General features: G+C 31.9%; 2 protein-coding genes across 3 annotated transcripts; one reads left to right on the top strand and one right to left on the bottom strand.

Annotated features, from left to right (window-relative positions):
• Nucleotides 1-4,320: 4,320 nt before the first annotated feature.
• LOC139845506 (uncharacterized) lies at nt 4,321-5,486 on the bottom strand. Its single transcript, XM_071835786.1, has 2 exons — nt 5,196-5,486; nt 4,321-5,043 (listed from the first exon to the last, which is right to left on the bottom strand). Exons 1-2 carry the CDS (start codon nt 5,484-5,486, stop codon nt 4,321-4,323), a joined length of 1,014 nt encoding a protein of 337 aa, XP_071691887.1.
• Nucleotides 5,487-46,921: 41,435 nt separating this feature from the next.
• On the top strand, nt 46,922-54,784 carry LOC139857351 (uncharacterized). 2 transcript variants are annotated; one of them, XR_011762494.1, is made up of 12 exons: nt 46,922-47,158; nt 47,947-48,259; nt 48,751-48,825; nt 48,917-48,975; nt 49,203-49,338; nt 50,187-50,283; nt 50,362-50,428; nt 51,130-51,228; nt 51,857-51,946; nt 52,163-52,277; nt 53,584-53,685; nt 54,399-54,432. XR_011762494.1 is itself a non-coding variant. In XM_071846098.1 (12 exons), exons 2-12 carry the CDS (start codon nt 48,007-48,009, stop codon nt 54,532-54,534), a joined length of 1,269 nt encoding a protein of 422 aa, XP_071702199.1. In that variant the 5' UTR covers nt 46,922-47,158; nt 47,947-48,006; the 3' UTR covers nt 54,535-54,784. The 2 variants fall into 2 exon arrangements, 1 of the variants encoding a protein (XP_071702199.1); XM_071846098.1 differs by having other exon boundaries at nt 52,123-52,277; nt 54,399-54,784.
• The last annotated feature ends 17,305 nt before the right edge of the window (nt 54,785-72,089 follow it).

Raw genomic sequence — 72,089 nt, 5'->3', positions numbered from 1 at the left:
TCATTTAGTCACGACATCCAATCAATCTTCTTCCTTTTCAAACGAACCGAAATCCATTCATAAGAATTGACTTGGACGTTATCAAAGGCAACCTTCACATTCACACTTGTACCTCGAAAAACTTTGTTATTTCTATTCTTCCAAATTTGATACGCACATACCCACTCGACCGCTTGCAATATCTTTTTCCCCAACGAGGTCATGTGAGTCGGACCATTACCTCGTAGGATTTCATTGAAGCTAAGATTGGAGGTGTTGTTGAAGCCCCACCACGAATAAATTTTTGACCATAATTCGGAAGCATACTTGCAGGAAACGAAAGTGTGCTCCACCGATTCAATCGCATCATCACATATGGGCATCTCACGCTATTTAAATCAACCCCTCTCTTGTCAAGTTCCACCCGAGTAGGTTGTCGAGTTGGAAGATGCGAACGTTGTCATTTGGAGGTAGAGTAGTCCTTATAAAGTCGATTCTTAGTAGTCTAAGTTCCACCCGAGTAGATTAAAAGTAGGTTGTCGAGTTGGAAGATGCGAACGTTGTCATTTGGAGGTAGAGTAGTCCTTATAAAGTCGATTCTTAGTAGTCTCCCATTGTATTACTTCTCTCTATTTCGTGCTCCGCCGTGTGTGTTAAATATTCTTGAGAAAGTGAGGCGTGATTTCTTTTGGGGCGGGTTGGATGAAAACAAAAAAATCTCTTGGGTTAAATGGGCGGATGCTATCGCTTCATACGATAACGGGGGATTAAACTTTGGCTCGTTGAAAAATAAAAATATGGCCTTATTAGGGAAATGGCGATGGAGGTTTATACCGAAATCGATTCCTTATGGGCTTGCATTATTCGCAGTATCTATGGCACGCGTGGGGGTCTGGATTTGGGGCCTGATGTAATTCGGGCCTTAAGGCCAACCTCTTGGCGTGCAATTTTGTTAACAGGTTATAATATTCAAGAAGCAGGTGTTCCATTCTTAAATTCTTTCGTGGTAAAGGCAGGTGCAAACTCAGAAACATCGTTTTGGGAGGAAAATTGGACGGGGCAGGGGTGTTTGAAAGATCGATTTGGGAGACTATTCCGCTTAGAGAACAATCGGTTTGCAGCCATCAAGGATCGAATTAGTTTCGTTGACCAGCGAATCGTTTGGAACTGGGATTGGAGCAGGCCCCCTACTGGACGAACTGCAGCTGAACTAACCGAACTTTGTGATCTTGTTTCAGGTTATAATTTCAATCCCCAATCCGTAGACGAGTGGCGTTGGTCACTATCAAATGACGGGTTATTCACAGTGAAAAAATTAAACTCGTTATTGGAGGAGGCTTCATTCGGTGGTAACACGATCTCAGGTGGCGAAACCATGAGAAACTCCTTGGTCCCGAAAAAAATGGAGGTATTTGTTTGGCGTATGGTTAGAATACGTCGTTTAATTATGCTTAATCGTTATGTTCCACGTCATAATCAAGCTTCTTACGTCTCATTCGTATATATGAAATTGTATTGTTATTTGAAATTGAAAAGGGTACTTTGGATAATAAACATTCATTTGATAGAAGATGTACACAACATGAACATATCAAATCACGATCAATAAAGACTTCGTTTAACAAAGCTCTTTTGAGTCTCATTTGTATAAAGCCGTAATTCGACCAAATTAATTAATTAGAACTATCTCAAACTAAGAACATAACGTTAACAAGACCTTTTAGTTGAAAGTTGAATAAGTGTTTCTTTATATAATTCAATGGAAAAAGGATGACGATAGTTTTAAAGTGTTATCTTATAAATTAATGTTGCAATAATTTGTTTCCCTGTTTCATAAACATTTGAATTGGGATCTTTTTCCAGCAGATTAAAATCGTCCCTAATTGATACCGAGTAATGAGAAGTTTTTCATTTTTCGAGTTATGTGGAGATAATGAGTATTTTTGCTCACATTTACGTGATTTAACAAATATTATTTCTTAAACGTTTATGGTTCTTTCATTTACCACTTTAAAATATACGATTAGTAAAGTTTGAATTTGAAACTTTTTATGAACATATTATGACCCTAACAACTAGATTATGATTTAACTTTTTAGACCACTTGTAGTGGTTGGGGCGTTGGTTGAGGGCGTGAGTTGCTTTTTGATGACTAGGATGTGTGGGTTATGTTTGTGGAGTAGTGGTGGTGTTGGTTTATGGTGTGGGTTAAGAGTATTGTGATGATGTGTTAAAATATAATTGGCTTAAATATTAAAAGGGGATAAATATAACATTTTTAAAATAAAAAAAATTTGGCAACGGACGTTGCTTGGTACGTTGCAGGGCCACGGCCAGATAGCTTTTTCGCTCGATCAACGCACCGATACATGGGGAAGGAGGCGTTGCCCCTAGCCACGTAGGCGGGCACGCCGTTGCCTAGCTACCGATACAACAAGTCTTAGTACATAATAGTTAATAGTTGCATGTAATATATTACTCCGTAAATCAATTAGAAATGTTTCCTCAGAAATGACAACGCGTGATGATTAGATTGACAGACAACTCATATGTTAAAATTCGAATTGGTAAACTCAATCCAGTATCATACCATTTGGCGTTATCTTAGCGTAGCAATGTAGCATGGTTTAACATTTTTAAATACTCCGTAGTCCGTAAAACGGTTATTTTATGACTATTTGAATATTTCTCCGTTTGATACATTATATAATATGGAGTATTTGTTAGATGTTAGATATCCATGTTTGAATAATTGAATGTACATTTTTATTAGCAGATTCAAGACCGTAAAGGACCCATAGCAGAAACATTGTTCATATTCCTTTTTTTTAGACGTACGGTTAATTAATTGGTTTAATAAGAAGTGACTAATAATGGTAGTTCAACACACATGAAATTTTTTTTTTTTTTATTATTATTATCGAGGAAACCCTTCTATGAAGGAGTACATTGACTTCATCATAGAGAGTAAACCTCAGGTAATCAAACTCCCTAAGCGCAAGACCTGATATCAGGTGAGTTGCGCACAAGACGCACCCTCTGATCACACTCCACTCCTCTTTTTGACGAAGACATCAAGTTTTATCTAATAAAATAATGATAGTTGAACAGATATCGAATTATCTCAATAAAATAGTAGTCTCCTTTGGATACATTAATTAAATACTCCTTATTTACATAAAAAGAAACTTTTTTTTTCATTTGTTGCACCGAATTGACTGATTTCCCTGATATCGTTGCGTCTTGCTTGACTGCGTTTTCTTTTCCGTAACGTTTTTTTTCTACGTCGTGGCGTTTGCTTTGCCTAAGGATTGAACAGGACTTGGGCAAGGAACTTTGTTGACGATCCCAATCTTCATCAACGCTGCAAATAAGATTTCTGACTATATTCTCTCTTTTTTTCGGGGTTTGGAACCTAGTCATGCTAGACGGCTCATCCCCACGCCGATTATTGAAATAGTAAAAATAAAACTGTAAAGGATAAATAAACACTTATGTAAATAAATACCATCAAAAATGGATAGCTAGGTGTCGGTATAGAATTGAGATGAATGGTTTTGCAATTTGGTAACACCTATGCTATTGACTGACGGGTGTGATTTGGTAGTGAAAAAAGAAAAAGAAAAACATGTTGCGGCGATAAGAATATGAGGAAGCATTTTTTTTTTTAATGGAGAAAAAATTACTACATGAAGAAGATCTTGACATTTAGTGGGTGTAGATATCAACGATAAGAAAATATAAATAAAAACAGATAGCAGATCAAGAAACAATATAGTAGAATGATGGCAGTTTTTTTTTCTTTTAGTTATTAGGGCAAAATGAAGAGAAGAAAAAAGATAGGAAATAGTAGATTTACGAGAAGAAGAATAAGAAGAAAGGTTTGACGGGTAGGCTGGAGACAGCGGCTCAAGGCGGCCGACTATGTCTCGGGATCAGACCTGAGCTCTTGATACCATGTTATAAAATGAAACCCCGTGAATTATTATTCATTATCGAATCGTTATTTATAGAGTTCATAGAAACCCTAATGACTAATTAAACCCTAATGGACCCAAGTCCACAAACGGACTTGGCCAATCTATATAATTATCTAACAGTTTTTAATTTTTTAACTTCACATGCCAACTTTGCAATTACTGTTTAATACAGTCTATACATTACTTTGCAATTAACTTCACGTGTACTTCACATGCGGTCTACACATTACTTTTTTTCAAAAAAAGGCGAAAAGCATTGAATTAATTGGAACGTTCTTCATCAAAACGATGAAGAAAAGAAGTTACAAAGACGGAGAATACACTCGGTCTAACCAAAAGAAAACATACAAATGCCAGAAAATTAAAAACAAAGTAACGACGGGTTGTTTTCCCAAACGTAGAATTGTGACCCGTTGCAAAGCTTTAAATTTGTAGCCCAAAGAAAGGTCTTGAGTTTGATGTTGCGAACCAAAACCGAACGACACATAAATTTCCTATTGAAAATAAAATCGTTTCTTGCCAACCACATTGCCCAAAAAGTTGCGGGACCTATTAACTTCCAAAACTTGGACGCTTTGATACCCATCCCGTAGAACCAATCGAAAGAGAAATCTTCAATAGAGCCCGGAATGACCCAAACCAACTTCCACCATGAAAAGAGGTCCGACCAAACCTTGAAAGTCCACTTACAATGAAGCAAAAAATGATTGACCGTTTCGACTTCCTCCAAACACCAAACACACAAATTAGAATGTGACGAAGGCAAAATATGTCTCTTAATAAGAACATCATAAACGGGTATACTCTGTCGAATTGCAAGCCAATGGAATAACATAACCTTAGACGGAACATTATTGCCCCAAACGACTTTTGACCACGTAGGGGGATTAACCGAATTCGAGTGAACAAGCATTCGAACCGCATCTGAAACAGAATAAACTCCATCCGGAGCAGCCGACCACAACAGTATGTCTTCCCTCAACAAATTCAATTGAATAGTAGCTAATAGAAGGCCCAATTCACTTGCTTTTATCGAATTAAAAAGAGACAGATGGCGTGTGAAGCCCAATTCACCCTCACAGAACTGCAGCGTATAAGGAGAAAAGGCAGAAAAACATTGACAAACCTTGATTAGAGGAAAACGACATGATTCGACAATGAAGGAAAGGCGTCTTTTAACGAACCATCGATCAACCAAACATCATGCCAAAATAAGATTTTTTCACCATTCCCTACCTTCCATTTCCACACATTTGTACCAACAATTGGAAGAAGAGACGGATTGTGTTGCAAGCGATTCAAGTCTCTCCAAATAGGAGAAATTTGAGAAACATGTAAAGGAGAGTCACTTTGCATTAGATCTCTTCCAAAAGAAGACCCGAAAGAGGACGTGACTATAGATTTCCAAAGACAAGGCTTGTTAGAATTGACTTTTGCCCACCATTTAACAAGCATTGCTAAGTTTTTAAAACGAAGAGGAGTGACGCCTAGCCCCCCAAATCTTTGGGAATACACACCGTATCCCATTTAACAAAACACGTCTTCTTTTTAAGACAATCCCCACCCCAAAGAAAAATACAATATTTTATTTTATTTTTTCTTTTCAACATATAATCAATCAAAATAAATACGTGCACAAACATTCCAACATGGTTTTGTTTGGTTAATGAGTTGTCTGATTTTGGAAGACAACCTTAGGCGGAGGATTGAATTGATCCATTCATCCAGATACTTTTGATCCATCTATGTTACTGGACAACTATTTGGACAACTAGTAAAGAGGTCCGCGCTACGCCGCGGATCGCAAATTTTTTTGTTTGTAATTTCAAATTATTTATGCATTTTATAATAGTGTACACAATTTCAAATAATGAAAATACAATATCAATATGAAATTTTAAATAATAACAATGCAATTTTATATAATAACAATGCAATTTCGAATAGTAGCTATGAAACTTGAAGTATTGATAATGCAATTTTGATTTATATCGATATCATTAAATTTGCGTTGCTATTATTTGGAATTTCATAACCGTTATTCATATTCAAATTTACATAGCCGTTATTTGAAATTATAAAGTAATTATTAAAAAATGTATAACTATAATTTGAAATTGATTCATAAAAGTTATATGTTATATGTTCTTATTCAGAATGATGCGCATATTATATTCAGGATTAGGATTAGGATTAGGATTAGGATTAATTATTATAGTATTCTTTGGTAATAAAATTCAAAGAGGGTGGAGAGCATGACATTTTGATATTTTTATAACAATATAATTTTTTTACTATACGATGTAATCTTTCTTATAGTTATATTGATATAATAATAAGAATAATAATAATAATAATACTTAGTAATAATAATGATAAACCGGGGTAATAATAAATATAATAGTGAACTTGCGGGCATAGCCTAACAATTCTCCCATGTACTTTCTGTCATGAAATAGGGAGAGGTCATTCGTTCGATCCTTAGGGATGACATGATTTTCTTTAAAACAATTGAACACCAACGTATTTCATTTATTGTGGTATATGTTCCCGTGTACCGTCGATCGGGTTCGGGTTTCCGCCCAAACGTGTGTGATGAGGGTCGTTGAAATAAATGATATACTGACTCCAAAAAAATCGTCGTTCAAAAAATAATAATAATAATATAATAATATAATAATAACAATAATAATAATAATAATGACATTAACACCACCAACAACAACAATAATAGTAACACTTTTGGTTTAGAATTACAATACGCTTATCGATAAACAATAAAAAAAGATTAATTAAAACCAAGAAAACACTAAAATGACTAATGAAAGAAAAGATAAAAGAAATAAGATAAAATCACACGTAAAACAAAAAATTCGAAGTAGCAAAAATCAGACGGTGCCATTTCATAAAAAATAACAAAGGCTATTAAACGACCTTGAATCGCTCCCTCAATAGTATAATAATTAATGGTTAACGGTCGTTTGTTTGAACGTTGAAAAAAAGGTTTACGTTTGAAAAATAAATGAATGAAAAAAGAAGGAGAAAAAACGAAGTGAAAGAAAGTAAAAATAAAAATAAAAAACTTCGCTGTGGGGTGATTTTCGTTGTTAAAATTAATTGTCCTAATTTATTCCAATTATAATGTGTAGTATAATATAATTTTTTGAAATGTAGTCTAAAATCTTATCTACAAAAAGTATTTACTTAAAGAAGTTTAAAAAATGATAGTGAGGAAGTTTTTTTTAAATATTGATGTGGAGTATGTAAAATAAATCTTCTTGAAATTATAAGCGTATATGAATATAATCGTATATGCATTCTTTTGAACTTAAAGGACTAAATATGAAACTTAAATATATTTTGAGGGACCATTGATACACAACTTAATTCATCTTTTTATATGCACATGTTCTTCTAGGGTTTCAACAACCCCTTATTCCAAAATTCCTCTTTTTATTTCGATACTTTATTACTCCGTATTTTCGTTTGTGCCCAACAGCAATTAACACACACCCTAAACAGTTAGATTTATTTTTCTGTGGCCAACAGCAATCGATGCGCTCCACCACTTGCCAACCTTCACACTCCCTCTCTTCTTCTACCGCCGGATACTTCGACCCGCCGTTGATGTTGCCGTTGCCGGACATCCTCTTTCCCCTGTCGTCATTCCCTTGTTCATCATCAACATCAGAACGCCCTTCTACTTCTCCACTCGAACTGATGACCACCCTTCTCGTTCATCGTTTAAACCGCCACAGTTTTCTTTTATTTTCTTTTGAAAATCGTTACCTAATTTGTTGAGATTCGTGTTGTTCAAAAATTTACACACTGTTAGTGTTCAGATATTTGTATGAATTAATAGACGGTGACTGGCGATGGTGGTGAAGTGGCGGTGATGGGATGTAGATGATGGAAGAGTTGGTGAAGAAATTAGGTGGAGGAGATCTCTGGAAGGAAGGGGAAAAAACACACACACAAAAAAAAAAAAAAAAAAAAAAAGGAAAAACCCCTACAGTAGCCGCTACAGTATAAAAGTGAATATTAGTAATTTTAGCCAATAGGAATGCAACATACTTACGCCAATTAGTATTTCTTTCAGATCTTGGTGCTATTGTTAGATGAGAATCGTTGGTGGTTGATGCGGTGAATTAGATTGTTTGTTAATTCTTCATGATCTTGTTATTTTTTGTTTTTTATTTAAATGAAGATGTTATTTTTTAGTTATCCGATGAGATGATTTGTTATCAAGTTAGTGTTGATGTGTTTGTAATTTAGTTTCTGCTGTTAAAAAAAAAAATGCTACAGTATAACAGTGTTTTTTGGGTAGGTGGCGAGATGTGATTGGTAGGCGTTGTCCGTATTTAGCATGTAGTATAATAATATAATATAAATAAATATACAATACAATACGAAGTATAAATTAAATTTGAATAAATCCAACCATCCAGGCCTAGCCTGGGTGGTCACCAGCACTTTCAGTGAAGGGGAGGTCTCGGGTTCAATCCTAAGGGGTGCCCGCATTTAATGACCAAACTGGAGAATGCCTTACCTGGTAGCGGTGGAGGGCTGGCTTGCCGTTTACCCGGGGTGTACCTGCGGTGGGGGGCCAATGTGCTCTGGCCCATAGTGGGGTTCCTCGTAAAAAAAAAAAAAAAAAAAAAAAAAAAATGAATAAATCCAGCTAGAGACTTAATTGTGTCATAAATGATAAGAGACGTCTTCGGGTAGGGCAAGATATATATATATATATATATATATATATATATATATATATATATATATATATATATATATATATATATATATATATATATATATATATATATAGGGGAGTAACGAAATTAGAACATTCTCATTTTATAATTTGGTGAGAACACTTCTTAACCATTGGATCATACAAATACAAGATGATTATGTTTAAACTAAATTCAAACGATAAATATAGTAAAAGGGTATAGGAGTAAATTTTTCTCCCACAAGTCGACACTTATACGTACGTATTCATATTTTCAAACCAACCACCCCTATTAATTAGGCTTACTCATGAATTTTTTATTTCCCATAATTGATTTATTGTTATAAAATATCTAGATTGGATGTTAATTTTATTATTATTATATTTCTTGCATAGTAATATTTTATACTATAAATAGACATGTATGGTAGCCATTTAAGGTGTACCATTTCTCTTGAAATATCAATATCAATATTTCTTCTCTCCTTCTTCTCTCTTTTTCTCTCTTTGTTCTTATAACCATTAAAGGTAGTTATAAGCCTACTGAATTATAACACGTTATCAGCATGAAAAGCTTAGTGTAATTAAAAGATATCTCAAACGATCACGAATCACTAATCAAGGTATGAAATTATTAATAATTTTCAGACTCGAATATATCAAATTTTGGACTACTAACATTTATATTTATGTTATTTAAGTTATATATGGTCGGTTATACCACCTGAATTATATTTCTGTAATCTAACTTTTACTAACTTCACTAACATTTATATTTATGTTATTTAAGTTATATATGGTCGGTTATACCACCTGAATTATATTTTCTGTAATCTAACTCTTATTAACTTCACTAACATTTATATTTATGTTAATAAGACCTCATGATTGTACGCAACACGTCATTTGACAACACGGTACTTTATGTACGAAACACGTCATTTGACAACACGGTACCATGGGTCGAGATTAATTCCGATCAATACGAATACGACGGGGTCTTTATATGTTATCTAACATTTATGATTACTTATGAAATTAATCATTATTTATTTCATGCATACTAATGTTTATTCTTAAATTTATAATTTTAAAAGTTAAAATACAAAAAATAGTTTGTACTTTTATTAAAAGTAAATCTTAAAAGTTAAAATACAAAAAGTAGTTTGTTTTTTTATTAAAAGTAAATCTTAAAAGTTAAAATAAGAAAAAGTAGTTTGTATTTTTATTAAAAGTATATCTTAAAAGTTAAAGTAAGAAAAAAAAGGGGATGGTAAAATGGAATAGTTTTTTGTCAAAAATGAAGTATTGAAAATGAAGTGGTCTCCTTCTATAACTAAAAAAATATATATACTTTTATCAAATGAATTTTTTTGTGGTCGACAATTTCAAACACGAGTCCGTGTTTAGTTTATCAAGAATATCTCTTGCTTTGGTGAAAGGTCACGATCACGATATCAGGTGTTGTGAAAGAATTAAAAATTTGGTCAAGTGGCCTTTTAAAAACTAGAAAAAAAATTTAAACAAAAAGTTTTTTTTATATATTTATAATTTACGGGTAACGTAAAAAAAAGGAAGTTTTTTTTAAAAAAAAAAAAAACAAAGAAAGTGTTTAAATGAGTTTTACAGAAAGGGGGAAAGCAAAGTAAAAAAAAAAACTTTTTTCCAAACAAAGGTAAATGAAAGTAGGACTTAATACAAGAAAAAAGTAAACATCTCCTAGACGTGATAAAATCTATCAATGATAAGTATTAGACTTGATGAGCTAAATGTGACAAAAATGTTTCAACATGTCTTATGTTAATTTTCTAAAATAAGTTATTATTATTCCGAGTTTAACACATATACATATGTTAATTAAAAACAACCTTTTTGTTCTTATGTAGTATTGGGTTGCAATTTTGGTTGTATGCCATAATTCCATCCAGTAGAGTGACAATAGAAAACTTTTGATGATAATCAATAAAAAAACTTTTTTCCAAACTTGTCAAATGTTTTGTTAAAAACGTGACCGTTGAAAAAAAGGAGGTTGAATAATAAAACTTAAAAAACAAATTATTATTTTTAAGAGTGTGCATTAAAATGGCCCGTTTAATAATGGGGAGTAAAAATATAGTCAAATTGTTTCAACGAACAAGGGTTCAATTGGATGTCTCTTAAAAAAAATCTGCGGGTACGGGTGATGGATCCAATGGATCCGCATCCACGACCCGCGGGTGCTATCCCTAATTGTGACAAGTACAAATCAACTAAAAGTCTAAAAAATAAATGCTCTTATAGGGACCAAATGTTCACAATAATTGCCTAAGCTAGATATGAAACAAATAGTTCATAAAAAAAAAAAAAGGTCGTTGTGCATTTTCGGGATGATAGCCGAAATACACTTACAAAAGTAGGTCAGTCGTCAATTCTTTATGGCCATATCAACGTAGATCAATAAAATCATTTATGGTTTTGATAAAAGATTAATTAAAAATTATTTGTTTTTTGGTCTTGGATTCTCGGTAACAAAAGCAAAGGTTGTTTTTGGTTACCACAACAAACAAGACAGAGGTTGTTGACTTTTGTTGTTAAACATGGCACAAGTGAACAATAACAATAGATTATTGTTTTTGAAAAGAATAATGATGCGTTAATTTTATTGTATAAAATAAAATTAAAGAAAATGGTTTTCATTGATGACTATGAACAAACGCAAACAAAGTGTTTGTGGTATTTAGTGATTAAAAAAAAAAGTGCATCTAAAGCTTCTACTGAAAATAATATGCATCTAAAGCTTCTACTGAAAATTAATGTGCAAGGTACAACGTATAACTATATGGTCAAATTCATTTGAGCCTTCAGAGTCACAAGTATATGATGTATATATATATTACTCAATTAACAAAATAGTAAATCTAAATTAATTCATATGAATAGTAAAACGAAATTAATTAATTTACTATTCACATAAAAAAGCGCATATGATAAAAAGCGCATCGCATATGATAAGCGCATATGATAAAAAGCGAATATGATGAAAAGCACAACGCATATGATGAAAATCGCATATGATTAAAAGCGCATATGGTGAAAAACACAGCGCATATGATTAAAAGCGTATATGGTGAAAAGGATATATGATAAAAAAAAACACATATGGTGATTTATAAAATAAAAAAAAACACATATGGTGATTAATGGAAAGCACATATGGTGATTAATGAAAAGTATATTGTGAAAAAGAATCACAAATGTTTCTTGAAAGAATTCAAGGTAAGATATATGAACCAATTCATCCATTATGTGAACCATTTTGATATTTCATGGTTCTAATAGACGCATCTAGCGGATGGTCTCATATTTGTATGTTATCAAGCCGTAATATGGCATTTGCAAAGTTTCTTGCACAAATTATTAAATTGAGAACACATTATTCTGATTACACCATTAAAAGGATGAGACTTGATAATGCTGGTGAGTTAACATCTCAAGCATTTAATGATCATTATATATCTACAGGGATTGTTGTTGAACATCCAGTTGCTCATGTGCATACACAAAATTAGTTTAGCTGAATCAATAGATAAACGCTTGCAGCTAATAACTAGACAATTGATAATGAGTACAAAACTCTCGATATTTATATGTGGACATGTAAATTTACATGCTGCGACATTAATTCGCATTATACCATGTGGAAGTCATAAATATTTTCACTTACTACTTGATTTTGGCCAAGAGCCAAATATTTTCACCTTAGAACATTGGTTGTGCAGTGTATGTTCCAATTGTATCACCACAACACAATAAAATGGTTTTTCAAAGAAAGATGGTAATATATTTTGGATATAAAACATCTTCAATCATAAGATATACTGAACCCATGATGGGTGATGTTTTTACAGCACGTTTTGCTGATTGTCATTTTAATAAAACATTGTTCCCTAGATTAGGGGGTGAAGTAAACAAAATAAATAAATAAAATGATGCTTCATGATGTGAACATCAATTAAGGTATATTGAACTCGCACAAAAGAATGTGAAACGAAAGTTCAAAAATAATGCATATGCAAGAACTTGCAAATTAATTACTTTATGCATTTACAGATATAAAAAAGTGACTAAATCATATATACCAGCGATAAATGCTCCAGCTCGAACTGAAATTCCAAAAGCTGGCAATAATGTCACTGTTGAGTCTTTGCCACGCATCAAACGTGGAAGATCAATTGGTTCCGAAGATAAAAATCCTCGAAAAAGAAAATCAGCTGATAATGAGGTAAGAGAAAGTGTTCAAGAAGAACCACAAATCAATATTCCTTCTGCAGAGGATATTGATAAATGTAAATACATAAATTGCGATAAATTATGCAATATTATGGAACCGAAATAAAATGAAAAATCTTGATGAGATATTTTCATATAATGTTACAATGACATCATGAATAAAGATGATGATCTGGAACGAAAATCTGTCATTGAATATACAAAATGGACATGATTGAGCTCAATGGAAAGGAGCAATAAGAGCTGAATTAGAATCGCTCGATAAAAGAAAAGTTTTCGGATCAATCGTTATCACTTTTAAAGATGTGAAACGTATGGGATACAAATGAATTTTTATCCGAAAAGAAATGTGCAAATGAAGTTACAAGGCAAAACTAGACTTGTAACTCAATATTTCCCACAAAGACCAGAAATGAATTAGGAGGAAAAATTATCCTCCTGTAATGGATACAATTACTTATTAGATACTTAATCAACCTGGTAGTTATTTAAATGCATCTCATACATGTTGTTACTACTTACTTATCTGTATGGATCACTTAATAGTAATATATATGAATATACCTAAAGGGTTAAGGTATCATAAGCATCTAATGTAAAACCCAAGGGAATATATTCCATTAAATCACAAAGATTTCTAAGTGGGTTTATACAAACGGGACGTTTGTGGTATAACCGATTAAATGACTACTTGAAAAAAAAAAAAAAAAAAAGGGTATAAATATAAACTTATTTTGCACGTATGTTTTATAAAAACAATGTTCGGATATGAGATCGTAGTTGTTTATGTCAATGTTCTTAACATCATATGAACAAATAAAGAGATCTATGAAATCATTCAACTTCTAAAGAATTATTTTGAAATGAAAGATCTTGAAAAAACCAAGTATTACCTTGGATTGTAAATTGAGCATATGCCTAATGGTTTACTTGTACATCAAACAACTTATACCGAAAAGATTTTAAAACATTTTTTTAAAGACAAACTCATTGTTGTTAGATCACTCAATATTGACACTGATCTATTTCATCCCTGCGAAGATCATGAAAATTTTAACAGATCGGAAGTTCTATATTTTAGTGCAATTGAGGTTCTTATGTATCTTATAGATTATACAAGATCTGACATTTCTTTTGCAGTTAATTTGTTGACAAGGTTCAGCTCAGCTCCTACCAAAAGACATTGGAATGGGATCAAACAAATAGTTTGATACCTTCGGGGAACTACTGATTTATAATTATTTTATTCTAACGAATCAAAACAAGATTTGGTTGGTTATGCAGATGCAGGTTATTTATCTGATCCACATAAAGCTAAATCTCAAAATGGATATGTATTCCTAAATGGAGGTACCGCAATATCATGGCGTTCTCAAAACAAACACTTGTTGCAACATCATCAAATCATGCCGAAGTGATTGCATTACATGAAGCTACTCGGGAATGATTTTAGTTAAGATCAATGATACAAATCATTATTGATTCTTGTGGACTAGAACGCTATAAAAGCGTAACAACTATCTATGAAGAAAATACAGCTTACATAATACAAATGAAAGAAGAGTATCAAAAATGACAGAACAAAACATAAATGCTGACGAGGCGCTAAAGCTATAAACGGTCTTAACGGTCATAAGTTTGATGGAAAAGAATGGTATGTTGGTAAGGCTCAGAAAAGACTACAAGGGAATATGAATTGAAACAAGGGTTTGAGCAAACCATGAAGGAGATTGTAGACAAATCACAGGGGCTAAACTTCTACATAAAAGATTTAGATGATACAGTTTCAGATGAAAACCTCAGATTCTTCTCATATACTCAAGATCTCGTAAAAGACAACCAGATTAAAATGAGATACGTTCAATCAACAACTCTGCTGATCTTTATACCAAAGCACTGCCAACTGCTATTTTCAGAACACACGTTCATAATATTGGCATGAGGCATGTTCAGAAGATGTAACAACTCAGGCGTTGCCTACTTGAGGGGGAGTCAACTCTATGCTGCACTCTTTTTCCCTTAGCTAAAGTTTTATCCCAATGGATTTTCTTTAGCAAGGTTTTTAACGAGGCAGTACTAGTTATTCTCTAATAAAATTGTCATCCAAGGGGGAGTGTTATAAAATATCTAGATTGGATGTTAATTTTATTATTATTATATTTCTTGCATAGTAATATTTTATACTATAAATAGACATGTATGGTAGCCATTTAAGGTGTACCATTTCTCTTGAAATATCAATATCAATATTTCTTCTCTCATTCTTCTCTCTTTGTTCTTATAACCATTAAAGGTAGTTATAAGCCTACTGAATTATAACATTTATTAATTATTCATTTATCTAATTATACCTTATATCTAAAAGCCATAGCACACGTGAATAGTAACCTCAAACGTTTCACAAACCGCCCTACTCTTTTACTTACTTACATTTTATCCCCAAAAGTATATACAAGCACCAGTGAATAGTAACCTCAAAAGTTTCACAAACCACCCCACTCTTTTACTTACTTACATTTTATCCCCACAAATATATACAATACTTAACTTTATGATTTTTTACAAACTCATCCCAAACTTTTAACATTTTATACTTTAACCATTAAACTTCTTATTAATTAAAAATCGACTACATACTTTATATACTAACTAATAGACAAAAACGATTAATAGTCACCAGGGGTGCTTTCGTTCTTTCACTTTTTTCCCCCTTTTCCACTTTTTTTTTTAAAAAAAAGCCCCCATAGTTTGTTCAAATATTAAAATCGACCCCCGAAACAGGGGGTAAAGTGTCAAATACTCATTTTCATAAAAAAATTTAAAAAAACTACACCCAAATATTCAACGGGCCATATCTTCTCGCTAGCACCGAGTTAAATTTTTCTGACACCATTGTTAAACTCGAAACAATTTTAGGAGCACACTGTCACTAACTATACGCAAATCAGACGCTTTTTAAATAACGCTAAATGTTTGAGATACTTTTCATACACGTCGATTTTGCGTTAAATTTTTAAAAGTCGACAATTCCATAGTGAAACGCGGAGATGTACATATATTGTTAAATTAAAATAACATTTAAATCTTTCACGGATTATACCTTTTAGTTCGACTCGAGTTGCGCTTCAACGATATCATCGTTAGCCACGAAATAATTTTACAAACTTAATGCAATATAATACATTGAAAACCGAACCCCGGCGCGAAGCGAGGGTTCGAACACTAGTTTGCTATTAAAAGGGAACTCCGAAACTGCCTAAAGTGATCGTCCCTCTTATTAACTTTTTCCAGCCATAGCAGTTAGACTTTTTTTCTAATTAGTTTAAAATATTGGTTCGCTTATATGCATCCACAAATATAGATATGGATACATATTCATTATGTATGCATACTCATAAATTGATGGATAGATGTTCATTATGTACCCATTGAATTCACAAATTATGGATGCCACTGAGGTGATATTAGTGGAACTCGTCTTACTATGATGAGCAATCTATTATCTATGTACAAAAATGAGTTAATACATCCATGTTGACGTTTGAGGAAAAGAGTTATTTTTCTTACGAACAATGTGTCGCATCCTGCATCCGTGCTTTTATCGCTTGTCCCGATTTTATATTTTTGGCCATTATTGAAATTTCAAGTTTTGTAGCTGGTGAAAACACATAAAAATTCATGTTGGTTTAATTTTAAAGTAAATAAAATTTGAATTACAATGTATAATGTTTGATGTTTGATAAGTCAAAGAAGAAAGTTGTTTACTATGTATGAAATCATTAATTTGGAGCAGACAGGGATGCAAGTATGAATCCGTGTTCATGTAGTTAGTTTCCTTATTTGCACCGGTTTGAAGGTGTTCTGTTTCCTCAATTTTATCCGGTAACCATCGAGAAAAGGATGAAAACTCTGTACAGTATTTGGATTGAAGTGATAAACAAAATAAATATTTAATTCATGCAGCATTTTTGTTGTAATAAACAAAAAAATATTAGAATAAAAGAAAATGAATCTCACGTTAATTATGGAATTAGAAACCTGGATAATTTTAAGCCTAAGAAAAAGGATCACAAAATTACTTATATACCCATGTTCTCATTTTATATATTTGTGTGAACATTCTCATGGGAATGCATATATATATATATATATATATATATATATATATATATATATATATATATATATATATATATATATATATATATATATATATATATATATATATATATATATGGGCAGGATCAATGGGGAAGTAACCAATCGGGGGAAAGCGGGGGGAAGCAAAAAAAAAAAATTTTTTTTTTTGAAATTTTTTTTTCCGGCATCAAGATAACACGAAAATATGAACATTTAGAAAAGACACTTCTTGATGAATGTTATTATTTAGGCGGAAAAACTATCGACAAAAATAACATTCAAGATAATATTGTTCGTGAAGAATGTGAACGTTTTTTTTCATGTTTTGTGAAGTAAAATTTAGCCAGATTTAGAGTTTTGGGTTTGGTGTTTTGGGTTTATTCCATAAACCCAAAACACCAAACCCTAAACCCTAAACTCTAAACCGTTCGTGTTAAAAACTCAATCTAAATCCTAAATCTAAACCCTAAACACTAAATTTTTAAACCCTATAAACCCTAATATCTAAACCCTAATATCTAAAACCTCAACATACGCTCGAAAAACACGATAATTGTTATATATTACTTCTTCGAGCGTTTTCTCACCAAAATAAAAACATTTATCACAAAGTGTCCTTATTAAATGTTCATATTTTCATCCAATCTATAATGTTCGTGAACAAAATTTTTTCAAAAAACGGAAAAAAAAAAAATAATTTGCTTCTCCCCGTTTCCCCCCGATTGGTTACTTCCCCCTTGATCCTACCACTATATATATATATATATATATATATATATATATATATATATATATATATATATATATATATATATTGTTTTAATCAAGAGAGAAACATTTTTTTAGGGGTAGGTAGTTTTTTTTGTTTAATTTTTTTTCAAGTATTAAAATCACATGAAAATATGAATATTTAAAAAAGACACTTTGTGATAAATATTATTATTTTGGCGAAAAAATACTCGAAGAAATAAATGATAACATTCAATGCAATGAATGTTTTGCTTCTGTGTTTTTCTTAAGGGGTTAGAAATTAGGGTTTAGTAATTAGGATTTAGAAATTAGGGGGTTAAAAATTAGGGTTTAGCTATTAGGGTTTAGAAATTAGTGTTTGGGGTTTAGAAATTAGGGTTTAAGCCGGGTTTAGATTGAATTTTTAACACGAACGGTTTAAAGTTTAGGGTTTTGGGTTTAGTCCCTAAACCAAAAACCCTAAACCCTAAACTCTATATCGGGCTAAATTTTGAAAAAACACTTCACACCAGATGAAAACAAAACGATGCAAATAAACTCTAATTAAAACATTACTCATGATGAATGTTATCAATTATTTCTTTGATCGTTTTCCCGCCTAAAAATAACATTCGTCACAAAGTGTTTTTTTTTTTAATGTTCATATTTTCACCTAAATTTGATGTCTGAATTTTTTTTTTAAAAAAACGAAAAAAATGTTACTTCCCCCCTAAAAAGTGCTTCCATTTTAATGATGTATATATATATATATATATATATATATATATATATATATATATATATATATATATATATATATATATATATATATATATATATATATTGTTTTAATCAAGAAGGAAGCACTTTCTTGGGAGAATTAATTTTTTTTTTCATTTTTTTTTTAATTTTATTTTCAAACATTAAGATCACATGAAAATATAAACATTTAATAAAGACATTTTGTAATAAATGTTAATATTTTAGTGGAAAAACATTTGAGAAATAAATGATAACATGCATCATATATAATGTTTTAATTAAAGTTTTTTTTAGGGGTTAAAAATTAGGGTTTAAAAATTAGGGTTTAGAAATTAGTGTTCAGAAATTAGAGTTTAGAAATTAGAGTTTAAAATAAATTTTAACACGACGGTTTAGAGTAGGGTTTTGGGTTTTGAGCTTAGGGACTAAACCCAAAACACTAAACCCGAAACCCTAAACTTTACATAAGATGAAAGAAAAATGATGAAAAAAACTCTAATTAAAATATTACTCATGATAATTGTTATCATTTATTTGTTCGAGCGTTTTCCGCCAAAATAATAACATTTATTGTGATGACCCGGAAATTTCCGACCAAATTTAAACTTTATTCTATTATGGTTTCGACACGATAAGCAAAGTCTATAAAACAGAGTCTCAAAATGTTGGAACAGTTTACATAAATGCATTTGCCCTTTTGATTATTTTCGACGATTCACGAACAATTGTTTGTAAATAATTATGTAAATATATATAGTTGTAAATATATGTAATAACTTGAAATGATAAAATAAAAATTTAAAATGTGAAATAAAATACAAAATAATTAAGTGTAATTTAAAATAAATCTATATATATATATATATATAGATATATGATTTCTATATAAAATTTCTATATGTATATTATAATATATATAACTTTATAAATAATAAAGAATCAATAAAAGAAAATATATATATATATATATATATATATATATATATATATATATATATATATATATGATTATTAAATATCACATAATTAATAATATATTTTTAACAAATTAAAATATAGTTGTTATAATAAGGTTATTATTACTTTCATTACTTTTATTAATACTAATACTAATATTAATAATTAATATCAGTAATGGTTATATACAAATATAATCAGTATTTTTTTATTATTATTAATATAATTATAATTATTAATTATTAATAATTATATAAAAATTCACACGTATGTTTTTGGAATCAGATTCAGTTTCATATCACAATCATACTGTTTTAATCTTTATTTCTTGTCTAAAAATCGAATCTCAGTCACTAAAAACGTCTAAAATCAGTTAGTTATCGATTTCCCTTTTATTTTTTTTATATATATTTTTGTACTGAAGCATATATACTTGTCGACCCAATCTTAACTATAAAACAAAGACAAACGAATCTTAACGTTGTAGTTATCAGTAATTATCACATTATATTTATACATTGCTGCAATTATGAACCAGAAAACACAAAAATCAAAACATTCAGCTCTTTCTGCTCTGTTATTACTTTTATTTTCCAATATCACGATCACGAATCAAAATTTAAAATGGATTAATGCAATTATGTTAGAAATCTTTAGTCTAAACTATCTGCAAAGTTTCAGAGTTCAATTTTATCTATCAAGTTCAAATTTCGGAGTCAAAGTTAATTTCTAAAAAGTCAACCGAAGTGTTCATCATGAAATTTGGATTCGTTTTGATGTTATAAGTCAAATTGATTGTTCATAAAGTTTATAATGAGGATTAAAACCTTTTTCATGAAGGAATCGTATACTATTACAGCCTCTAAATTTGAATTTGATTATTCTTATTTTAAATTTCATCAGGTCTGTTATGATTATTCTTATTTTAAATTTTTTCGTTAATTAATCATAACAAAACGTTTTTGTTTTATTTTCTAATATAATTCCGACTTTAAAACTCTTTGATATCTTGATTTGATCTCTGGTCGACTGAACATTGATGAGGAAGAAGATGAATTAGTTAAAAGTGAAAACGGGTTATTATAAATAAGGTGGTGTTTAAATCAGATAAAGCAGAAACAGACGAGTGGTTTGCAGTGTGTTCGGGTTAGCGAGTGGTCGTGGGTTCGAGACCGGTCTCGAGCAATTCTTTTTACAGAAGTTTTTAAAGGGTATAAACCATTTATTATTATTATTATTATTATTATTATTATTATTATTATTATTATTATTATTATTATTATTATTATTATTATTATTATCATTTTTATTATTATTATGATTACTATTGTTATGTTACTATTATTATTAATAATTGTTATTATTACAAGTATTATTATTATTATTATTGTTATTATTATGATTATTATTACTAGTATTATTAATGTTATTATGATTAATATTATATTATTAGTAATATATTTATTATTATTATTATTATTATTGTTATAGGTATTATAACTAATATTATTATTACTAATATAAGTATTACTAGTGTTAGTATCATTATTATTATTATGAAAATGATACAACTTATTATTATAAATATTAGTATTTGTATCATTCCATAAATAATAGAATTATTATTATTACCATGGTTATAAATATCATAACCATTTTTATTATTATCAATATAAGTATTATTATTAATACTATCATTAATATTATTAATATGGTTATTAGTATTGTTATTATTAAACTTATTATCATGATTATCATTCTTACTAAAATTATTATACTGTTATCACTAAAACTATTAACGTTATTACAAATAGATATTTTTATATAAAAATATATTACACTATATTTTATTATTAAAAGATAATAATTAAGCTATATGTAAAAGATATCAATTAATATATAAATATATATTAAACTTTAATATACAGTTTATCATTTATGGTAAATAATAGTTATATAAAACATATGAACTAAATATATTACATTCATCTAAATAACATATAGTATAACAAGTATATTATTGATAGTGCTCCAAATGAACATATATTTAGGCACAATATCCTTCCAATATGTAAAGCTTTTAGTTGCAATTGTTCTATTTTTATGTAATATTCGTTTAAATAAATAAGTGCGAAGACAAAAGAAGAAAACGACGATTTAAAAACACAAATGACCAAAAAGCTCAAATGTACAATATATAATTCAAATGGTTCAATTTATTGATGAGAAACGTCCAAAAATGGTAACAGTACAAGCCGCAAAATGCAAAGTACAATATATTAAATAGTACGCAAGGACGTTCGAAAATTCGAAACCGGGACATGAACCAACTTTCAACGCGCGACGCAATGGAGCTAAAATGACAAGTCAACTATGCACATGAATATAATATAATATATAAATAATTCTTAAAATTATATATATATATATTATATTATATAATAAAACGACGACAAAACTAGAAAATAAACTGATGGGAGCATGCCAGCCTGGCCATGCGATCGCATGGGAATAACACTGAAAAGCCATGCAATCGCATGGCCCTCAGGATCATCTCACATCTATAAAATCCAGCGAATTCTGCTCAAAGTGTACACCATATTTCATCTTTTTCTTTTCCTTCTCTGTAAGAAACATATATATATATATATATATATATATATATATATATATATATATATATATATATATATATATATATATATATATATATATATATTTATAATTTAAAGTTTAATTAAAGTTTAATAATAATTGGGTTATTGTAAGAAATGTTTTAAGGTTTTGTAAGTCGTAACTCTGTCCGTATAACGCTACGCGATTAATCACCACTGTAAGCTATGTTCTTCCTTTTTAAATTAATGTCTCGTAACTAAGTTATTATTATGCTTATTTAAGCCAAAGTAATCCTGATGTTAGACTAAATATTAAGACGGGGTTATTAGATTTTGTACCATAATTAAGGTTTGGACAAAAGACCGACACTTGTGGACATTGGACTATGACTATTAATAGGTAGGGGGTATTGTCTAATTGAGCGACAACTCATTGGAACCTGTCGAACCTATCTTCAAATTAGTTAATCTAATAATTATTAAAATGATTATGTATGTCCTATTTAGTGACATTTATACGACATCTTTTACGATCATTTAATTAATTATTCGGGTTGGGTAATTGATTATTCATTCTGATCAAGTGGGTAAATTAATATTTATATCTCATTAAAACAGGGGTGGATTACATCCGAGGATAATTGGTGTAATTGTTAACAAAGTATTAAAACCTTGGATTACACGCAGTCGATAACCTGGTGTAATTATTAAACAAAGTATTAAAACCTCGTTACAGTTCGAATCCCTAATTAGTTGGAATATTTGACTTCGGGAATAAGGTTAATTTGACGAGCATTTTATAATTATGACCGATGAACTATTATGGACAAAATACCAAATAGGTATCAAATAATCCAGGACAAAGGACAATTAACCCGGGTAACAATTAATTAAAATTAAAACATCAAACATCATGATTACGGAAGTTTAAATAAGCATAATACTTTTATTTCATATTTCATCGTACATTTATTTACTGTCATTTTAATTACTGCAATTTACTTTATCACAATTTAAATTCTGTCATTTATTTTATCGTCATTTATCTTTACGCTTTATATAAAATAGACAAACCGGTCATTAAACGGTAAAACCCCCCTTTTATAATATTACTACCTATATATAATTATATATATTTTGTAAAAATATAGTTCTATAAAAATATAGCGTTAAACTTAGCTAGCTCCCTGTGAAACGAACCGGACTTACTAAAAACTACACTACTCTACGATTAGGTACACTGCCTATAAGTGTTGTAGCAAGGTTTAGGTATATCCCATAAATAAATAATTAAAACTTGTGTAATTTGTATCGTATTTCGTAATAAAAATAATAGTATTTCGTACTAGACCTCGCACACATCAAGTTTTTGACGCCGCTACCTGGGACGCCTAAAGCGAACACTATATTTTTAAACTATTTTTGTAAAAACATAATTATATATAAGTTTTAAATATAAATAATAATAATAATAATAATAATAATAATAATAATAATAATAATAATAATAATAATAATAATAATATATATATATATTTTTTATAAAAAGTATAAAAGTATTTTTTTTAGTTCTTAAAAATATAATTATAAATATTACTTATATATTATTTTTATAATTTAAAACTCAGAAAAAAAAATTAGAAAAGTAATCGGACCACCAACTGTAGCAGCCCAACTACCTGGCATGGTTTCTGGATCCATGCGACCGCATGGCATAACAACCTACACTCCATGCTATCGCATGGAGTGAGGTGACAAGTCTGAATCCTAGTACGTACGGATTAGGGTTAGGATTATTAATAATTATTATTAATTAATTAGTAACTAGGGTTTTAATTAAATAATAATTAGTTTTAGTTTTATTTAATTTTGTATTTTAAGTTTTAATTAGTTTTGTTAATATATAAATTAATAATTTTATAAAATAATAAAATAAAAATAATATTTTTATAAAAATTAGTAATTTTATCATATATTTTTTTGTGTATCTTTTTATAAATTGTATATTTTAATCGTTTAATTCATAACTTTTATAATATTTATCATTTGTAACTAGTTTTAAGACTTAGTATTTTGCCATAGTTATTTTTATATTTCTAGTTTTTAGGCTTTGCCGTAAAATCCCTTAAGTGCTTTTTCTTTAAATTAAGATTTAGGCGCTTTAGAATTTTACGACGTCGCTTATCGCTTTAATATTTAATAGATTTTAGTGCCTATTTAAGTTATTGCCGTTTTGAATATAGATTTCCTTTTAAGCTTTAATACCTTTAGGCGCAAATTTTTAGATTTAGTTTTTAGACTTTTAAGTTTCGACGTTTTTCTTTCTTATTTTTATTTTTCGATTTTTATTTTTTTTATTTTTTTTCGACGTTTTTCGACGTACTCTTTTTTCTTTCTTATTTCTCGACGCTCTAGTTATTTAGGACATAGAATTTTCTATTTCTTCTCTAAAATTTCAAAATTTCGACGAAAAATTATTTTAAGCGGTTAAATTGATAGACATCCAAAATTTTCTGGTTCGTAGTAATAGTTAGATTTGTTAGTGGCGAGTTGTGGGCTTCCGATTTAGAGGGTCCTGGCTACATGCTGCATCTATTGGCTATTCGAAACGTGGGCAAAATCAGAAAAATCTATTAATTTGATAACTTATATAATTTTTATCTTTTATAACTAATAGGACATTCAGTGAATGCACCGAGCAAAACGTTCACCACCTTTCATACGTTCGCCACCTGTGACTCGATCAAGACATCTAGCCAACATTGTCGCCGTTGATTTTTCTTTAGAATCGTCATCTAGTCGACCAAGTACTCCAATTCAAATTTCCGATAATCCATTTTTTGAACCCGACCTCACAATTGAGAACCCGTAGGATATTCAGAGACAATTCCAAGATCCTGAACAACTAATCATTCCTCCGGAACCACAAATTACTCATCCAGAGATTGTCGAGGAAGAAACCATTAAATCAGAATCCTCTAGTGATTCAGATTCAACAAATTCAATTATGGAAGTAACGGAACCTCTAAGTATGGAAGACCGAATGAGAGCCACACGCACGGACCAAGGTCACGCCATTATTAAGCCAGACATTAATGCACCAGATTATGAAATCAAAGGACAAATCCTACACATGGTAACTAATCAATGCCAATATAGTGGTACGCCAAAAGAAGATCCAAATGAACATCTTCGAACCTTTAATAGGATCTGTACTCTATTTAAAATCAGAGAAGTTGAGGATGAACAGATCTATCTCATGTTATTTCCCTGGACTTTAAAGGGAGAAGCCAAAGATTAGTTAGAATCGTTACCTGAAGGGACGATTGACACATGGGATGTTTTAGTTGAAAAATTTCTTAAACAATTCTTTCCGGCATCTAAAGCCGTGAGACTTCAAGGAGAAATTGTTACGTTCACGCAAAAGCCAAATGAAACATATGAGGCATGGACAAGATTTGAAAAGTTGTTAAGAGGATGTCCGCAACATGGTTTAGACACTTATCAAATAGTACAAATATTCTACTAAGGATGCGACATCACTATACGAAAAAACATCGACATAGCAGCTGGTGGTTCCATTATGAAGAAAACCGCAACTGAAGCTTATAAAATTATTGATAACACAGCCTCCCACTCACATGAGTGGCATCAAGAAAAAGATATTTTTCGATCATCTAAAGCGGCTAGAGCCGATTCTAGCCATGACTTTGATTCCATTTCCGCAAAAATAGATGCTTTCGAGAGACGAATGGAAAAGATGACTAAAGATATCCACGCAATACGAATCAGCTGTGAGCAATGTGGTGGACCACACTTAACGAAAGATTGTCACATTGAACAAACGATGGAACAACGAGAGAATGTTTCCTACATGAACCAAAGGCCGGGAAATAATTATCAAAATAATTATAAACCTCCAAGGCCAAACTTCAATCGAAATCAAAACATTCTTTACAATCCAAATGGACCTAACAATAACTCGTACAACCAACAAGGTCCGAATAATCAACCAACTCAAAACAGCACTTTCAATCAACAAAAACCTAGCTTGTATAAACCACCACAACAAACCGAAGAGAAAAAGTCAAATCTAGAAGAAATGATGGCAAAACTAATGGAATCTCAAACATAATTTATTACATCTCAAACCCAAACAAATGAGAGGTTTGATCAATCATTAAGAACTCAACAAGCTTCCATTTTAAATCTAGAAAAACACGTAGGTACTCTTGCTAGCATGATGAGTGAGAGGGAACAAGGAAAGCTACCAAGTAATACTGAAGTAAATCCTCGGAATGAGAATGTTAATATGGTGTCAACAAATTCTGAAAAACCAGCTCCAGAAGATGGGAAGGTTTTAGATGTGAGTAACAATGAATAAGTTACAACACCACCACCACCACCCGAGTATGTAAAGACAGTGGTGGCACCATACAGACCACCCATCCCGTTTCCAAAAAAAAGGAGTTGAGTATGAGCAAGTAATAGGTAATAAAGTTTGTGATACCTCTGGAAATAAGAAGAAGAATAAGAAAGTGCAAGAAACAAAAACAGTAAAAATAAACCCGGTAAAGACAGTTCCACCAAAAGCTCCACCCAGGGTGGGTGATCCGGGTAAATTTATTGTTCCTTGTCTACTTAGTGATTGTGTCATGTATGATGCACTAGCAGATTTAGGTGCGAGTGTGAGTGTTATGCCTCTTTCATTATATAAGATATTAGGAGTAGGTGAGTTAAGTCCAACGAAAATGAGTGTTCGACTCTTTGATCAAACCATTAGGCACCCAGTTGGAATTGCTGACAACCTACCCGTTCAAGTGGGTAATTTAACCTTTTTAGTCGAATTTATTGTCATTGACATAGAAGAATACTCAAACATTCCTCTAATTTTAGGTCGACCATTCTTAGCGTCCACCGGGGCGTTATTTGATGTAAGAAAAGGTAGAATGACACTTAGTAATGATGAAAAATCAATCACCTTTGTGAGTCGAAAGTATAAATCTCCACCAACCATGAACCAACAAAAACGATTGGTAAGAACCATATTGTTTTACCAACTCCAACGGTAGTGCTTAACAATAATAAAACGCCTAAGTATGGGGAAAATGAAGTAACAACTAATGATGACCTGATAACAAAGAACCCCGTTGTTAATACGAAATTAAATGACCCCGTTATTAATAGTTCAATGAAGAAACTTATTAAACGAATTCACGATGCTCGAACCATGGGGAACTTTAAGTTATGTAACCGGTTAGTATCCAATCTATCGCCCAAAGAAAAGGCAAAACTAGTTGAATTTGTGGATATTACACAGGAATCCGACCAATGGCTTAAAGCAAAAGTCACAGATATGCAAGTTGATTATGGTCCAAAGGAAATTGACGATGAAGTTTATCACAATTTCGACACCACAGCTACCTAAGTGTGGGGAGATTCAAATGTTCTAAAAGGAAAACGCTGTCTATAGTTAGATGTTCTGTTCTCGTGTAGTTTCGAGAATAGAATCTGATTGGTCTTTTCCACTAGCAGACACTAAAGAACTAGTTTTCTCCCCCCATTCTGAATTTTTGTTTTGTAGGTTTTGTATGAAATTTATATGCATTTTTAAATTTAATTTTTGTGTGATTTTAAAAAACAAAAATTACTTTATTTCATTAAGTTTAAAAAATGATTTCTAAAATTCATCATAAGTTGAAGACTAGGTCATGGAACCGAAATTGTTTTACCCGAGGGCAGGGCGAAAAATTTTGTTATCATTATTTTTAATTTTATTGATCTAAAGTATACCAAAAAAATTAAAAAACCCAAAAATCTTTGCTTTTAAAACAATCGCTTTAAAAACGACAAATTTTAAATTTTGTCAAGGGATGGACTAGGTAAACATACCGAAACTACCTGAAGTAAAAGGAAACAAAATTTTAAAAATTATTCATTTAAATTGTTTTAATAAATAAAGGTTTTATAAAATATATATATATATATATATATATATATATATATATATATATATATATATATATATATATATATATATATATATATATACATATATATATATATATATATATATATATATATATGTTTGTAGTTTATCTTATATACAAAACAGGGTAAAACATCACACTTTCAAAGACTGACATTAAGTTCAGCAAAAGCTACTAATTTTAACGACAAGACGTAAAATATCAAATATGATATAAAACAATATGTTTGCAAACTCGGTATTTTTAATCACTTTTCTATACTAATCACCCTCATGAATTTATAATTATAATCTGATTTCATGCAAATTAGGGCATTGTATGATCTCAAGTGTGGGGAAGGGTTATAAATTCTCTCGGGTTTACACTTAGTTTAATTGTTAAATTTTGTGAAAAGTTAAAAAAATTTCAACTAAATGAATTCAAAATCATATTTATACATATTTATGAATGATAAAACTAGGTGTTAATGCCGAAATTATTGTTACTTCGGAGAGAACATAAATGGAGAAACAACTTAAAATGTTAGAATTCATTTAAAATGGAGGAGAATAAAAAGGCAAAGAAATAAAATAAAAGCTAAGTGTGGGAAGAATTTACCAATTTCTGTAAAACACATATTACATATTTGGTACAGATTATTGCAGGTAGTTTTGCTTTGGACTAAACTAATCAGTTTTACCAAATTTATTGTAATACCTTTGAAAGAAAGATGGATCTACACGATGAATCAATTCCATCATTAAAAGGAAGTAAAGTCTTCCAAAAAAGACACGCGCTTCTTGATTTATGTCAGGAAGTTGTCGTCCAGATCAGTTGTAGAGTCTACGAAAAACCTTGAAAAGTTTTCTCGAAAATCAGCTGAAAATCTGAAATGTCCCGTTCTTATTGATTAAAAACGTTCCATATTAATTGATTTCGTTGCTAGGTTTTGACCTCTATATGAGACGTTTTTCAAAGACTGCATTCATTTTAAAACAAACCATAACCTTTATTTCATCAATAAATGTTTAAAAAGCTTTACGTAGATTATCAAATAATGATAATCAAAAATATCCTGTTTACACGCGACCATTACATAATGGTTTACAATACAAATATGTTACAATGAAATAAGTTTCTTGAATGCAGTTTTTACACAATATCATACAAGCATGGACTCCAAATCTCGTCCTTATTTAAGTATGCGACAGCGGAAGCTCTTAATAATCACCTGAGAATAAACATGCTTAAAACGTCAACAAAAATGTTGGTGAGTTATAGGTTTAACCTATATATTATCAAATCATAATAATAGACCACAAGATTTCATATTTCAATACACATCCCATACATAGAGATAAAAATCATTCATATGGTGAACACCTGGTAACCGACATTAACAAGATGAATATATAAGAATATCCCCATCATTCCGGGATCCTCCTTCGGACATGATATAAATTTCGAAGTACTAAAACATCCGGTACTTTGGATGAGGTTTGTTAGGCCCAATAGATCTATCTTTAGGATTCGCGTCAATTAGGGTGTATGTTCCCTAATTCTTAGATTACCAGACTTAATAAAAAGGGGCATATTCGATTTCGATAATTCAACCATAGAATGTAGTTTCACGTACTTGTGTCTATTTTGTAAATCATTTATAAAACTTGCATGTATTCTCATTCCAAAAATATTAGATTTTAAAAGTGGGACTATAACTCACTTTCACAGATTTTTACTTCGTCGGGAAGTAAGACTTGGCCACTGGTCGATTCACGAACCTATAACAAATATGTACATATATCAAAGTATGTTCAAAATATATTTACAACACTTTTAATACATTTTGATGTTTTAAGTTTATTAAGTCAGCTGTCCTCGTTAGTAACCTACAACTAGTTGTCCACAGTTAGATGTACAGAAATAAATCGATATATATTATCTTGAATCAATCCACGACCCAGTGTATACATATCTCAGTATTGATCACAACTCAAACTATATATATTTTGGAATCAACCTCAACCCTGTATAGCTAACTCCAACATTCACATATAGAGTGTCTATGGTTGTTCCGAAATATATATAGATGTGTCGACATGATAGGTCGAAACATTGTATACGTGTCTATGGTATCTCAAGATTACATAATATACAATACAAGTTGATTAAGTTATGGTTGGAATAGATTTGTTACCAATTTTTACGTAGCTAAAATGAGTAGTTTTTACCAATTTTGTTTTGCTCGCCATTTCTTCGTTTCTAATCCGTTTTGAGTGATTTAAGCGGCCATGGTTTCGTATTGAACTTGAATTTATGAAACTAAACAGAAAATGTATAGGTTTTAGTCAGAAATACAAGTTACAAGTCATTTTTGAAAGAGGTAGTCATTTTTGTCGAAAGAACGACATCTTGATGACTGTTTTGAAAAACATACTTTCACTTTGAGTTTAACCATGATTTTTGGATATGGTTTCATGTTCATAAGAAAAATCATTTTCCCAGAAGTATAGCTTTTAAATCAAAGTTTTTCATAGTTTTTAATTATCCAAACCAAAACAGCCCCCGGTTGTAACTACGACGGCGTAAATCCGGTTTTATGGTGTTTATCGTGTTTCCGGGTTTTAAATCACTAAGTTAGCATATCATATAGATATAAATCATGTGTATAGTTGATTTTAAAAGTGTAGTTAGAAGGATTAACTTTATTTGTGAACAAGTTTAGAATTAACTAAACTATGTTCTAGTGATTACTAGTTTACCACTTCGAATATGATAGCTTTTTATGTATGAATCGAATGATGTTATGAACATCATTACTACCTTAAGTTCCTTGGATAAACCTACTGAAAAATAGAAAAATGGATCTAGCTTCAACGGATACTTGGATGGCTCGAAGTTCTTGAAGCAGAATCATGACACGAAAACAAGTTCAAGTAAGATCATCACTTGAAATAAGATTATTATAGTTATAGAAATTGAACCAAAGTTTGAATATGATTATTACCTTGTATTAGAATGATAACCTACTATAAGAAACAAAGATTTCTTGAGGTTGGATGATCACCTTACAAGATTGGAAGTGAGCTAGCAAACTTGAAAGTATTCTTGATTTTATGTAACTAGAACTTGTAGAATTTATGAAGAACACTTAGAACTTGAAGTTAGAACTTGAGAGAGATCAATTAGATGAAGAAAATTGAAGAATGAAAGTATTTGTAGGTGTTTTTGGTCGTTGGTGTATGGATTAGATATAAAGGATATGTAATTTTGTTTTCATGTAAATAAGTCATGAATGATTACTCATATTTTTGTAATTTTATGAGATATTTCATGCTAGTTGCCAAATGATGGTTCCCACATGTGTTAGGTGACTCACATGATCTGCTAAGAGCTGATCATTGGAGTGTATATACCAACAGTACATACATCTAAAAGCTGTGTATTGTACGAGTACGAATACGGGTGCATACGAGTAGAATTGTTGATGAAACTGAACGAGGATGTAATTGTAAGCATTTTTGTTAAGTAGAAGTATTTTGATAAGTGTCTTGAAGTCTTTCAAAAGTGTATGAAAACATATTAAAACACTACATGTATATACATTTTAACTGAGTCGTTAAGTCATCGTTAGTCGTTACATGTAAGTGTTGTTTTGAGACCTTTAGGTTAACGATCTTGTTAAATGTTGTTAACCCATAGTTTATAATATCAAATGAGATTTTAAATTATTATATTATCATGATATTATGATATATTAATATATCTTAATATGATATATACATTTAAATGTCGTTACAACGATAATCGTTACATATATGTCTCGTTTCGAAATCCTTAAGTTAGTAGTCTTGTTTTTACTTATGTAGTTCATTGTTAATACACTTAATGATATATTTAATTATAGTATTATCATGTTATATATAATATAACAATGTATTAATATGCTTCATATATATTTAGTAAGATGTGGTTATAACGATAATCGTTATATGTATCGTTTCGAGTTTCATACGTCAATAGTCTCCTTTTTAAGTATATAACTTATTGTTACTATTTTTAATGAGATACCTGATGATCATTATATCATGTTAAACATATATATTTATTCATTTATGTATCATCATGTCATATACAACTTATAGCGTTCGTGAATCATTGGTCAAACTGGGTAATCAGACGTTTACAAAATTTCCGTTTCAATTAACCAAGTCTTAACAAGTTTGATTGCTTAACATGTTGGAAACATTTAATCATGTAAATATAGTTTTCATTAAACATATAATCATAGAAAGGTTCGGAAAAGTTCGGGTCACTACAGTACCTACCCGTTAAATAAATTTCGTCCCGAAATTTTAAGCGATTGGAGGTGTTGGCTCATCTTCTGGAAATAAGTGCGGGTACTTCTTCTTCATCTGATCTTCTCGTTCCCAGGTGAACTCGGGTCCTCTATGAGCATTCCATCGAACCTTAACAATCGGTATCTTGTTTTGTTTAAGTCTCTTAACCTCACGATCCATTATTTCAACGGGTTCTTCAATGAATTGAAGTTTTTCATTAATTTGGATTTCGTTCAATGGAATAGTGAGATCTTCTTTAGCAAAACATTTCTTCAAATTCGAGACATGGAAAGTGTTATGTACAGCCGCGAGTTGTTGAGGTAACTCAAGTCGGTAAGCTACTGGTCCGACACGATCAATAATCTTGAATGGTCCAATATACCTTGGATTTAATTTCCCTCGTTTACCAAATCGAACAACACCTTTCCAAGGTGCAACCTTAAGCATGACCATCTCTCCAATTTCAAATTCTATATCTTTTCTTTTAATGTCGGCATAGCTCTTTTGTCGACTTTGGGCGGTTTTCAACCGTTGTTGAATTTGGATGATCTTCTCAGTAGTTTCTTGTATTATCTCCGGACCCGTAATCTGTCTATCCTCCACTTCACTCCAACAAATCGGAGACCTGCACTTTCTACCATAAAGTGCTTCAAACGGAGCCATCTCAATGCTTGAATGGTAGCTATTGTTGTAGAAAAATTCTGCTAACGGTAGATGTCGATCCCAACTGTTTCCGAAATCAATAACACATGCTCGTAGCATGTCTTCAAGCGTTTGTATCGTCCTTTCACTCTGCCCATCAGTTTGTGGATGATAGGCAGTACTCATGTCTAGACGAGTTCCTAATGCTTGCTGTAATGCCTGCCAGAATCTTGAAATAAATCTGCCATCCCTATCAGAGATAATAGAGATTGGTATTCCATGTCTGGAGACGACTTCCTTCAAATACAGTCGTGCTAACTTCTCCACCTTGTCATCTTCTCTTATTGGCAGGAAGTGTGCTGATTTGGTGAGACGATCAACTATTACCCAAATAGTATCAAACCCACTTGCAGTCCTTGGCAATTTAGTGATGAAATCCATGGTAATGTTTTCCCATTTCCATTCCGGGATTTCGGGTTGTTGAAGTAGACCTGATGGTTTCTGATGCTCCGCTTTGACCTTAGAACACGTCAAACATTCCCCTACGTATTTAGCAACATCGGCTTTTATACCTGGCCACCAAAAATGTTTCTTGAGATCCTTGTACATCTTCCCCGTTCCAGGATGTATTGAGTATCTGGTTTTATGAGCTTCTCTAAGTTGCATTTCTCTCATATCTCCAGATTTTGGTACCCAAATCCTTTCAGCCCTATACCAGGTTCCATCTTCCCAAATATTAAGATGCTTCTCCGATCCTTTGGGTATTTCATTCTTTAAATTTCCCTCTTTTAAAACTCCTTGTTGCGCCTCCTTTATTTGAGTAGTAAGGTTATTGTGAATCATTATATTCATAGATTTTACTCGAATGGGTTCTCTGTCCTTTCTACTCAAGGCGTCGGCTACCACATTTGCCTTCCCCGGGTGGTAACGAATCTCAAAGTCGTAATCATTCAACAATTCAATCCACCTACGCTGCCTCATGTTCAGTTGTTTCTGATTAAATATGTGTTGAAGACTTTTGTGGTCGGTATATATAATACTTTTGACCCCATGTAAGTAGTGCCTCCAAGTCTTTAATGCAAAAACGACCGCGCCTAATTCCAAATCATGCGTCGTATAATTTTCCTCGTGAATCTTCAATTGTCTAGACGCATAAGCAATTACATTCGTTCGTTGCATTAATACACAACCGAGACCTTGCTTTGAGGCTTCACAATATATCACAAAATCATCATTCCCTTCAGGTAATGACAATATAGGTACCGTAGTTAGCTTTTTCTTCAATAACTGAAACGCCTTCTCTTGTTCATCCTTCCATTCAAATTTCTTCCCTTTATGCGTTAATGCAGTCAAGGGTTTTGCTATTTTGGAGAAATCTTGGATGAATCTTCTGTAGTAACCAGCCAATCCTAAAAATTGACGTATATGCTTCGGAGTTTTTGGGGTTTCCCACTTTTCAACGGTTTCGATCTTTACCGGGTCCACCTGGATACCTTCTTTGTTCACTATGTGACCGAGGAATTGAACTTCTTCCAACCAAAATGCACACTTTGAAAACTTAGCGTACAATTTTTCTTTCCTCAATACTTCTAGCACTTTTCTCAAATGTTCTTCGTGCTCTTGATCATTCTTTGAGTAAATAAGTATGTCATCGATGAAAACAATGACAAACTTGTCAAGATATGGCCCACACACTCGGTTCATAAGGTCCATGATCACAGCTGGTGCATTAGTCAATCCAAACGGCATAACCATAAACTCGTAATGACCATAACGCGTCCTAAAAGCAGTTTTTGGAATATCATCCTCCTTTACTCGCATTTGATGATATCCAGAACGTAAATCGATCTTCGAATAAACCGACGAGCCTTGTAGTTGATCAAATAAGTCGTCAATTCTCAGCAGTGGATAACAGTTTTTGATGGTAAGTTTGTTCAACTCTCTGTAGTCAATACACAACCTAAATGTACCATCTTTCTTCTTGACAAACAAAACAGGAGCTCCCTATGGTGATGTACTTGGTCGAATGAAACCATGTTCTAATAGTTCTTGCAGCTGGCTTTGCAGTTCTTTCATCTCGCTGGGTGCGAGTCTGTAAGGAGCACGAGCTATTGGTGCGGCTCCTGGTACAAGATCTATTTGAAATTCAACAGATCGATGTGGAGGTAGTCCCGGTAATTCTTTCGGAAATACATCGGGAAATTCTTTTGCGACAAAAACATCATTGATGCTCTTTTCTTCAGTTTGTACTTTCTCGACATGTGCTAGAACAGCATAGCAACCTTTTCTTATTAGTTTTTGTGCCTTCAAATTACTAATAAGATGTAGCTTCGTGTTGCCCTTTTCTCCGTACACCATTAAGGGTTCTCCTTCTTCTCGTACAATGCGAATTGCATTTTTATAACATACGATCTCTGCTTTCACCTTCTTCAGCCAGTCCATACCAACTATTACATCAAAACTCCCTAACTCTACTGGTATCAAATCAATCTTAAATATTTCGCTACCCAGTTTAATTTATCGATTCCGGCATATATAATCTGCTGAAATTAATTTACCGTTTGCTAATTCGAGTAAAAATTTACTATCCAACGGCGTCAATGGACAACTTAATTTAGCACAAAAATCTCTACTCATATAGCTTCTATCTGCACCCGAATCAAATAAAACGTAAGCAGATTTATTGTCAATAAGAAACGTACCCGTAACAAGCTCCGGGTCTTCCTGTGCCTCTGCCGCATTAATATTGAAAACTCTTCCGCGGCCTTGTCCATTCGTGTTCTCCTGGTTCGGGCAATTTCTAATAATGTGGCCCGGTTTTCCACATTTATAACAAACTACATTGGCATAACTTGCTCCGACAGTACTTGCTCCACCATTACTCGTTCCGACACCATTTGTTCCTTTCGTTCTGTTAACCCCTGGTCCATAGACCTCACACTTCGCCGCGCTATGACCATTTCTTTTACACGTGTTGCAAAATTTGGTGCAGAACCCCGAGTGATACTTTTCACACCTTTGGCATAGCTGCTTCTGATTATTGTTGTTGTTGCGGTTGTTATTGTTGTTGGGATGATTGTTGTAGTTGTTGTTGTTGTTGTTGTTGGGCCGTTTGTTGTAGTTGAGATTGATGTTGTGATTGTTGGGATAGTTGTTGCGATTATTGTTGTAATTGCTGTTTTTGTTGTATTGGTGATTCTCATCACCGTTTTCCTCCCACTTTCTTTTGACTTGCTTCACATTGGCCTCTTCAGCCGCCTGTTCTTTAATTCTTTCCTCAATCTGGTTCACTAGTTTGTGAGCCATTATACATGCCTGTTGTATGGAGGCGGGATCGTGTGAACTTATATCTTCTTGGATTCTTTCCGGTAATCCTTTCACAAACGCGTCGATCTTCTCTTCCTCATCTTCGAACGCTCCCGGACACAATAGGCACAATTCTGTGAATCGTCTTTCATACGTGGTAATATCAAATCCTTGGGTTCGCAACCCTCTAAGTTCTGTCTTGAGCTTATTGACCTCGGTTCTGGGACGGTACTTCTCGTTCATCAAGTGCTTGAATGCTGACCACGGTAGTGCGTAAGCATCATCTTGTCCCACTTGCTCTAGATAGGTATTCCACCATGTTAACGCAGTACCTGTAAAGGTATGGGTAGCGTACTTCACTTTGTCCTCTTCAGTACACTTACTTATGGCAAACACCGATTCGACCTTCTTGGTCCACCGTTTCAATCCGATCGGTCCTTCGGTTCCATCAAATTCCAAAGGTTTGCAGGCAGTGAATTCTTTGTAGGTGCATCCTACACGATTTCCTGTACTGCTAGATCCAAGGTTATTGTTGGTATGTAGCGCAGCCTGTACTGCGGCTATGTTTGAAGCAAGAAAGGCACGAAATTCCTCTTCACTCATATTCAAGGTGTGTCGAGTAGTTGGTGCCATTTCCTTCAAAATAGTCAAATGAAACAAGTTAATCATACAGAATATTAAGAGTAGTCAATAGTATCTCGTAGCATAATATGAACTCATTTATAAAAGCTTTTTCTTCATATTAGCATTTTATAAGTTTAAATTCAGGTAGTACCTACCCGTTAAGTTCATACTTAGTAGCTAATATACAATTCAACTACTACAATTCTATATGAAAAACTGATTATAATAATATTTCGCGTTCAAACTTTTACACAATATTTTACAAACTTACAATACCGCTTATTTTACATATAGCATGAAATATAGCACACAATAAATTTGATACAAGATGGTTGTGAAGATAATTCTAGCTAGTACACAAGTTGTTCAGCAAAGGCAATAAAGACACGTAATTCATACGTCCAGAAACAAGTCATGCATTCTGGTTTTACTAGGACTACTTCCCATCCTTGGTCTTGTGGAACATAACCGTTATGGCCGTTGATAAGACAGCGTGTTGTAACGTTGTCAAAGGGACGAAGGTTACGTAATTACCAACAGTCTCGTAATAGCCTAAAAACCTCATTTCTTACCCCAATTACCGACTCCGTCACTTGTGGGAACGTTTTGTTTAATAGTTGTAGCCCGATGTTCTTGTTCTCACTTTGGTGAGAAACGAACATTACTAACCCGTAAGCATAACATGCTTCTTTATGTTGCGTGTTAGCCACTTTTTCTAAATCACGAAGTCCTATATTCGGATATATTGAGTCAAAATAATTTCTTAACCCGTTGCGTAAAATAGCATTTGAGTTCCCCGCAATATATGCGTCAAAGTAAACACATCGTAACTTATGGATTTTCCAATGTGATATCCCCCATCTTTCGAACGAAAGCCTTTTATAAACCAAGGCATTCTTGGAACGTTCTTCGAATGTCTTACAAATTGATCTCGCCTTAAATAGTTGTGCCGAGGAATTCTGACCGACTCTAGAAAAGATTTCATCAATCATGTCTCCGGGTAGGTCTCTTAAAATATTGGGTTGTCTATCCATTTTGTGTTTTTATACTGTAAAATAGACAAGAGTTAGATTCATAAAAAAAAATACTTATTAATACAAGCAATTTTTACATATATCATAAAGCATAAGCACACTATATTACATATATTACACCACACGAATACAACTATCTTATTCTAACTCGCTCGTTTCTTCTTCTTCAGTTTTGGTTCGTTTTTCCAAGTTTCTAGGGATATATGATGTTCCCCTAATACGAGCCGTCGTTTTTCACATTGGTTTAGAAAAACCTGGTGGTTTAGAGGTTCCCGGGTTATTGTCACAACTTAAGAAATACGGGTGTTGACGATACATATAAAGTTCATCGGGGTTGGAATCAAATTTCTCTATTTTTATGCCCTTTCCCTTATTGTTCTCTTTTGCCTTATTAAATTGTGTTGGGGTAATTTCTATAACATCATCGGAATCCTTGTCGGGATCCGATTCATCGGAGAATTGGTAATCCTCCCAATACTTTGCTTCCTTGGCGGAAACACCATTGACCATAATTAACTTTGGTCGGTTGGTTGAGGATTTTCTTCTACTTAACCGTTTTATTATTTCCCCCACTAGTTCTATTTCTTCTTCCGGTTCCGATTCTTCTTCCGGTTCCGACTCTTCTTCCGGTTCCTCTTCGGGAACTTGTGAATCAGTCCACGAATCATTCCAATTTACATTTGACTCTTCATTATTATTAGGTGAGTTAATGGGACTTGTTCTAGAGGTAGACATCTATCACATAATATCAAACACGTTAAGAGATTAATACATCACATAATATTCACATGTTAAAAATATATAGTTTCCAACAAAATTTGTTAAGCAATCATTTTTCAAGTAAACACGGTCGAAGTCCAGACTCACTAATGGATCCTAACAAACTCGATAAGACACACTAATGCAAAATTCTGGTTCTCTAAGACCAACGCTCGGATACCAACTGAAATGTCCCGTTCTTATTGATTAAAAACGTTCCATATTAATTGATTTCGTTGCGAGGTTTTGACCTCTATATGAGACGTTTTTCAAAGACTGCATTCATTTTAAAACAAACCATAACCTTTATTTCATCAATAAAGGTTTAAAAAGCATTACGTAGATTATCAAATAATGATAATCTAAAATATACTGTTTACACGCGACCATTACATAATGGTTTACAATACAAATATGTTACAACGAAATAAGTTTTTTGAATGCAGTTTTTACACAATATCATACAAGCATGGACTCCAAATCTCGTCCTTATTTAAGTATGCGACAGCGGAAGCTCTTAATAATCACCTGAGAATAAACATGCTTAAAACGTCAACAAAAATGTTGGTGAGTTATAGGTTTAACCTATATATTATCAAATCATAATAATAGACCACAAGATTTCATATTTCAATACACATCCCATACATAGAGATAAAAATCATTCATATGGTGAACACCTGGTAACCGACATTAACAAGATGCATATATAAGAATATCCCCATCATTCCGGGATCCTCCTTCGGACATGATATAAATTTCGAAGTACTAAAACATCCGGTACTTTGGATGGGGTTTGTTAGGCCCAATAGATATATCTTTAGGATTCACGTCAATTAGGGTGTATGTTCCCTAATTCTTAGATTACCAGACTTAATAAAAAGGGGCATATTCGATTTTGATAATTCAACCATAGAATGTAGTTTCACGTACTTGTGTCTATTTTGTAAATCATTTATAAAACTTGCATGTATTCTCATCCCAAAAATATTAGATTTTAAAAGTGGGACTATAACTCACTTTCACAGATTTTTACTTCGTCGGGAAGTAAGACTTGGCCACTGGTCGATTCACGAACCTATAACAAATATGTACATATATATCAAAGTATGTTCAAAATATATTTACAACACTTTTAATACATTTTGATGTTTTAAGTTTATTAAGTCAGCTGTCCTCGTTAGTAACCTACAACTAGTTGTCCACAGTTAGATGTACAGAAATAAATCGATATATATTATCTTGAATCAATCCACGACCCAGTGTATACATATCTCAGTATTGATCACAACTCAAACCATATATATTTTGGAATCAACCTCAACCCTGTATAGCTAACTCCAACATTCACATATAGAGTGTCTATGGTTGTTCCGAAATATATATAGATGTGTCAACATGATAGGTCGAAATATTGTATACGTGTCTATGGTATCTCAAGATTACATAATATACAATACAAGTTGATTAAGTTATGGTTGGAATAGATTTGTTACCAATTTTCACGTAGCTAAAATGAGTAGTTTTTACCAATTTTGTTTTGCTCGCCATTTCTTCGTTTCTAATCCGTTTTGAGTGATTTAAGCGGCCACGGTTTTGTATTGAACTTGACTTTATGAAACTAAACAGAAAAGGTATAGGTTTATAGTCGGAAATACAAGTTACAAGTCATTTTTGAAAGAGGCAGTCATTTTCGTCGAAAGAACGACAACTTGATGACTGTTTTGAAAAACATACTTTCACTTTGAGTTTAACCATGATTTTTGGATATGGTTTCATGTTCATAAGAAAAATCATTTTCGCAGAAGTATAGCTTTTAAATCAAAGTTTTCATAGTTTTTATTTATCCAAACCAAAACAGCCCCCGGTTGTAACTACGACGGCGTAAATCCGGTTTTATGGTGTTTATCGTGTTTCCGGGTTTTAAATCATTAAGTTAGCATATCATATAGATATAAATCATGTGTATAGTTGATTTTAAAAGTGTAGTTAGAAGGATTAACTTTATTTGTGAACAAGTTTAGAATTAACTAAACTATGTTCTAGTGATTACTAGTTACCACTTCGAATATGATAGCTTTTTATGTATGAATCGAATGATGTTATGAACATCATTACTACCTTAAGTTCCTTGGATAAACCTACTGGAAAAGAGAAAAATGGATCTAGCTTCAACGGATCCTTGGATGGCTCGAAGTTCTTGAAGCAGAATCATGACACGAAAACAAGTTCAAGTAAGATCATCACTTGAAATAAGATTGTTATAGTTATAGAAATTGAACCAAAGTTTGAATATGATTATTACCTTATATTAGAATGATAAACTACTGTAAGAAACAAAGATTTCTTGAGGTTGGATGATCACCTTACAAGATTGGAAGTGAGCTAGCAAACTTGAAAGTATTCTTGATTTTATGTAACTAGAACTTGTAGAATTTATGAAGAACACTTAGAACTTGAAGTTAGAACTTGAGAGAGATCAATTAGATGAAGAAAATTGAAGAATGAAAGTGTTTGTAGGTGTTTTTGGTCGTTGGTGTATGGATTAGATATAAAGGATATGTAATTTTGTTTTCATGTAAATAAGTCATGAATGATTACTCATATTTTTGTAATTTTATGAGATATTTCATGCTAGTTGCCAAATGATGGTTCCCACATGTGTTAGGTGACTCACATGGTCTGCTAAGAGCTGATCATTGGAGTGTATATACCAACAGTACATACATCTAAAAGCTGTGTATTGTACGAGTACGAATACGGGTGCATACGAGTAGAATTGTTGATGAAACTGAACGAGGATGTAATTGTAAGCATTTTTGTTAAGTAGAAGTATTTTGATAAGTGTCTTGAAGTCTTTCAAAAGTGTATGAATACATATTAAAACACTACATGTATATACATTTTAACTGAGTCGTTAATTCATCGTTAGTCGTTACATGTAAGTGTTGTTTTGAGACCTTTAGGTTAACGATCTTGTTAAATGTTGTTAACCCAAAGTTTATAATATCAAATGAGATTTTAAATTATTATATTATCATGATATTATGATATATTAATATATCTTAATATGATATATACATTTAAATGTCGTTACAACGATAATCGTTACATATATGTCTCGTTTCGAAATCCTTAAGTTAGTAGTCTTGTTTTTACTTATGTAGTTCATTGTTAATACACTTAATGATATATTTAATTATCATATTATCATGTTATATATAATATAACAATGTATTAATATGCTTCATATATATTTAGTAAGACGTGGTTATAACGATAATCGTTATATGTATCGTTTCGAGTTTCATATGTCAATAGTCTCATTTTTAAGTATATAACTTATTGTTACTATTTTTAATGAGATACTTGATGATCATTATATCATGTTAAACATATATATTTATTCATTTATGTATCATCATGTCATATACAACTTATAGCGTTCGTGAATCATTGGTCAAACTGGGTAATCAGACGTTTACAAAATTTCCGTTTCAATTAACCAAGTCTTAACAAGTTTGATTGCTTAACATGTTGGAAACATTTAATCATGTAAATATAGTTTTCATTAAACATATAATCATAGAAAGGTTCAGAAAAGTTCGGGTCACTACAAAATCCACGGACCTCAACATCAAACAGGGTCGCCAAGTGGTCAGACTTTCCTATCCATGAGAGGATTTGTCTCGTAAAATGGGGATGGCGCCGTGCAAATTAGCTTGATAAGACTAATGAATCAGATCCCCAGAAAGGATAATCTCCTTAAAGATCAAAAATCAGCTTTTAAGACTGATATTACTCAATCCTTGAGATTTACTTTAAAGATTGAGAATTACAAACTCATGGAATTTAATGATATCTAAACTCGAGCTTGAACGAGAAAATATTTTGATCAAATTAAAACCGATTTGTTTTCTAAAAACCTATTTTCAATGCGTTAATTACCATTGAACGTAAAATCCTAAGAATTCACCTAGAATTCATTAGGTCACCTGAACCAATTCGGGTGTCAACGTAAGAACGGTGGTTGCATAGCATGGTCGAAGACAGGACCTTTTGCCAGACCGAAAAACTATAGGGTGATATTTACTATCGCTCCTACAAAGGATAGTAATTGCATCTGACACGATATAGACCATAATCAAAAGCATGTTACGGGACATTGCCTTAACAGTTGCTTGTTCAACGCTTTCCTTTACAACCGGACGGTAGTTTACCGAAAGGTAATATACGGAGCAAGTATACTGGACGTGTTGCTTTCCTAATACAAGGTTAGCAAGTGGGTGACACAAAACCACAAGTTTTGAGCTAAAATTTTCAAATCTGAAACCCACAAAACCCACAAAAATAATTTGCAAACACCGATGAAGGGTTATTCCGGAAAACTTATCTAGGGTAAAAGCTAGAATGAATTTTCAAAAGATCAAATGTTTTCATAAAGATCCAATTTCCTTAAAGGATCTAAATTTTCATAGTCATGTGGGACTGTAAACCACATCGTTACTATCATTGTTTATACCGCCGTATCAAAATCACTGATGTATAAAGTGTGAGAATAAAAAAAAGTGATTCGAGTGAAGTGTGATTTAATTTCAAGTTCTGTATTGCTTGAGGACAAGTAACGCTCAAGTGTGGGGATATTTGATAGTGCTCCAAATGAACATATATTTAGGCACAATATCCTTCCAATATGTAAAGCTTTTAGTTGCAATTGTTCTATTTTTATGTAATATTCATTTAAATAAATAAGTGCGAAGACAAAAGAAGAAAACGACGATTTAAAGACGCAAATGACCAAAAAGCTCAAATGTACAATATATAATTCAAATGGTTCAATTTATTGATGAGAAACGTCCAAAAATGATAAGAGTACAAGCCGCAAAACGCAAAGTACAAGATATTAAATAGTACGCAAGGACGTTCGAAAATCCAGAACCGTGACATGAACCAACTTTCAACGCGCGACGCAACGGAGCTAAAATGACAAGTCAACTATGCACATGAATATAATATAATATATAAATAATTCTTAAAATTATATATATATATATTATATTATATAATAAAACGTCGGCAAAACTAGAAAACAAACTGATGGGAGCATGCCAGCCTGGCCATGCGATCGCATGGGAATAACACTGAAAAGCCATGCGATCGCATGGCCCTCAGGATCAGCTCACATCTATAAAATCCAGCGAATTCTGCTCAAAGTGTACACCATATTTCATCTTTTTCTTTTCCTTCTCTGTAAGAAACATATATATATATATATATATATATATATATATATATATATATATATATATATATATATATATATATATATATATATATATATATATTTATAATTTAAAGTTTAATTAAAGTTTAATAATAATTGGGTTATTGTAAGAAATGTTTTAAGGTTTTGTAAGTTGTAACTCTGTCCGTATAACGCTACGCGATTAATCACCACTGTAAGCTATGTTCTTCCTTTTTAAATTAATATCTCGTAACTAAGTTATTATTATGCTTATTTGAGCCAAAGTAATCGTGATGTTAGACTAAATATTAAGACGGGGTTATTAGATTTTGTACCATAATTAAGGTTTGGACAAAAGACCGACACTTGTGGACATTGGACTATGACTATTAATAGGTAGGGGGTATTGTCTAATTGAGCGACAACTCATTGGAACCTGTCGAACCTATCTTCAAATTAGTTAATCTAATAATTATTAAAATGATTATGTATGTCCTATTTAGTGACGTTTATACGACATCTTTTACGATCATTTAATTAATTATTCGGGTTGGGTAATTGATTATTCATTCTGATCAAGTGGGTAAATTAATATTTATATCTCATTAAAACAGGGGTGGATTACATCCAAGGATAATTGGTGTAATTGTTAACAAAGTATTAAAACCTTGGATTACACGCAGTCGATAACCTGGTGTAATTATTAAACAAAGTATTAAAACCTCGTTACAGTTCGAATCCCTAATTAGTTGGAATATTTGACTTCGGGAATAAGGTTAATTTGACGAGCATTTTATAATTATGACCGATGAACTATTATGGACAAAATACCAAATAGGTATCAAATAATCCAGGACAAAGGACAATTAACCCGGGTAACAATTAATTAAAATTAAAACATCAAACATCATGATTACGGAAGTTTAAATAAGCATAATACTTTTATTTCATATTTCATCGTACATTTATTTACTGTCATTTTAATTACTGCAATTTACTTTATCACAATTTAAATTCTGTCATTTATTTTATCGTCATTTATCTTTACGCTTTATATAAAATCGACAAACCGATCATTAAACGGTAAAACCCCCCTTTTATAATATTACTACTTATATATAATTATATATATTTTGTAAAAATATAGTTCTATAAAAATATAGCGTTAAACTTAGCTAGCTCCCTGTGGAACGAACCGGACTTACTAAAAACTACACTACTCTACGATTAGGTACACTGCCTATAAGTGTTGTAGCAAGGTTTAGGTATATCCCATAAATAAATAATTAAAACTTGTGTAATTTGTATCGTATTTCGTAATAAAAATAATAGTATTTCGTACTACACCTCGCACACATCAAGTTTTTGGCGCCGCTACCTGGGACGCCTAAAGCGAACACTATATTTTTAAACTATTTTTGTAAAAACATAATTATATATAAGTTTTAAATATAAATAATAATAATAATAATAATAATAATAATAATAATAATAATAAATATATATATTTTTTATAAAAAGTATAAAAGTATTTTTTTTTAGTTCTTAAAAATATAATTATAAATATTACTTATATATTATTTTTATAATTTAAAACTCAGAAAAAAAAATTAGAAAAGTAATCGGACCACCAACTGTAGCAGCCCAACTACCTGGCATGGTTTCTGGATCCATGCGACCGCATGGCATAACAACCTACACTCCATGCGATCGCATGGAGTGAGGTGACAAGTCTGTATCCTAGTACGTACGGATTAGGGTTAGGATTATTAATAATTATTATTAATTAATTAGTAATTAGGGTTTTAATTAAATAATAATTAGTTTTAGTTTTATTTAATTTTGTATTTTAAGTTTTAATTAGTTTTGTTAATATATAAATTAATAATTTTATAAAATAATAAAATAAAAATAATATTTTTATAAAAATTAGTAATTTTATCATATATTTTTTTGTGTATCTTTTTATAAATTGTATATTTTAATCGTTTAATTCATAACTTTTATAATATTTATCATTTGTAACTAGTTTTAAGACTTAGTATTTTGCCATAGTTATTTTTATATTTCTAGTTTTTAGGCTTGCCGTAAAATTCCTTAAGTGTTTTTTCTTTAAATTAAGATTTAGGCGCTTTAGAATTTTACGACGTCGCTTATCGCTTTAATATTTAATAGATTTTAGTGCCTATTTAAGTTATTGCCGTTTTGGATATAGATTTCCTTTTAAGCTTTAATACATTTAGGCGCAACTTTTTAGATTTAGTTTTTAGACTTTTAAGTTTCGACGTTTTTCTTTCTTATTTTTATTTTTCGATTTTTATTTTTCGATTTTTATTTTTTTTATTTTTTTTCGACGTTTTTCGACGCACTCTTTTTTCTTTCTTATTTCTCGACGCTCTAGTTTTTTAGGACATAGAATTTTCTATTTCTTCTCTAAAATTTCAAAATTTCGACGAAAAATTATTTTAAGCGATTAAATTGATAGACGAAAAATTACATTTACAATTGTATGTATTGTCTATATCTAATATCTAATGGGTAATGATAAATCCACTTGTGTTTTTGATACATCCACTTTTTAATGCATTAGATATTTGTACTGTACAACTATTACGGCATAATTAAGTGGATATATCATATATCATATATCATATATCATATCTATATATATCATGTATCATCCTTCCCCTCTCCCTTTCTTCCCCAATGTAATACAGTAATAATAAATAATAATAATAATAATAATTATTTAATTATTTAATTTCACTCTTTACCATCTATATATATATATATACACATACATATATATACATATACACACATACATATATATCTTTATATATATTCATCTCTTCACCTTCAATCTCACTTCTTTTCTTTCAGATCGATAAATTGAGGCCGGAAGGCCGATCATCCTTCTGTTCCCCCCTTCAATTACACAGCACAACATTCGTACTATTTCACCTGCATTTTTTCCAACCTTCAATTTTGAATTATGATGAGTTTTGTATTTATGTTTGCTCTAATGGATAGCTAGATTCATACAGTAATTCAACTCCATTAATTTCACAAGGTATTATTTTTTATTTTTATTGTTGTGGTTGGTGAAAATTAGGTTAATTGGTAAAATTAGTTGCTGTTGTGTTTATATGAGATTTGTATTTTTATATACACTTTTCTATTACAAATTGTTTTACCTTTTTTGCTGTGATGTTGTTGTTGCTTGGTGATTACTTATTTCAGGTTAAAGTTATGAAACTTGTGTTTAGTTATTATATTTAAGCTTGTAAGTTTGTTATTGCTTAAAAGAATAGTGTGGCCAAGATTAAAAAAAATTGAGAAAACAAAAAGAAGCATTATGAACCAGGTGGTTATTGAGTGTATTGTAACTTGAGGTTGGTGTTGTGTGTATGAAAAAATATGCTTTTATAGGATCTTTAATTTTTGTTTGAAGTAAAACTTTGCAATGAAACTTATCTATGTACATATGCTTTGTCTGAAATTCACAATTGGTTATGTCATTATTATATGGATGAACCAGAAACCAAAAAGCACATGTCACTTTATCACACCTTTCTTGTGATATTGTTCTTACTTTATTGAACTTTTGCTTCTTCTTGTTATGAATTCTTATATCTCATTTATATTCATATTATATAAACAATTGAAGGGTATTTGCTTCAATAATACAATGTAGTTTTTTACGTTGTGCTCGTGAGTAGTTTACTGGTTTTTAGTTGAACATTTATGAGTTTTGCCGCAATCTGTGACTTGGTCAGTAGTAATAATAAGTTTCTAACTCAAGCAGCCTTTTTTTATTTTATTTTATTTTTTCTTTTTTTGTTTATTTCTTGTTTGTAGCTTATTAATATCTTGGTGAAGATCTCCATCCATATTTGGGATATAAAAGTAAACCATAATATGGGATGTTTTATATCAACTCCAAAGGATACGGGTGGCAAAAGGAGGAGGCCTGGAAACATTGGTGAAGTTGCGGTTTTTGTTCCTGGTTTAAGGATTCCGAAACCCGTGGACTTTAATGAGTCTATTGGTGACCATTTGGGCAAAAGTTTAGTGGAACGACTTTCTGCTCTTAGGACACGTATAGTTGTTATGGCAGGACAAGAAGGTCCGTCGATCACAAGAACACGTCGAAGAAGTGCTACGCAACATGGTGAGTTTATTTAAAAAAAAAGCTTGTATATTTTCAGATGTAACTGTAACTGTAACTGTAGACATATCAAGATGGGCGGGTTAGAATGCGTGACCCGTGAGTACTCTTTGTCCTTTTTTAGGAAAGTTGCAAGATGTAACTGTAACTGTAGACATATCAAGATGGGCGGGTTAAAATGCGTGACCCGTGAGTACTGTTTGTCCTTTTTTAGGAAAGTTGCAAGTCTTCAATGCAGTAATTATGATATAACTATAAAAATAGTTTAATATCTGGATAAAGTTATCTAGGAGGTTTATCTATTAGAAGTAGAATTTGGCAGCTTTAAACCTGTCAACCAATTTGACCCTTTCTCCCTTTTAGCTTATTATATGTTATTGGACCTGTTTGAGATACATCGCAACCCAAATCGACCCTTTCCTTGTAAAATGGTTAGAAATTGCTACCTTTAATAAGTCATATTATTATATTTATGGTTAGTATTTCATTTTCAGGAGGCTCAACTTTAGGTGATCTTCTGCAAGCCCTCGAGGATTATTTGCCCGTCCTTTTAGGACTGGTTAAAGACGGTAAATCATAATCTAAGCTATATAGCTTGTTAGTTTATGTAATATTTTTATATGATAATTGATAACATACTAATCATTGATCATTATGTAGGAAGCCCATTACAACATAAAGTACAATTTACATGGATAAACCAAGAGGATGATTTAGAGGTAAGATGGCCTTTTGATGTGCATTTCGAAAGTGATCACATTTTTAAAAAGTGCATTCTGATTTTAAAAAGACATCATTAGATATTTAGCTCTCGTGAAATGGGTTGTGGGAGACGCTGTTTGGATGTTTTTCTGCTGTTAGAAATTGTAATTGCATAGTCTTCTTTTGGCTTATTAATGTGAATGAAGTTGTAGACTTACCTATCGGATATTGTAAAAAATTTCAGGAAATGGCGATGTATAGTGCATGGTATGAAGTACTGTCGGTTTTGCACTTGATGGCTACGTTATCCATGTCACAAGCAAACCTGTTGCTTCTCCCAAGGACATCCAATGATGGTTATTTGCCTAAAGTAACAGAAGGTGGGTCGTGTCATGTGAGATGTTTTTTAATTTATTTATTAATAGTCTATGTTTTTGTGAACTGCTTTATGGTTTTTACGTACACATTAACATTATTATCTCATATTGACTCGAGAGTCTTGAATCTTGATGCCACTAAAATACTTTAGGAGATCTTAAGAAGGGACTTGCTTAAAGACGATGCAATCTAATTTCTATTAATAATCGGCTTATTGGTTCATAAACAGCAAGGAGAATGATATGTTTGTGTATGTTAAATAAATTCACCAACATAGGGTGGGAAAAGGTCATGCAAAATTTGTAGGCTATTCAATTTCTCAATAGATATGAACAACAAGCATTGATCATCAAAACATTCATGCTTACACGATTTATGGTGAAATATAAATCCAACTCAATTTCTAGATATAGATGCCTTATTGTAATTTGTAACTAGATCATTATCTGACACTGTCATTAGTAAGTCCAAGTGTTTCAACACAATCATAACTACATTTTTGTAGATTCAGTGTTTCGGATCAACCCAACTCATAACGAGAAATTGCCCAGCTCTTCTACACAAACCTAAAGTGTTTCAGATCAACCAGACTCATTCCAAGAAATTACCTGGTTCTTTTACACAAACCTCTTTGACCCATCCCACCCACCCATTTTGCTACTTCTAGCTTTATAGGATAAATCTTTCTGAAGATGTTATCATTAAATGAAGAAATAATAGTACTAATTAGTTCAACAATAAGGCTACTCTTAGAGTAGTAGAATGTTATAAAACGATTTCTTATTCATATGACATTGCTAGTCCTGGTTTTTGTGTTACGTGTAATCTGATATGTTGTTTGATAAAACAGAAAGCAGGAGATCAGCAATTGATATTTTGTTAAAGGCTGCCGGATACCTTGATTGTGCAGTAAGGCACGTACTTCCACAGCTGCCACCGGAACTCAGGTTCGCAAAATATTATATTATAGTCATACTTGTGTTTTACAGGGGTTTATAGTATACATAATTTTGGCCTTATTTTAGGAGAGACCTGCCAGTAGACCTTGCTGAAGGCGTTTTAAGAGCACTCTGCCTTCAAGCTTTAGGCCAGGTATTGTTGTGGTGTTTGACTTCTTGTCTGTTGTGTGACGAATATATGTAGCTGCATGATTTGTTAAATTAGCTCATATGCATAGTAGTTTACCCTACCATAAAGGTGCTAAAATGGGTGGGTCAATTAACGGGCTAAATGTTTCGGGCCAAGAACCTTTTAGTATGGGCTGAACACGGTTAAGTTTGGTTTGTTTGATATCAGAAAATTTCTTTTGCTATGCATTAAATTCATTACTTGCTACACATGGTTTGTTAGGTATTTGATTGTCAAGAATCTAAACTATGATTATAGAATCTATTATAAACTACTGATCTGTTTTTATATAAGACAATTAGGAGGTTGTAAAGACTTTTAGTATCGTTTGCTGGACTTTAAACAGTTTGACCGATTCGCTTTTTAGCTAAATGTTCTAAATTTACCCATTTGATCTGTTATCAACATGCTATAACCCAAATATCCCAATTTTACGCAACTGAGTCAGAGTCCTTCCTTCCTATTTACACTATCATAAATTTTGTCTGAATGTTTACCAACCTTTTTGTTTATGTGTTACTTTTACCTGGTGATTAATGATATTAGCAAGTGCATTTTACTTAAATTTATTTATTTATGTCCTAAATTAAATATAAGATATGCTTATTACAACATGGGGTTATGAGAAGTAACTTTTTGACTATACGATTCTTGTTGGAAATCAGAGTGTGGATATACAACTTGGGCTTGCAATTGATAGTACGAAAGCCACACTGGCAGTTAAACGAAGGCTTGCCTGTGAGATGGTCAAGTATTGGCAACAGGTAATAAATTATTCATTATATCTTCACAAGTATGCTTGGTAATTAATGCAGAGTGTATTTGAGGATGCTGAATTAAAAAAACGATCACTTCATCACTTTTTCACTGCTAAAAAATCAAATCTTACAAATTATCATTACTGTTATCCTCAATCATAGATATGGATGAGGAATAATTTCAATATCATTATATAAATATCAATACGGTATGTGTTTGTGCGTTCACAAACACACATTAGAAAAATGCTTGCTTGTTTTATACTGGACCATCTTTTTAACATCCATGTATGAACTATGACAGTCTGAACTGCATAAATTTAGGAGAAAAACTATTTGAGGTTTTCAACAAAGCTACGGTTAGCCATTTATGCAGAGTAGCATATAATTAATATCTAGAGTCTAGACGATAATATTCCTCATCCAAAGCTGATACAGATTTTTGATTTCTGTAAATGCTAATAAGAGATCCTTAAGAGTAATTCTTGTTGATAGTGCTTAATACATTAGATTACAGTAGATACATAAGTAAGGTTATTAATTAAAATGCTCTAACCTAAGCCCTACAAGCCCATCAGGCTGAACACTATTATTATGATTGGTATATTTTCATTATTGTTGATTGTTTATGCAGGCCCAAGATAATATAACAAACCTTCCACTAGCTAATGGTTGGGGTGAGAAACACCGCTTTTATGTCAAGTGGAAATATATGGAAGCCAAGGTATATTCTTCTTATATTTTTGCATACTTCTTGAACTTAGAAAAGGCTGCGTTACAGTTCTATTAAATGATTCATTGCATTTGCTCTATAACGTAGCATTATTTTCTTGGACGGATATTTGAACTCCATGTATGACGTAAGTCATTGAATGATAGTTTTGTCTATACAATGTGTAGGCAGGCGCTTATTATTATCATAGGTTAATTCTTGATGAAGGTAACACAGAAAAATCACATGGAATGGCTGTATCTGCTTTACAAGCAGCAGATGAGTTTCTCAAAGAAAGCAAAAAAACATGTGAAGCTTTCAATATAGCAGTTCCTATCTCGAGGTTAGATTTCTCATTCTGTGAATGTGAGTGGATCCTTAGGACGAAAATATAAATTAAATGTTATTCTTACTCAAATATGCCAAAATAGAAGTGCATATTATGTGTTGTTGGGCTTGTTTGTTCTTTTTTTATGCCTTCAGTTATGTGTGCATGTTTTATGTGCTGCATGAATAATTTGAATAACAATTACTATTGACTTAGCGGTATGTGAGGAGCCTCGTCGATTATTGTGATGTACATAATATGTGGGTTAGTGTGTAGGTTTGCGTTTTTGACCTTTTCGCTAAAAAAAAAGATAAAAAAGAACATAAATAGAAATAACTATTTTATCGCGATGTCTTTAATAAGCGTAGAAAATGAAGATGGAATGTTAGGTAAACTATTAGCAGGGCTGGATATTGGGGCGTGCAAGATGTGCAATCGCATTGGGCCCAATATCTAAAAGGGACCAAAAATTACGGTTCAACATTACATACCTAGGTCCATTTGATTTGATATTATGTTTTCTACAACTGTTATTTTGATTGATACAAGTACTTATGACGTTTTTTTTAGTATTATTATTATTATTATTATTATTATTATTATTATTATTATTATTATTATTATTATTATTATTATTATTATTATTATTATTATTATTATTATTATTATTATTATTATTATTATTATTATTATTATTATTATTATTATTATTATTATTATTATTATTATTATTATTATTATTATTATTATTATTATTATTATTATTATTATTATTATTATTATTATTATTATTATTATTATTATTATTATTATTATTATTATTATTATTATTATTATTATTATTATTATTATTATTATTATTATTATTATTATTATTATTATTATTATTATTATTATTATTATTATTATTATTATTATTATTATTATTATTATTATTATTATTATTATTATTATTATTATTATTATTATTATTATTATTATTATTATTATTATTATTATTATTATTATTATTATTATTTTATTTTTATTATTATTATTTTTATTATTATTATTATTATTATTATTATTATTATTATTATTATTATTATTATTATTATTATTATTATTATTATTATTATTATTATTATTATTATTATTATTATTATTATTATATATGAAAAACTCTCGTATATAAAAGGCCCACATTTATGTATTGAACAACAGGGCTCATAAAAATAATTTGACCGGCCTTGCTATTCGATATCGACTTACCATTTTATCAGTTCCATTTATTGTGCTCGTGGATAGCTGTAAATGCTATGTTTATTTTATATTGAATCAGAACTCCACCTCTTTGGGGAACAATGAAGTATCTCTCTGAAAAAATTCCAAAAGACACTTCTAGCAAGGTGCGGATCAACCAGGATTTATACACTTATGAAAAGTATGTCTTGATTCCGTTTAGTTTATTCATCTTTTTATATTGTTTCTTCTTCATACGTAACCGCATATCTACACACATACTCATATACTTAACTACCCGCATACACACACATGCATATTGTTAAGTACATACATGCATACATATTTGAATTTTCATGCATATGTACACGAGGATAAAATCCATCGGAAAATACGCAGTATATATGTGTGTGTACATATACATATGGTGTTCGACCTACTTTTCTAATTGGATTAACACAATTGAATGACTACTAAAAAGTCTATTGACCACTTAATCCACATGTATAATGGTTTACTTGTATTTCTGTGTACATGGTATTTTCAACCAAGTGCCATAAGATGAATCTTTTTAACTTTTAACCGTAAATGGGAGTCTATTTCTACAATGGTTTCGTGTCAATATGGTAACTTTTAAATGACTACTGCCCTAAAATAGTTGCAAACACGATTTTGGCATGGCCCTCTTGACCCAATTCATTTTTAGCTAGATTTTTATTTTTTAGCCATTTGACCCATTAAAGATAAAACGTAACCAAAGTTGGCCCATTCATAAGTAGAGTTCTGAATCTACAACCACTGTGGATACCTATACTTGATGAAACACACATCATAATTAGACCATATACTTTTTTTATTGTTGGAACTATTTATTTCTTTGATCAAACTTATATAACAAATCTTATTATTGCGCAGAATTATGGAAACGGCGCCAACGTTGCCCGACTTTGCTTTGGCTTTGAAACCAGATGAATATCAACTTCCTGAAGTTGATTCCTCATGGAACCATGATAATGTCAACAAGGGGCAAATAGGCAACAACAAAGATTAATTAAGAAGCCAAACACATGGATCATGTCGTTTCCTTGTCATTTTCAACAACTCCAAATTTATGGATCATTTTGTCGGTGAGTTTGTTCAAATGCATTTCAACCGTTGATAATAGCAATGTATCTATATACTATGTATACAACAATTTTTTAATACATGAAATATGAAACTTGTTAAATGTTGAGATCTTTGTGTAAGACTAGATAACATAGTATCATATACACTTGAGCTGAAATTGATCGCAATATAACTCTGACCTTTTGTGATACTGAACCAGTTGTGAATGTTCTTAATTAATTGCACTAGAACAGTTTACTAACTTTTATAATGTACTGTATCTGTATTAAATCCATAAAAAAACACAAGATTACTCAGTAGTTGGCGTTTGCTTATCTTTACAGTATATGTCATATTAAAACTTCAATGCAACACATTTTGAGTTAAAAGTTGAGCCAATACATCATACTCCGTATCTTTTAGAGTTTAGACCATACATGACCTTACATTGACTTTTTTTGAATGTGATATGGGGTCAAATTCTACACTTTTTGTCATAGAGAAAAATCTGACTCTGACATGGAGGTGTCAAATTTGAACGATGTGTTATGGTGTGTGTTAAATTTGAGTGAAAATGTTTTGAGTTCTGACATGGAGGTGTCAAATTTGAACGGTGTGTTATGGTGTGTGTTAAATTTGAGTGAAAATGTTTTGACTGACATGATAAAATATCATTAAAGTTGATTTAAAAAAAGGTAAAAGGTGCCAAATTTTAAATGAGTGTTAAATTTTCCCATTGCCCATTGCAAATATGTAACTGACGCCCCCTAAATGACGAATGTAACGCATCGTAATGGATGGCAATTTTAAATAATGACATAATGTCTATGCAAATTATTTTTAAGTGATTGTTGATTTAGAACTGAATAGTCATTATTTAAGATTGTATTCCCATTATTCGAAATTGTGCAACTATTATTCGAGATTGCATAATCATTATTTTTAAATTGAATATCTATCTATTATTCAAAATTACAAAGCCATTATTTGATTGCATACCCTTTATTTTAAAATGTATATATAGCCATTATTTGAAAGTTAACTAGATTCGGAAGCCCGCGCGTTGCTGCGGTTCTCAATGTTTTTGTCATAACGTTTTTGCAATAACGTGTTTTGACAAAACATTTATTGTACGCATTTAGCGTTGGTTATTTACTCATTTATCCCCACTATAAATTTATAGACATTTATTTTTATTATGTTTTTGAGAGCAAAATATATGAAAAATGAAAGGATTTATACTCCGTAATATTGCAGTATTTTTTCGATTAAAAAAGTTGAAAGATGCAACGGCCAACTGGACTTCGTATTTGGTAGCCACATGATTTGGTCAACAATTACTTTACTACTTTGTCTTACCCCTTTACTCTCGATTAATCGAATAGGTGGTTTCGGTCGTGAGATAAAAAATTAGTTTTCCAACCCGATATCATATTTCGCCGCGGGATGATTTTGATCGGTTAACGATAAGTTAATTATACGTAAAAGGAAAACGGTTACCGGTAATATTAACATACTCTAAAGTTTATATAGAGTATAATATAAGAATTTAATTTAATTGATGTTCGAAATATAAATCTTTACAATTTTATGTAGGTTCAATGTTTTGTGTAACACATATTGAAGCTAAAAAAAAGAATTTAAAGTGGTAATGTTTATAACTTAGAGGTTCAGTTTGTCATTTTCATCGTAAATGGGGGTGTAAATAAAAAAAAATAAAGTAAAATGGGTTGATTTCATCCACATATCCATCCTACCCTATCTTTAGTACTCCGTATTCTCTCCTTTAACAGCTTATTATCCTCTCCACCGATCTTTAAAAAAAATCAAGAAAAATTATATCGATGGTTGCGGTTGACTCGGTGGTTTCCAGTAGTTCCGACCACCTGAACTTTGGGTTTTTCTAACACCCCACTCTCAATAGAGTTGTACTATTTGTATGGTTAGTTGTACCGTGTGCATATTTAGTTGTAATATATATGTGAATAGCTAGTTGTACTCAAGAATGCAGGTAAGAAAAAATTATTATTTTTGATGTTTTTTTACAATAGTAAGGTGTTGGCCGACGGTGAAGGTCGACGGCGGCGTCTGCTGTTGTGATCGTAACTGTTGCCGGAAGTAGCTTTCCACCGCCACTCTCGTGGTGTGTTGGGCTATTGTAGTTGTTCTCCTACAGGAGGTCCAGCGCTTGACATTTATCAGAGCGACGGTCGTGAAAAACCCGACTCAAAAACTTGACTTTTCAGGTATGTGTTTTTTCTAACCACTACCAAACCGTCCTATGTTCAGATTTGTTTATTGATCGGTTGATTTTTAGATTTGTTTTTGTTCCTTTAATATATATGTTTATCGTTCCCCCCCCCCTCCCCTTAAATCAGACAATTGGGTGGACTCGTGAGGTATTTGATATGCTGGGTGTCTTTTAAGTTTTCAGGTATGTTTATATATTTCATCAAACACTAAATTGCCCTTTGTTCCAGAAGTTTGTCTCATGTGTGGATCTGGATGTTTTTTCTTTAGATCAGATTTGATGGTGGTTGAAAGTTGTGGACGGTGACGGTCGTAGCCGGTCGTGAAATCGGCGGTGGTAGGTGGCAGTGCATGGTGGTGTAAAGTGGCTGATGGTGGCGGTTGCAGGTGGTTGGTGGACATGAAATACTGGTGTAGATGGAAAAGAGACCCAAAAATTAATAAGCTCATGGTTTTTTTTCTGTTTTTTTTTTGAATATATGTAAAAAGACGAATATTAACTGGTGGTCGTTGTATAAAATCAGAAGATTAAATAAATTATCTCCAAAAAAAAAAAAAAAAAAAATATTGTAGCTACAGTGCGCTACAGTAGCTACAGTGTTTTTGGGGTATGTGGCGGGTTATGATTGGAGAGTGTTGTCCATATTTAGTATATAGTATAATAACCGTTATTTGAATTTCTATTTCTATACATACTAAAGAACCTCGTATGATTAGCGTGAAACGACACGAAAAAAAATACAAAATACCCCCCTCAAACTATGTTACATTTCCAAACTTCTTAGGGGTAAAAATATGTAAAAAAAAACTATTTTATTAAAAAAAATTAAACAAACTCCACCAACATTTTTAACGGGCCGTATCTTCCTGCTCGCCAAGAGTTAAATTTCTCCGACATCACCGTTCAACTCGAAATAATTTCACGAACGTAACGCAACTAACTACACGCAAAACAAACGATTTCTAAAAAACGCTAAATATTTCGGGTCTGTCGTACATATGTATACACGTATGATAAACAACCCAAACTAACTACATCACATCGATGGTTCCGTCCTCATTTTTTACGCAATTTTCCCGGCGTCAAAAAAGCGCACACCATTAAGTATACTGGTATTACCCACGTGTATCCAAACACACCCGCAACAACGCGTTTTTAATTTTGAACATGAATGTGCAACCAGAAAGGTCTCGCCGCATCGCGCGGGCCGATTCAACTCTAGTTTATAACCATTATTCATAAGGGCAAATTCCATTAAAAATATTTTTTATATCTTAATTTTCTATTTTTGGTAATCTATGTTTATTTTGACGTTTAAAAATTGTTTTATCAAATGTTAATAAAAAAAGAAGAGTATCGTTTATTTTAAGTTAGAACTCCATTAGAAATTAACGATACTCCATTTTTTTAAGTAAAACATATGCAAGCCAGATTCTAGTAATTGAGTCGACAGCAAGCATCGATTTTTTTGCGACTTGACTAACTCTTAGAGCCCAAATTAAATTTCAGATAGGATTTAAAGCCCATGGAAATTTGATTTTACCATTTTCATGGCGTCTCAATTTTATTTTATTTTTTGTTTAAAATTTTTTCCTACTTATTGGCCGGAGGTCCACTCGGAAACAATCTCTCTATCCGTCGAATAAAGATATGGATTACTTTCTCTACTTTTGAGAGCGTTTTCACTTTGGGTGGAGAAATTACTTGTCTTTATTCTCGAATAGGGGAAGAATTGTCTACATCTCACCTCCCCATACACCACTTATGTGGTATTAGGTTTTGTTGTTGTAAATGCAAGTCTGATCATTGACACTTGACTGAAGATATGGAAGACCTCGTGACGGACTACTCTTACGAACTGAATATATTTACTTAATTTTCGTGATGTTCGTAATATGATCGTAGAAGATTCACGACGCACGTATGTGCTAATTATCAGGATTGCATATGTTCGTTATTAATAGATAAGTGACGGTGATTAGGCTTGCATATGGATTACTTTAGAAAATGGAGTATCGTTAATTTTTTGACGGAATTCTAGTTGAAAAGTAACGATACTCCTCTTTGTAATTATTATTTGATAAAACAGTCATTTAAACGTCAAAATAAACATAGATTACCTAAATTCAAAAATTGAGGTAAAAAGGTTACATTTTATGAAATATGTCCTATTCATAATTGTAAAGTCATTAATTGAAATCACTTATTGTATGCATAGTTATTTTTCGAAATTGCATAATAGTAAGAGTATGAGTAACAATAATAACCTAACAAGAAACTCATTGCCTACTCTGATGAAGATTGGGGAGGATGTTCTGATACTCGTCGTTCTACATATGGATCATGTGTTTTTCTTGGTGATAATATTTAATCTTGGTCTTCTAAAAGACAGGCAACCGTATCCCGCTCAAGTACTGAAGATGGATATCGAGTGTAGTGACCCGTCCTAATCCATCTGGATGAATACATTACATTTGGTTACATCGCGAGGTACTTGACCTCTATATGATACATTTTACAAACATTGCATTCGTTTTTAAAAGACAAACTTTCTTCACACCGAAAGTTGACGGCATGCATACCATTTTATAATATTTCCAACTATAACTGACTTAGTAATAATCTTGATGAACTCAACAACTCGAATGCAACGTCTTTTGAAATATGTCATGAATGACTCCAAGTAATATCTCTAAAATGAGCAAATGCACAGCGAAAGATTTCTTTCATACCTGAGAATAAACATGCTTTAAAGTGTCAACCAAAAGGTTGGTGAGTTCATTAGTTTATCATAAATAATCATTTCATAATTTTAATAGACCACAAGATTTCATATTTCCATTTCTCATAAACATCATGCATAAAAATCATTCATATGGATTGAACACCTGGTAACCGACATTAACAAGATGCATATAAGAATATCCCCATCATTCCGGGACATCCATCGGACATGATAAAAAAACATCGAAGTACTAAAGCATCCGCTACAACGGATGGGGTTTGTTGGGCCCAATAGATCTATCTTTAGGATTCGCGTCAATTAGTAGACTAGTTTACTAATTCTTAGGTTACCAAGCAAAAAAGGGGCATATTCGATTTCGATCATTCAACCATATAATGTAGTTTCAATTACTTGTGTCTACTTCGTAAAACAGTTATAAAAACAGCGCATGTATTCTTAGTCCCAAAAATATATATTGCAAAAGCATTTAAAAGGGGAGTAATGAAACTCACTATACTGTATTTTCTAGTAAAAATACATATGACGGCATTGAACAAATGTAGGGTTGGCCTCGGATTCACGAACCTATATCAGTTATATATATTAAAAAAGTATAATTACCATGTAATAATAATCAAACCAGTTTATATATATAAATTATTATAATGTATTTATTATTTCAGATGTTATATCTATATATGTTTCTTGTATATTAAAATAGTAAATTAGATATACTTATGATATATGTAATAATTATAGTTTTATATAGATATCTTTTATTTGTTAAAATAATAATTATGATAATGATAATACTAAAATAATGATAATAATACTAATAATGATATTAATAATAATAATTTTTATAGTAATAATAATAATAATAGTGATAAAAATAATAATAATATTGTCTCTAAAAATAATACATTTGATAATAATAATAATAATCTTAATAGTAATCAAAATGATAATTTTACTAAAAGTTCTATTTTTAATAATAATGATGATAATAATTTTAATAAAAATACTACTTTCACAAAAATGATACTTTTCATTATAATGCTAATAACGATAATTTTAGCAATAATGATATTTATAATAATAATGATAATAATAATAACGATATTGATTTTAATCATAATGGTACTACTAATAATAACCTAAATGATAATACATAGTGGTGGTACTACTAATTATAATAATGATAATATTAACAATAATAATAATACTTATAAAATACTAATAATATATTATTAGTAATAATGATAATAGTATTAATTGTATTAATGATAATAATAATTATATTTTTAGTATTAGTACTAACATAATAACAGTAATAATCAATAATAATAATAATAATAATAATGATGATAATAATAATAATAATAATAATAATAATAATAATAATAATAATAATAATAATAATAATAATAATAATAATAATAATAAGTAACTACCTCTAGAAGTATTCCCTAAAAAAATGCCCAAGTCCGGGTTTGAACCCGCGACGTCCCGCTAACCCAATAATACCACAAACACTCCTAATTCATCACCATTGTCAAGTCATTTCTGTGATCACGATCACTATAAAATCATAATCATAAATCGTGTATCATCCTCATTCTCATATCATTCTTTTACCTCATCATCTCATTTCATGTATCTTCATCATCTTAATCACTTCATCTATTATCATTATCACAACGATCCCTTGCTTATCATCATCTATATTTATATCATGCATCATTTAATATTATTTTAAACCCGATTATTTAACATCATCATCCTTATTATTATAGTCATTATCGTTAAACCATTCATTCATCATCATCACTTATCATCATTATGATCTCGTTATTATCATAATTATCCTCATCATTATATCAACTACGATCATCATCATTATCATGTCTTCGGCCCATCATGACAAATAAGCATTCGGCCCACAGGAAGAACAAGCATTCGATATAGTAGCAAGCTGTATTGATTGCCCTAATAGCAAGTTCAAGGTTCAAATTAAAATCATAACTAGTCTAGTAGAAGTTGGATAAGTCCAATTAGGGAAATTATCCATAAGCCCACTAAACATTTCGGTTATAGTTTAAATACTGGAATATTCATCACTCGCATAAACTGTAATACTAGTCGTTTAACTTGTTTATTTAATTGCAATGGTCCAACCTTTGTGACACAACCCATGTGTGTGGCATATTCTAGCATCTCTTCCTACAGCAAACAAGACCCACCAACCTACCCACTATCATAAGTCAAAAAGTGGATTCCTTTTTATTATTAAAACAAATCGAAAGTATCCAATTTGCAGCTGTCTTCAACGATTATTATAAATATAGTATTGAATCAAAAAGGTGATAGTGTTTTGGTTAGTTCACTCGGCTGATCAAACAGCTTCGTACAGCAGCACACCACAGAAGTGGGTTTTGATGAGCTCGTTCGTTCAGGAAGAAAAATAAGCAGTATAGCAGTAACAATGATTTTTGTTTTGATGATGAACAGAAAATATAGTATGTAGCAGCGAGCTTGAGCAGGTGGTTTTCGTTGGTCCTTGTCGAGCAAAATGGTGATGGTTTAAGTGGTTGTTCATGAGGAAAGAAAATAAAAAATGAAGAAAGATGGTCATGGTTTCTATATATATCTATATCTCTCATGTATATATATAAAACTTGAGATTTTAATTGTGAGTAATCAAACCCAACGATAATACATGTTTTCCATGGTGGTTCCGGTTGTTTAGTGTAGTTTGTGGTAGTGATTTTGGTGACAGATTTTGTATCTCGAAGTATGAGATATAATAAGGAAACAAATAGCTTACTTGTGTATGTGTGTCGTGAGGACTAAACCAGAAACAGTTAACGTTGCAAGTTAGTTGAGTTGATGATTGGCATGGGTGTTAGAGGGTGACTGTAGGGTAGAAGTGGGTTATCCTGAAGTTTTGAACAACCAAAGAGGGTAATGGTAGTGGTGGGTGTTTCGCGTGAAAGTTGTTGCGGTGGAAAGAAAGAAAAAAACGATGGAGATTATTTGGGGTTATAACCGAAATAAAAACATAGCATTGATAGTATTCATGGTCGTGTGGTGGTTGAAATTATAAAATGCGTAGATGATGGTTGATGAGTTGTTTTCGATACTGAAGGAGTAAATGAGAAATTCAATTGAGCTTTTGAGTTCTTATCCCCACATGTATGAATATGTATATATGGTGAGAAACAACCAAATTACATCTTGATTAATCAATCCCGGTTCACGGGTATAACAACTAAAGTAATGATTTAGTAATAAATAATATATTATCAATCAAAAAATTATAAACGTATCATTTCTTAGTCGTCCTCTACTATTGATAAATTCGTACTTCGTTGTTAATAAGTGGCGGATAAAAGTGTTTGGAAAAATCCCAAATTTTTAGATTAACTATATTTATTTATTTTGGTCATTATGATATAAAATTTGATCCTTAATTTGTTAAATAAAAATTACATCAATTGTCCCTCTCAATTCTGGGTAAAATATAAAAAGTGTTAAAACTTAACAAATAGTTCCTAAATACATTTTTAATAAGCCTAAAATTTATAGAACTCATCTTCGTATCACCGTTTATTTTAAAATTACATAAGTTTGAATTTAACTTGCTTAATATCAATCGAAACATCAAACGAGTATTACAATCATTTAATTTTTATTTTTAATATACTTTATTTATATATAGAGATATATTTTAAATAATAATTATCATAATATCCTATTTTTTATTTTATTAATTTTTAATAACAACAACATATAATACTTCAAATTATATTTCAAATTATTATTTATATATACACATATCTATTTACAATCAATTGTTCGTGAATCGTCGAGAGTAGTCGAAGGTCAATTGAATATATGAAACAGTTCAAACTTTTTGAGACTCAACCTTACAGACTTTGCTTATTGTGTCGAAATCATATAAAGATTAAGTTTAAATTTGGTCAGAAATTCCCGGGTCGTCACAGTACCTACCCGTTAAAGAAATGTCGTCCCGAAATTTGAGTGAGGCGGTCATGGCTAACAATAAAAATGTTTTCATGACGAATATGAGTTGATAAATAAAGTTTTATCATCATTGAGTAAAATTGATAAAACAATTCGATTATTCGAAGAGTACGAGTGAAGCTATCACAAAAGATTGAAATGAGTAAATGCAGATTTGACTTAACCTGTGATGTAGTCACGGTTGATTTCTTGAATTTAAGGGATTAAAGAAAATCTTCGAAATCTATAAGATTTGATCCTTCAGAAATTGAGGAAATTAGGATCCTCTTTGGTTAAATGCGAAAATTTGTCTTGATTGCCTTGCCGGATATTTTACTATAAATCCACCCTCTTCGTTTCCTTACAATTCACACCTTCTATTCTTTCTTCTTAAATTCATACTTTGAATCATTCGTCAATATGCTCCATCCAGTTCTGATTCTCGATGTACTTCTAACTTTCATATCTGTCATTTATTCTTTTTACCTGCCGCTAGAAGAATCTATTTACTTCTACTACACTCTGAGTTTTATCGTGTTTTTAGTTCTCCCGTGTCTTTATATTGCTATATGCATCGATATATGAGGTTTGTAATTTTGACGTTGTTGTTGGGTTTTATATCTTCCCTTATATTTCGATGTCCCTAATTCAATCTCCTATAATCATTGTTATCTACAGTTAATGTTCTCTTTTATTTGCTGTGATTTATACTCCCTTTTTTATTTCGGAGTTCCATTCTTTTGCTTTCTCTCCGCAAGTAACGGTCCAGAATTCATAGGTATGAAGTTTCGAATGAACCTAACTAATATTCTAAGAAATTGTAATAATACGATCTTGATTGGTTAAATTACCAGAATTCAAGAGAAAAGATAGAACTATCAAGAAGATATGTTCTCGATATGTTTGGAGATTAGGTAGAATGTAAGAGTTGTGTAACATGGCACATGATGACGTTATGATCTGTGAATCATCACATTCTATTAGAAGCTCATCATGACTTACTATAATATAATCACGTTGATCAAGTGTCATTATATTATACTAACTCATGCTTCAGTTCCCAACACTACTCCAAAAACATTCATATTTTAAACTCGAAGGTTTTAGAATTTAGAAATTAAAACAGTTTTCTTTAATGATATAACACAGATAGCGCGGAGAGATAATTAATATCGGATAAGAATATTTATGAAGATATCTTCAGAAATATTGAGGATATTAATAAAGAAAGATACGATGATATCTTAGAATCTCATAATCAAATTGTGACGAAGAAATTCATTCACGATGATTTAGAGCGGTTAAGAAGCAATGTATTCGCTAAAGATTTCATCAGAATCAGAATCATCAGGATTCTTTATGTACAAGTTTAGTCCTTGTGATTTGTCCACAGCCTCCTTCATAATTTCACATAATCCGCTTTTTGATACTAAATTTTCTATTGAGCGTTTCCAACGCTCCATTCTTTATCATCATACTTTCTATGGTTAAGGTCGTTTACAGTTTTTGCTGCTTCATCAGAAATTTTCAAAATTTGGAGTATTGATTCGTAGATTGAATGCTTTTCAGAATTTTAGAAAGGAAGATCATAATTCTAAGAGATAAATGTTATATGTATTCACATAACTGTTGATGTATCAACGCTGCGATACTCGAAATACTGTTTGCTGATTCTCGGTAATTGGTATGGTAATTCTCATTACAAGATGCGGATGAGTATATGATAAGGTTTCAATGAATATAATGATTCTTCGGAAAGTGTGACGATCGCTCCAAATCCATATGGACGAACACGTCATTCATTGATTTCATTGAGAGGTATTTGACCTCTATATGATACGTTTTGTAAACAATGCATTCTTTTGAAAAGGCATACCATAAATGAATATTCAATTCTAAGGTTTTCAACATCTGATGATTTCTACATATAGACAATCATCGTAAATAATAGTTTACAATAATTCTTCCGTTGACAATGCAGTCAAAATAGATACATGATGATGGTTTTGTGAATGCAACGTTTTCTTGAATAATGCATGCAAGACTCCATGCACATAGCTTGTATAACATGTAAGCAAACAGCGGAAGACTTCTAGAGAACCTGAGAATAAACATGCTAACAAGTGTCAACACAAAGGTTGGTGAGTTCATAGTTTTAATGTTGCACATAATCTGTATATAAAGGTGAATCACAAGTTTTCAGTTGTTTCATCCAGAAACGTTTATCAAAATATTCTACAAGATTGAGCACCCTGGTAACTAAACTTAACGTATATATAATTTGTACCCTCTGTATAATCATCTTAATAATACACGCAAACCAACGTGTACGCTTCTCAAATAGCATATGTACGTTAAAAGGCTAGTGCTCTAGCTCGGACGGGGATATCAAGCCCTATGGATCCATATACTACTACTCGCGCCCACCAGTTCTTATAACTGGCAGTTAACAGTTACCAAAGCTAAGGGATTTTCGGTTCAAACTCAGTGTAGAATTTAGTATGTACTTGTATCCATTGCGTTTAAAATAAAGTGCATGTATTCTCAGCCCAAAAATATATATTGCAAAATCAATTAAAAAGGTATCAATGAAACTCACCTTAGCAGCATATAAAGTCGTTCACCAAAATGTGATCGAAACTCGGATTACCAAATAATCGTAGATCTCAACCTAGAGAACATATGTTGGTCAATAAATGTCTATCAAGCTAGGTCAGGTCATAGTGTATCACAATCCTAATGCTCGAGATCGACATACAAAAGTTATCCAAAGTCGTTTTAAAAAGTCAATTTTGACATTAGTTCAATAAAACGAGACATACCTTATATAAGGAGTCATTTACTCGGTTGGTAATATTCAAAAATCCATTTTATCAATCTTGTAAACAAGTTGTTTAAATCTTAATTGCAGATTCAAAAGCAATTTCAATTAACGTTAATCATAATTCAGTTGATCATATCTTTTAATCCGTTCATCGAAATTATTCGATATCTAAATGAATAGTTATTGATTTTTCGTCAGATTTCCAAAAACATGTATATCATATACCTTTTACCAGTAATATATGTATTTAATTCGTGATTTATTATAACTGTTTAACGACAAAATTTAGCATACAAGCATATATAAATATATATATACTCGAGCACTAGACATGGATACACAATTAATATATAAAAGATAAAATATGAGTGCTTACGTATAAATATTGAGATTCAATATTGTAGGAAAGTACGTAGACATAACGGAGATGATAAACACTAGATTTGATTCACAAATATACCCCCGAACATTACCCATAACCTCCTTAGCAATAACCCATAATTTCCTTAGCTCTATCCCGCTCGAAAACATATTTTGAAAGTGACACGCTCATGACCTCGTCGTAGTATTTTATGTATAATACTAATTAATAATAATACTACTAAAAATATTAAGATTAATAATATTATTAATCTTAATAATAATAATAATAATAATAATAATAATAATAATAATAATAATAATAATAATAATAATAAATATAATATATATTGAGAGATAGATGCGCATACAGAAAAACAGAAACGTTCGATATTTATAGGACCAGACCTGTCCCACCTGCCCATGCGATCGCATGAGTTTTCAGTGTTTTTGCCATGCGATCGCATGGCCGCCTTTTCCGTTTTTGTTTGCTAGTTCGTCGACATCAAATAGTGTGTACTGTAGCAAATAGTGTACTGTAGCAAATAGTGTTTACTGTAGCAAATCAATGTAGCAAAGTCGTTTTCACTGTAGCACTGTAGCAAAGTACGGTTTCACTGTAGCAAATAGTGTTTACTGTAGCAAATAGTGTTTTACTGTAGCAAAGTCATTTTTACTGTAGCAAATAATGTTTTACTATAGGAAAGTCGTTTTTACTTGTACATATATATATACATACATATAATTGTTCATGAATCGTCGAGAGTAGTCAAAGGTAATTGTATATATGAAACGGTTCTAAAATTTTGAAACTCAATCTAACAGACTTTGTTTATCGTGTCGAAAACATTAAATCATTTAAAGATAAAGTTTAAATTTAGTCAGAAATTTCCGGGTCATCACAGAAAGTCAGAGATCAATGAAGTTGCTGGTAAGTTTCTACTAATGTGGTGAGATATAAATGATTTCCCGGTAACGATGACGAAAGACAAACTTATATATCAAGGCTATAATAAGGCTAATCCGAATGTAAGTCGAAGTTGATTTGTTGGAGCTGTGACAAATTTGGCTAATTTGGAAAGGGATTGCAAAGCTATTTTCGGTAATAACAACGCCAAAGGAGCTAGCATAGATACGTGTTAAACGTTTACTCAGGTTCCGAGTGTTTTCAGGTGCATAACTATATGCATCAATCTTTTCTTCCGTAGATGAAGTGCGGTTGGTTCATCCTTTCGATTGAGGTGTTTTTAAGAATCATGAAAGGTTTGAACGCAGATTGTAATCGTCAAGATAAAAATGAGGTTTAAGATGAAATCAAGTGGCAAACTTGAAGAGATGTTTAGTTTCATATGTTATAATCAATATTTTATTTCATTTTAATTGTCCAATGTCATTAGTCCACAGTTCGTAGTCCACAATTAGTAGTACAACAATTCATATATAGTTTAATATATAATATTTGAATTAATTAATACGTATCGTGACCCATTGTATACATGTCTCAGACTCGGTCACAACTCAAAGTATATATACTATTGTAGAATCAACCTCAACCCTGTATAGAGAACTCGATCATTACTGCATATAGAGTTTCTACGGTTATTCCCAATAATATATATAGATGACGTCGATATGATATGTCAAAACATTGTATACGTGTCCCGATATTTAAAGTGCATAAAAATAAATAACAGAAATTAAATGACGATAAATAAAATTACGAGAATTAAAATTGCGATAAATAAATTGCGATAAATAAATGTAAATAGGAATTAACAGTTAGCTAGGAGCAGTTAGTTACGATTTTGTTAGCGTGGATTCTTAACAGCATTTCTCATAGTTAATTTGTTTGTTTCTAACAATTTTATTTGTCCAATGTTTTCTTCATTATGCCACTTGTTGGATTCTGATAGGTCAAAATCCAAATATGAAATTGAATGAAAATGATTATTCTGTGGTGAACGGATTCGTATATTTGTGGATGTAAGTAGGATAATAAATGACCGTTGAATCAAGTTTGAAGAATGTACATTGTAACTTATTAGTGTGAAATCTAAATATTCCTCAGGTATTACCTACCCGTTAAAATATTTTCACCATTAACAGTTTGTACAAAAGAATCTTGTAATTACAATCTTTATGAAAATATATATACATATATATTTTCTTCATATGTAATCATGGATTTAATGAGTTAATATACTATTAAACTCATTTGATTTATCGTTAGAACTAGAATACATTATCTCTAAAACATTAGAGATTACATAATCGCCATGTCGAACGAAGATAAATGAGGTAGAACGATACGTAGAACGAAGATAATCGATGTAGGACGTCATGTAGTACGATGATTATGCTGGAGGTACAGACTGTGAGTTTGAGGCGTTTAGTGTTGAGGCTTGTGATGCGGATGTTGTTGTTGGTGGTACTGGTGTTGTCGGTGCTGATGCTGGTGGTACTTGTGGTGCTTGTGATGCTTGCAAGTTGTGCATCATATTCTCTAAAGCCACCACTCTAGCACGAAGCTCATTAACTTCTTATATTACACCGGAATGATCGGTGGTTCGGACAAGCGGGTGAATAAGATCTATAATTTGAAATAGTATATAATCGTGACGGGATACTCTGAAAATGTGAGAGAAAATGGTGCTTCGGACAGGTTCGCCGGTAAGTGCTTCAGGTTCTTCGTCCAGAGGACAATATGGTGAATGAAAGGGATCGCTTCTTCTTGTCTCCAATGATTAAGTAGACTACGAACCCATCCCCAATTCATCCAGAATTGAAGATGACTAGTTGGTTGATCCATTTCGTTTACACTGCTTTCGGAGCTTAGGTGAATATCCATGTCGGAATAGCTGTCGGAATAACTATCGGAATAGCTATCGGAATCTGAGGGACTCGAACTGGTTGAGGGATTCATCTAGTACGATCAGATGAAGGATTTTCGATAAGAAATAGATTATATGATGTAGATTAGTACCCTGCAATACATAATTTACATATGCATATATAATACTAAAATCCCATAAGTTACGGAGGAATCTACGGAAGCTGTCAAGCAAAGGTAACAATAACAGATATTGTAACACCCCAGCTTAACATGACCACAATATTGTATGCTTTGCCCGCAGGCGCACGGCTTTTTCTTGGCGACCACACACGAGAAGCACTTTCCCAGGAGGTCACCCATCCTGGTAGTGCTCTCGCCCGAGCACGCTTAACCACAACGTACTCGCACACCCGCTCTGCCTGTGGTCCCAAAACGCGCTGTGTCATTTAAGCGTGAGTATTACCTTATAATCCCATGCTCACTTATGTCCGTGGGCGATGTGGGATTTGCCTAGGGTGTTACATTCACCCCCCCTCAGGGACTCATCATCCTCGATGAGGTTTGCCCCACCACCCCCAACGGCACATGAGTGGCCCTGATACCATTCTGTAACACCCAGCTTATCATGACCACAATATTGTCCGCTTTGCCCGCAGGCGCACGGCTTTTTCCTGGCAACCACACACGAGAAGTACTTTCCCAGGAGGTTACCCATCCTGGTAGTGCTCTCGCTCGAGCACGCTTAACTACAACGTACTCACACTTCTGCTCAGCCTGTGGTCCCAAAACGCGTTGTGTCATTTAAGCGTGAGTATTACCTTATAATCCCATGATCACTCATGTCTGTGGGCGATGTGGGATTTGCCTAGCGTGTTACATTCACCCCCTCTCAGGGACTCATCGTCCTCGATGAGGTTTGCCCCACCACCCCCAATGGCACATGAGCGCCCACAGACATGAGTGATCATAGGATTATAAGGTAATACTCACGCTTAAATGACACAACGCGTTTTGGGACCACTAGCTGAGTAGAAGTGCGAGTACGTTGTGGTTAAGCGTGATCGGGTGAGAGCACTACCAGGATGGGTGACCTCCTGGGAAAGTGCTTCTCGTATGTGGTCGCCAAGAAAAAGCCGTGCGCCTGCGGGCAAAGCGGACAATATTGTGGTCATCTTAAGCTGGGGTGTTACGGAATGGTATCAGAGCCACTCATGTGCCATTGGAGGTGGTGGGGCAAACCTCATCGAGGACGATGAGTCCCTGAGGGGGGGTGAATGTAACACCCTAGGCAAATCCCACATCGCCCACAGACATGAGTGATCATGGGATTATAAGGTAATACTCACGCTTAAATGACACAACGCATTTTGGGACCACAGGCCTGAGGGGGGTGAATGTAACACCCTAGGCAAATCCCACATCGCCCAAAGACATGAGTGATCATGGGATTATAAGGTAATACTCACGCTTAAATGACACAACGCGTTTTGGGACCACAGGCTGAGCACAAGTGTGAGTACGTTGTAGTTAAGCGTGCTCGAGCAAGAGCACTACCAAGATGGGTGACCTCCTGGGAAAGTGCTTCTCGTGTGTGGTTGCCAAGAAAAAGCCGTGCGCCTGCGGGCAAAGCGGACAATATTGTGGTCATGTTAAGCTGGGGTGTTACAGATATGCTAAGATATGAATTTATCTATACACTGTCTATGCAATAGAGGCAGTAAGACATGTCTAGACTTTAAGGATGATAAGCAAATAATTTTCGACACGAAATGATAAGCAAAACTTTTGACATGCAGACACGGTCGAAGTCCAGACCCACTAACGCATCTAAACAACTATTAGTTAGACACACTAATGCAAGACCTGGTTCGCTAAGACCACCACTCTGATACCACCTGTAGTGACCCGTCCTAATCCATCTGGACGAATACATTACATTTGGTTACATCACGAGGTACTTGACCTCTATATGATACATTTCACAAACATTGCATTCGTTTTGAAAAGACAAAGTTTCTTTACACCGAAAGTTGACGGCATGCATACCATTTCATAATATTTCCAACTATAATTGACTTAGTAATAATCTTGATAAACTCAACAACTCGAATGCAACGTCTTTTGAAATATGTCATGAATGACTCCAAGTAATATCTCTAAAATGAGCAAATGCACAGCGGAAGATTTCTTTTATACATGAGAATAAACATGCTTTAAAGTGTCAACCAAAATGTTGGTGAGTTCATTAGTTTATCATAAATAATCATTTCATAATTTTAATAGACCACAAGATTTCATATTTCCAATTCTCATAAACATCATGCATAAAAATCATTCATATGGATTGAACACCTGGTAACCGACATTAACAAGATGCATATAAGAATATCCCCATCATTCCGGGACATCCATCGGACATGATAAAAAAACATCGAAGTACTAAAGCATTCGCTAAAACGGATGGGGTTTGTTGGGCCCAA

Source organism: Rutidosis leptorrhynchoides, chromosome 1 (genome assembly GCF_046630445.1).
Source record: "Rutidosis leptorrhynchoides isolate AG116_Rl617_1_P2 chromosome 1, CSIRO_AGI_Rlap_v1, whole genome shotgun sequence".
Taxonomy (NCBI): domain Eukaryota; kingdom Viridiplantae; phylum Streptophyta; class Magnoliopsida; order Asterales; family Asteraceae; genus Rutidosis; species Rutidosis leptorrhynchoides.
Note: the sequence above shows the minus strand (reverse complement) of the source record. Positions and strands in the feature narration are given on the sequence as shown.

Excerpts from the sequence above, each read along its gene's own strand:
- LOC139845506 (XM_071835786.1), bottom strand. The coding sequence starts at position 5,486 with ATGGGATACGGTGTGTATTCCCAAAGATTTGGGGGGCTAGGCGTCACT. Across the intron at positions 5,044-5,195 it reads CAAATGTGTGGAAATGGAAG|TTCTGTGAGGGTGAATTGGG; the intron begins GTAGGGAATGGT and ends TATACGCTGCAG.
- LOC139857351 (XM_071846098.1), top strand. The coding sequence starts at position 48,007 with ATGGGATGTTTTATATCAACTCCAAAGGATACGGGTGGCAAAAGGAGG. Across the intron at positions 49,339-50,186 it reads TTTGCCTAAAGTAACAGAAG|AAAGCAGGAGATCAGCAATT; the intron begins GTGGGTCGTGTC and ends TTGATAAAACAG. Across the intron at positions 51,229-51,856 it reads TGGTCAAGTATTGGCAACAG|GCCCAAGATAATATAACAAA; the intron begins GTAATAAATTAT and ends TTGTTTATGCAG.